Below are 72,089 nucleotides of genomic sequence, written 5' to 3'. Positions count from 1 at the left end.
GTTAATTTATTTGGTATGAATCTCTCAATTGCTGCCGATACTATTTCTTTGAATTTAAGCCACTGCTCTACACTTATTAATTTGGAATGAGGAGAGATTGTCTCTCAGGATGGCGTCAAGTGAATTTTTATCTGCTTTTTTGAATAGGTATATTTTTCGCTTATTTTTCGAGGATTTGGGGATTACAGTATTCAATCTCGCTACGACAACCCCGTGTTCACTAATCCCTGAATCGAATGTTATGTTCGTTACTAGATACGACTCTGACAGGTGACACGTACTCAAGTATCTTGTCTGATTACCTGCATCCATTCATGTCCATTGTGCATTCCGACGGACTTGAGCAATTCCAGCAGGACAATGTGACACCTCAGACATCCAGAATTGCTACAGAGTGGCTTCAGGAACACTCTTCTGAGTTTAAACACCTCCTCTGGCCACCAAACTCCACAGACATGAACATTATTGAGCATATATGGGATGGGTTGCAACCTGCTGTTCAGAAGGGAATTTCACCCCTTCGTATTCTTACGGATTTATGTACACCCCAGCAGGATTAATGGTGTCGAATCCCTCCAGCACTGCTTCAGACCTTAATCGAGTCCATGCCACGTCCTGTTGCAGCAATTTTGCTAGCTTGCGGGGCCCTACACGATATTGGACAGGTGTACCAATTTCTTGGAACTACAGTGTACATTCTAATGTATACTTGTTAGAGGTGGGTTGTTGGCGAACGAGTCGGTGTAAGGGAACAGTTCACTAATGTGGACAGAATAACCGACGAATGACTTCAAAGGATTGCGGGTGGGCCGTTCACTTCAGTTAAGGCTGGTCACGTTCCCATTTCGGTCTCGTTCCTCTTCTTACAGTAACTCGTTCCTCATTGCGTTTCAAGTTTTTTGAAATTTTATAACTTACAAAAAAAATCATGTTTGTGCGTAATATGTACATTGTTTGAGGCAGGTTTTGATGAACAGTGGAAAAGATACCTAGGCAAATTTCGGTTTTCTTTTTCTTCATTGCTTTACAGTTTTCTTCTGTTTGATACAACTAGCATTTTTCTTTGTCCTATTGTAAGAGAGTTTACATAAAACTTCCCGTTTTCGAATTTCTTGCAAATATAAAACATGACACATTCTGAGGCATTTTTTGTTTCCTTGTGCTACCGCACGGTTTGGTTTCTTCGCACAAAAAAAAAGACAGTAATAAATTGGCTTTAAATCCTATCTCAAAATATATTGTTCAGAAGTGCCTTTTTTCCAAAAACTTTATTATTTTTAACTTAAATATTAATACTGTATTGCTGCATTAACTTTAATAATACAAGCTACAAACCTACTATTTATCATGCGTGTGAGGCAAATATGACGAGAAAATCACATTTTCTTTTAAGTAGACTTATTCTTCGATAGCCTTTCTTTTTAGCCTGGAAGTGGGGATCCTCAGACAACGTGAAATATATGGAGCTTATTTTATGTAAGTTATTTATGTGAATTATTTAGTACAGTGTTTCAAGAACTTGACGGTTGCCATAATTGGATAACTTACAATGTTTATTTTGGTAATCAGGCATACAGCGTTGACATCTTCATTTACAAGTCACCGTGAAGAATGTGTCTTACGAAAATCGTCACTGAGATAAAATTGTTTAAATTTACTCTTAGTTTCTTAGAAACGAGAAGCACAATCCCATTAGCCGTAATTTTTGGGATTTTATTGATTCCTACTTGAATCCTTATCTATCTCCGTGTGTTCGTTCTGATTTACGACTCAGTGTAGGAACTGTTTTAATTTTTGATTCATATGATTTAGGCGACAGAACAGGGGACAATAATTACGAGGGCAGTTCAATAAGTAATGCAACACATTTTTTTTTCTCGGCCAATTTTGGTTGAAAAAACCGGAAATTTCTTGTGGAATATTTTCAAACATTCCCGCTTCGTCTCGTATAGTTTCATTGACTTCCGACAGGTGGCAGCCCTGTACGGAGCTGTTAAAATGACGTCTGTGACGGATGTGCGTTGCAAACAACGGGCAGTGATCGAGTTTCTTTTGGCGGGTAACCAGGGCATCTCAGATATTCATAGGCGCTTGCAGAATGTCTACGGTGATCTGGCAGTAGACAAAAGCACGGTGAGTCGTTGGGCAAAGCGTGTGTCATCATCGCCGCAAGGTCAAGCAAGACTGTCTGATCTCCCGCGTGCGGGCCGGCCGTGCACAGCTGTGACTCCTGCAATGGCGGAGCGTGCGAACATACTCGTTCGAGATGATCGACGGATCACCATCAAACAACTCAGTGCTCAACTTGACATCTCTGTTGGTAGTGCTGTCACAATTGATCACCAGTTGGGATATTCAAAGGTTTGTTCCCGCTGGGTCCCTCGTTGTCTAACCGAACACCATAAAGAGCGAAGGAGAACCATCTGTGCGGCATTGCTTGCTCGTCATGTGGCTGAGGGTGACAATTTCTTGTCAAAGATTGTTACAGGCGATGAAACATGGGTTCATCACTTCGAACCTGAGACAAAACGGCAATCAATGGAGTGGCGCCACACCCACTCCCCTACCAATAAAAAGTTTAAAGCCATACCCTCAGCCGGTAAAGTCATGGTTACAGTCTTCTGGGACGCTGAAGGGCTTATTCTGTTCGATGTCCTTCCCCATGGTCAAACGATCAACTCTGAAGTGTATTGTGCTACTCTTCAGAAATTGAAGAAACGACTTCAGCGTGTTCGTAGGCACAAAAATCAGAGCGAATTTCTCCTTCTTCATGACAACGCAAGACCTCACACAAGTCTTCGCACCCGAGAGGAGCTCACAAAACGCCCCGTCGGATTTCCATATGTTTGGCCCGATGAAGGACGCAATCCGTGGGAGGCACTACGCGGATGATGAAGTTATTGATGCAGTACGACGTTGGCTCCGACATCGACCAGTGGAATGGTACCGTGCAGGCATACAGGCCTTCATTTCAAGGTGGCGTAAGGCCGTAGCATTGAATGGAGATTACGTTGAAAAATAGTGTTGTGTAGCTAAAAGATTGGGGAATAACCTGGTGTATTTCAATGCTGAATAAAACAACCCCTGTTTCAGAAAAAAAATGTGTTGCATTACTTATTGAACTGCCCTCGTATAAGTGATACTGCAATTTTTCTAAAGCCACACACGAGATATCACTTTCGACAATATGTGGTCTCGCGGTTCTAGGCGCGCAGTCCGGAACCGTGGGACTGCTACGGTCGCAGGTTCGAATCCTGCCTCGGGCATGGATGTGTGTGATGTCCTTAGGTTAGTTAGGTTTAAGTAGTTCTATGTTCTAGGGGACTGATAACCACATCAGTTGAGTCCCATAGTGCTCAGAGCAATTTGAACCTAAAACTTCCGCCGCAATTCTTTCGGAAATGGAAAGTGCTATTGATTTGAGGTTTTCACAGAATGCATTGGTACCCAGAGGCCCGATACTAGCCAATTAACATATTGTGATAATACTTAGCAGGTGTATTTTTTGTGCAAACATACACTTTTTTTAGCGGAACAATGCCTAATCACATTAATAAACTAAAAGCATGGTGAATTCGAATATCAGTCGATTCTAGTGCGAGTTTTTACAAGATATCGTACAGCGAAAAGTTCCCACACCAACATTTATTTGTGCCATTCAGCCTGCGTAGTTGCTAGGTACGATGTTGTTACGTTTACTTACAGCTAGCTTGTGTGTTCCTTGGGTGCAGTGCGACTTGCTAGTCAGTTAGTGTGTGACGGTCCAAGCTGTAAGTCGATGAGTGGACGATGGGATTTACCAACGCCGAAAAAGCCGGCATGCTCATGGGGTATGGAGAGTGTAGGAAAAATACAGTTCGTTCTTTTGCAGTGTATGCGGCAACATACCCCAGAAGGCGTCAAACATCTGAGTTATTTATCAGCCTCTTGAACTAGTTAAGTGAAAGTGGTACTGTAGCATCTAGACAACGTAACAGAAATAAACAAGAGGCGATAGGAGGAAATTAATGTTCTTAATGCTGCTGCGCTATCGCGTGAGGAAGTGGCATGAGTCTGGCAAGTGTCCTACGCATTTTCCATCGTCACCGGTTCCGGCTGGGTCGGAGATTTTCCCCTACCAGGGACTGGGAGTTCTTGCTCGCATGAAAGTGGACAATGAGTGGCCATGGAACATTCTGGGAACACACAAAGCCCATTTCCATCCCAAAGGACATGTAAGTGCGCAGAACTGCAGAATGTGGGAGAATATGGCCTACGGAGCATCCGCACGCCCATGAAGCGGTACCGCTACATTATGCAAATGTGATTGTGTCGTTCGGGTTGACGGCAGCGTTTACGTAGCGCCGTATTTTTTCGAGGAGACGAATCCTGCGGTTCCTGTTGTCTCTACCATTGCTGATAAGCGGTAGGACAGTGTTTCGCCCACCAACGTCATTTCAACACAACAGCGCCGATGTGTCGGTAGGATCATTTTAATGCAAGATGGTGCACCTCTGTACATTGCACAGCCAATGAAGTGGCCGCTGCATAAGCCTTTCGGAAATTCTAGAATTATCAGCCGTTATTTCCCTTCAGCCAGGCAATGCAGATCATCTGATGTGAAAGATATTGTGTTTAGTACTTGTGACGTTACGTCACATAAATATTGACATTTCTATCGGTTGTAAACCGTAATTAAATATTTTATGAATATAATTAGTGTAAAAGATATAGTTAATGTTCTTGAAACGACTGATATGCAGTGATAGCATCTTTATTTAATGTCTATGAAAATAAAAAAGAATCGAAAGAGACGCGATTGTACGGCCGAGGAGGAAGGACGTATTTTGTGGGACACACACTATTTTTGTTTCACTGTACGGAAGGCAGCCATTGAGCGGCTACACATGTTTTATGTAAGTTATTCGTATTTATTGCTGAAATAAACTTGTTATTATTATTACAAAATGAATTTCTTTGTAATAGTTGTCACCTCAAATGCTCGCAGTGGCTAACTATTTTTAATAAGCATTTTTTCAGTAATTTGCACTGCGAGAAGCTCATCTTCCGCTGCAGCCTCTGGTCGGCCATTACGCGCCGAAGTATTAATTTATTTTTCAAAGTATTAACAGTAACTGTAAATGCGAGAGATTTCGTTATAAGAACCTTTTTAAATTGCAACAGATAATTAATTTAGTTAAAGTTCATGTTTTTCTGTCTCGTGGGCCCCTACCACCACGGCACAGCGCGTCCCCAGGTTGCGGATAGGGGATACGGCCTTCAGATATGAAGGGTAGCTGCGAGTACAGAAAAAAAAAAAAATAAATAAATAAGCACTCGCGGACAGCCGGTGGGGAGCAGGCGATGGCGTGATGAACCATCCCTGTTTCTTCTTCTCTTACTATCAAATCTATCCATCAAGAATCAGCAACATTAATGGTCATGGGTCCCTTTGAAGTAAAATATTCCGGAGGTAAACTAGGTTCCCATTCGGATCTCCGGGCGTAACCTACGTCGAAGAGATTCAGGCCGAAAGGAACTCTCAGGTTAGGAACATGGAACGTTAAAAGTTTGAACAGGCCAGGAACATTCCAGACATTATTAGACGAATTAGACAGATACGATGTAGACATTACAGCTATTCAAGAAACTCGGTGGCAGGGGGAGGGGAGCATAAAGAGGGGTAACTATGCATTTTTCTATGGAGGTGCGGATGCTCACAGTTTCGGAACAGGTTTCGCAGTACAGAGAAAAGTGCTTCACGCAATCAGAGATATAAGGTTCATTAGTGACCAACTATCAGTTATAGTGTTGTCAGGCAGGTGGAATAGACTAGTAGTACTTAATGTACACGCACCAACTGAGGACACTGAAGAGAGTGTTAAAGACTGCTTTTATGAAGAACTAAATCGACTGTGGGATGAGTTCTCCTCGTATGATACAAAATTAATCATAGGTGAATTTAATGCGAAGATAGTGAAGGAGGAAACATTCCGGCCTACAACTGGGAAAGAAAGTTTGCATAACATTTCGAATGATAATGGCACAAGGGTGGTTAATTTTGCTGTTTCAAAAGACATGATTGTTGAGAGCACGTATTTCAAAAGGAAGGACATTCATAAAGCAACTTGGGTCTCTCCGGATGGACTCACCCGAAACCAAATTGATCATGTTCTTGTAGATCGAAGATGACACACTAGTATAGCAAATTTTAGGACTTTCAGGGGAGCAGACTGCGATTCTGATCATTTTCTTGTAGTTGCCAAAGTTCCCCAACGGCTATCTACAGCAACTTCAAGGTGTCACAATGCAGAACTTGTTTGGTTCGACACTGACAAGCTAAATGATGAAAACTTTAGAAGAAGGTACATGATAGAAATTTCAAATGGGTTTGATGCTCTCAGGACACACGAATATCAAGACGAGGATGTAAATAAACAGTGGATCACTGTGAGGAAGGTCACAATAGGTACAATTAAGAAGAACAGGTGGAAACCGTGGTTTGATCAGGAATGCAAGAAATTGGTAGAGGAAAGGAGAAAATCGCGATTAGATTGGGATAGAATGGGAGACAGGAAACGAGAGGAGTTCTTGAACTTGAGAAGGGAAGTTGGTCGTAGGCTACGGGCAAAGAAGAGGGATTATTTGAACAATCAAATTACAAAAATGGATACAATCAGTAAAACAAGAAACATAAGGGAACTTTACCTAGACATAAATGGGTATAGGAAGGGCTTCAAGGCTAGGACAAATGCTCTTCGAGGGGATGCTGGGGGAATACTGACAGACCCCAGTGCTATATTAAGTAAATGGAGGGCGTATTTTGAGCATCTATTAAATGTACACCAGGAAGCGGGAAATGAGCAGGCGTACGAAATACATACAGCAGAACCCCAGGTACCTGAGCCAACGTTAAAGGAAGTAAGAGATGCAATCAACAAATTAAAAAACCATAAAACACCAGGATCAGATTGCATAACTGCAGAATTAGTTAAAATGGGGGACAGAAATTGGTGTAAGCAGTTCAGAAAGTGATAACTAAAGTATGGAACTCAGAGATGATACCTGAAGAGTGGCAGGAGTCGATTCTGATCCCAATTTTTAAGAAAGGTGACAAAATGGATTGTAGTAATTATAGAGGCATATCGCTATTACCAGAATGTTCCAAAATTTTCTCGAATATTCTGCTAAGGAGGCTTACACCATATGCAGATGAAATTGTGGGGGGTTACCAAACCGGCTTTCGGAGGAACAGATCAACTATAGACCAGATATTCATCCTGCGTCAAATTTTGGAAAAGAAATGGGAATACAATAAACCAGTTCATAATCTTTTCATAGATTTAACAAAAGCATATGATTCAGTATTGCAATCAAAACTGTACAGAATTCTTTTGGATCTTGGAATACCAAAGAAGTATGTTAGACTTATACAAGTGAGTTTGAAAAACACAAGAGGTACAGTACGCGTGGGGAAATTGGAGTCAGAAGAATCTGTAATAAAGAACGGACTTAAGCAGGGAGATGCCCTGTCTCCGCTACTTTTTAATTTAGTCCTAGAATATATTGTACGAATGGCAGCAGATAATTCATAAGGTGTGGAGTTAAATGGAAATATTAAGATATTAGGGTATGCAGATGATCTAAACATCATTAGCGATAGGAAAGAATCTGTAACAGCAAATGCGAATGCGTTAATCAAGGCTAGTGAATATGTAGGTCTAAGGATAAGTGAAGACAAAACTAAATACCTGGTTACTACTAGAACGCCAACAGCAGTAGATCAGGAAATGTTAAGAGTTGGAGACATGCAGTTTGAAAAAGTGAACACATTTAAGTATCTAGGCGTGGACATCACTTCGAGAAATGAAATTGAATCCGAACTGAAGAAGAGATTATGGGCGGGAAATGCATGCTACTTCTCACTGAATAGATTACTTTCATCACGGATATTGTATAGAAATTTAAAGATTAGAATATACAAAACTATTATTCTACCAGTTATGCTGTATGGGTGTGAGACTTGGTCTCTCACTGTGCAAAATGAAAAGCAGTTTAGAATATTTGATAACAAAATTTTGAGGAAAATTTTCGGAGCAAAAAGGGATGACATTAGCGGAGAGTGGCGAAAACTGCATAACGAAGAGGTTCGCGGGCTCTATTCAAGCCCTGACATAATCAGTATTATTAAATCACGTAGGCTGCGATGGGCGGGTCACGTAGCTCGAATGGATGAGGGCAGGGCAGCGCGCAAAGTACTGGTAGGGCACCTAGAGGGAAAACGTCCCATGGGGAGACCGAGGCGTAGATGGGAGGACAATGTGAAGGCCGATTTGAGGAGCCGCTCCACGGCAACAATCGAAACTCTCTCAAGCCTTACTTTGCAATCAATAAATAGAAATTAACAAAATTACATTCAACTCAGTTAACGGCAACTACATTTTAGTCACCACGTTCAAAATCTAAAGTTGGTACATGAATAACTGAGGCCCTTCAAGAATTCGTCTCATACAGTCCTGGAAATGGAAAAAAGAACACATTGACACCGGTGTGTCAGACCCACCATACTTGCTCCGGACACTGCGAGAGGGCTGTACAAGCAATGATCACACGCACGGCACAGCGGACACACCAGGAACCGCGGTGTTGGCCGTCGAATGGCGCTAGCTGCGCAGCATTTGTGCACCGCCGCCGTCAGTGTCAGCCAGTTTGCCGTGGCATACGGAGCTCCATCGCAGTCTTTAACACTGGTAGCATGCCGCGACAGCGTGGACGTGAACCGTATGTGCAGTTGACGGACTTTGAGCGAGGGCGTATAGTGGGCATGCGGGAGGCCGGGTGGACGCACCGCCGAATTGCTCAACACGTGGGGCGTGAGGTCTCCACAGTACATCGATGTTGTCGCCAGTTGTCGGCGGAAGGTGCACGTGCCCGTCGACCTGGGACCGGACCGCAGCGACGCACGGATGCACGCCAAGACCGTAGGATCCTACGCAGTGCCGTAGGGGACCGCACCGCCACTTCCCAGCAAATTAGGGACACTGTTGCTCCTGGGGTATCGGCGAGGACCATTCGCAACCGTCTCCATGAAGCTGGGCTACGGTCCCGCACACCGTTAGGCCGTCTTCCGCTCACGCCCCAACATCGTGCAGCCCGCCTCCAGTGGTGTCGCGACAGGCGTGAATGGAGGCACGAATGGAGACGTGTCGTCTTCAGCGATGAGAGTCGCTTCTGCCTTGGTGCCAATGATGGTCGTATGCGTGTTTGGCGCCGTGCAGGTGAGCGCCACAATCAGGACTGCATACGACCGAGGCACACAGGGCCAACACCCGGTATCATGGTGTGGGGAGCGATCTCCTACACGGGCCGTACACCACTGGTGATCGTCGAGGGGACACTGAATAGTGCACGGTACATCCAAACCGTCATCGAACCCATCGTTCTACCATTCCTAGACCGGCAAGGGAACTTGCTGTTCCAACAGGACAATGCACGTCCGCATGTATCCCGTGCCACCCAACGTGCTCTAGAATGTGTAAGTCAACTACCCTGGCCAGCAAGATCTCCGGATCTGTCCCCCATTGAGCATGTTTGGGACTGTATGAAGCGTCGTCTCACGCGGTCTGCACGTCCAGCACGAACGCTGGTCCAACTGAGGCGCCAGGTGGAAATGGCATGGCAAGCCGTTCCACAGGACTACATCCAGCATCTCTACGATCGTCTCAATGGGAGAATAGCAGCCTGCATTGCTGCGAAAGGTGGATATACACTGTACTAGTGCCGACATTGTGCATGCTCTGTTGCCTGTGTCTATGTGCCTGTGGTTTTGTCAGTGTGATCATGTGATGTATCTGACCCCAGGAATGTGTCAATAAAGTTTCCCCTTCCTGGGACAATGAATTCACGGTGTTCTTATTTCAATTTCCAGGAGTGTATTTACTTATGCACGTAAGTAAAAGTGATAAGAGAAAACAATATCCCTGAGAGAGAGAAGCATGCTGATAAAAATGTAATTTTTTTGTATACGACGTCACGAATGCCACCGACGTCACATACTCCAGTCACGAACGTAGCTGAACTATAGGCACGTATTGCGCATGCATACCGAACGTGATCTCCGAGACATTCCTATCCATTGTTGAACATGCCGCTTCTTGATTTCAGCTCGTGGTAAAAACAGTATTGATCATGTCCTCCACCAGTCTCAAGACAATTAGAAACCGATATCATTTTGCTTTTTAAGCGGTTTTTGGCCTCAGGACAATGAAAAACCGATTTTTCCCATCCGATGTGGTACGAAATTGCCTTGGTGGACGGGTTTACCTAAGTGACAGTATCATAACTGTTGACTGCCGAATTTGTGCAGTCCTGCACACTGAACAGTATGGTCGGTGTTATGTGCAGCTCAAACCATAGCCGTCGAATTGCGATTCGTTCGTCATTTGTAGCGGACCACATTTAGGGTAAGATCCTTACTGCGCCATCTTGGTAAAATTTGTCTTAACTTTTTGTTCCATGACTTTTTTCCCGTGCGTCAGTAATATACTGCTCAAATTTGTCATTCTGAGCAATAGCTCTATTTCTGCAGCGTTTTAAAGCTGGAACTTTAATTATGGAATCCTGCAATTTACATGGTGCAGAAATAGAATTTTCTTCCAGGATCTCTATAGGGAGCATGAAGATCAATATAAAGAAAGTAATGACCATTTCCAAGAGATTCACTGTGAAAGGACGATTGAACACCGGGTATGGCCGGTGGTTGGTGAAAGATTGAGGAAAAACGAGCAATCGTGGAAATGTTTTCGCGGTGGCGGTATAGGAATATATTAAAACATATGTAAGTAGATTTCCCATTTTATCAGGTCTAAACTGTATATTAATGTCCTTAGGCGATAAAATATTCTAACAAATGAGAGGAGAAATAATATCGGATTGCTTACGAGCACTTAAAATTGAGTAACTTGTTTTGGGACGGTCCATAAACCACAGCTCTGGCTTTCGAAGACTGTTTACAGGTAAACAAAAGTTTGAAGAGCCGTCCTGTAAGCAAGTCTGGTACATTGTCTCGGCCTCCACACTACGGTTAAGTAATATGAGACCTCACTATTGTTACCTGTGTCAGAACTGTAAAGCTCGTTGTCCTCGATGGTGAGTGTTCATCGGAGCTGAGGGTATCTGGAGTGCCCCAGGGAAGTGTGGTAGGTCCGCTGTTGTTTTCTATCTACATAAATGATCTTTTGGATAGGGTGGATAGCAGTGTGCGGCTGTTTGCTGATGATGCTGTGGTGTACGGGAAGGTATCGTCGTTGAGTGACTGTAGGAGGATACAAGATGACTTGGACAGGATTTGTGATTGGTATAAAGAATGGTAGCTAACTCGATATATAGAAAAATGTAAATTAATGCAGATGAATAGGAAAAAGAATCCTGCAATGTTTGAATACTCCATTAGTAGTGTAGCGCTTGACACAGTCACGTCGATTAAATATTTAGGCGTAACATTGCAGAGCGATATGAAGTGGGACAAGCTTGTAATGGCAGTTGTGGGGAAGTCTTAGGTTCATCGGCAGAATTTTGGGAAGATGTGGTTCATCTGTAAAGGAGACCGCTTATGAAACACTAATAAGACCTATTCTTGAGCACTGCTCGAGCGTTTGGGATCCCTATCAGGTCGTATTGAGGGAGGACATAGAAGCAATTCGGAGGCGGGCTGCTAGATTTGTTACTGGTAAGTTTGATCATCACGCGAGTGTTACGGAAATGCTTCAGGAACTCGGGTGGGAATCTCTGGAGGAAAAGAGGCGTTCTTTTCGTGAATCGCTACTGAGGAAATTTAGAGAACCAGCAATTGAGGCTGACTGCAGTACAATTTTACTGCAGCCAACTTACATTTCGCGGAAAGACGACAAAGATAAGATAGAGAGATTAGGGCTCGTACAGAGGCATATAGGCAGTCATTTTTCCCTCGTTCTGTTTGGGAGTGGAACAGGGAGAGAAGATGCTAGTTGTGGTACGAGGTACCCTCCGCCACGCACCGTATGGTGGATTGCGGAGTATGTATGTAGATGTAGATGTATAGGGGAAAAATCTACTGTTCGGATATTATCGTTATAATATCTCGAAAGCGAAAAATAGAAATGACAAGTAATAAGAATTATCATCACTCTTCATGCATACGTGGAGTACAAGGATATAACTCAAAACAGAGCTGCTAATGTGAAACCTGAAAAGTTAGGAAGGTAACGACACAACAGAATTCCACGTTGGGTGTCAGAAGGGTATCCCACATTCGTTTGCCGAATGACGAGATTCTAACGGGGTCTTTTGGACGGCCGAGTGAAATGTTATTGCGTCCATTTGCTGATAGGATGGGATGCGTGGGCGGTAGTTCCGGGTAGTGCGGAATGTGGAACACGGAAAACTTAGTTTTACCATGTATCAATAAAGACGGTGCGACAATGCATTACGCGCGTCTGGTAACCCGTCATCACTGTGTCGAGAGCGATACATGTTCGCAACTGGCCGGTCTCAGACTGCCGTAGCTGGTGGCTGTGTACACGCCACGGCGCGCCACTCAGATTGTATTTCCCGTCAGCGTTCCGCGTGATAAGCGCACAGCGCGGCGACTCTGGCGCTGTCCGCTACGGCCGTACAGTTCTGCCGTTACAAGATCATACATACCATAGCTCATCATAACTAAAACCAATATTCAATTAAAGAATAAAAAGCGAAGAAATACACAACAAATTCAGAATTCTCCTCGCACTCCGTGTATAAATAGTTCGAGTCCAGGCAGATTAAGCGAACCTAAGGCCGGAAAGAGTCTAAGCTGTCCCATCAGCCGTTGACTCCCTTCGGCAGAGAGAATGGAAGACGGGAAGTATCGTACAATAGCAGGTTCCTCAGTACTGTCTCACACTGGATCCGCATTCAGGCGGACGACGGTTCAAATCTTCTACTACGAAGACGTCCTGAGAGTATGTAGAAAATGCATGTTTGACCGTCAGCTGCTCTGTTATTTAAAACCCAAATATCGACCGGTTACAGTCAAACACGGATTAGGCTTAAAAGAGTTTAAGCCACAACATCACATCTGTCATTACTTAAATAATGACCCCATCCCATGTGTAGAGCACGCCGTGAATTCCAGTAGACCACACAGGACGTTAACAGTTTATATTTGGGTTTTAAATAAAAAAGCGAGTGATAGTCAAACATACTTTGTGACGTCGGTGTCATCCGTTACGCCGTCATACAAAAGAAATTACACATATATTTTATATATTTTTATTTTTAATTTATCAGCATGATTCTTTCTCTCAGGGATATTGTCTTCTGTTATCACTTTTACTTACGTGTATAAGTAAATATGAAACGGTTTCTTGAAGGGCCTCAGTTGTTCATGTACCAACTTTAGATTTTGAACGTGATGACTAAAATATGGTTGCCGTCAACTGAATTGAATGTAATTTTGTTAATTTCTATTTATTGATTGCAAGGCAAGACTTGTGAGAATTTCGATTGTTGCCGTGGAGCGGCCAAGATAAAACTTACCGAACTCATGGAATCTGTATAGTTTAAAAACATGAACTTTAACGTAAATTAATTGTTGCAATTTAAAAAGGTTCCTATAACGAAATCTCTCGCATTTACAGTTACTGTTAACACTGAAAAATTAATTAATACTTCGGCGCGTAATGGCCGACCAGAGGCTGCATCGGAAGATGAGCTTCTCGCAGCGCAAATTACTGAAAAAACGCTTATTAAAAATAATTAGCTTCTGCGAGCATTTCAGGTGATAACTATTACAAAAAAATTCATTTTGTAATAATAATAACAAGTTCATTTTAGAAATAAGTACGAATAACTTACATAAAATATGTGTAGCCGCTCAATGGCTGCCTTCCGTATAGCGAAACAAAACAGTGTGTGTACCACAAAATACGTCCTTCCTCCTCGGCCGTACAATCGCGTCTCTTTCGATCCTTTTTTATTTTCATAGACATTACATAAAGATGCTATCACTGCATATCAGTTGTTTCAAGAACATTAACTATATCTTTTACACTAATTATATTCATAAATTACGTTAACGACGATTTGCAAACCGCTAAAAATGGCAATATTTATGTGACGTACCGTCACAACTTGACGACTCTTAATAGTCACCTCTCAAAACTATTCTGTGAACAGTTCTCACATCACGAATTTAGAGAGGAGACGGAAAATTTGTGACTGCTGTTCTTTCCTCTCGTTCTGTATGGAATCCATCGCCATTCTTTAGGTGCCTCAAGAATTCTATTTCTTGGACGAAGAGGATCTTTTTCGGATTCGAGAGGAGACCTTCTATCTGAACACAGTCCAGCACGGTTTTCATGCGACATCGATGTCCTTCAGATATCTTTGAAAAAAAAAAAAAAAAAAAAGAACGGCAGTGTCATCCAAATATCAGATATCAGGGACACTTCGTCCTTTTCAGGTGTGTCAGAAGATTGTACATCATGTTCAAATGGTTCAAATGGCTCTGAGCGCTATGGGACTTAACATCTGAGGTCATCAGTCCCCTAGAACTTAGAACTACTTAAACCTAACCAACCTAAGGACATCAGACACATCCATGCCCGAGGCAGGATTCGAACCAGCGTCCGTAGCAGTCGCGCGGTTTCGGACTGCAGCGCCTAGAACCGCGTGGCCACCACGGTCGGCGTACATTGTGTGTTCGAATACATGGTTGCAACGTTAAATACACTGATCTGACATAAATCAAGACTTAGCGATATACACATATGGAGATGGTGGTAGCATCACGCACACAAGGTATGGAAGGGCAGTGCATCGGCGGACCTGTGACTCAGGTGATTCGTGCGGAAAGGCTTACAACGTGATTGTGGCCGCAAGACGGGAGTTAACAGACTTCGAACGCGGAGTGATGGTTGGATATAGGCAAATAGCACATTCCATTTTGGAAATCGTTTGGGTATTTAATACTCCTAGATCCACAGCGTCAGAGAGTGTGCCGGGAAACAAAATTTCAGGAATTACCACTCATCACAAGGAAAGCAGTGGCCGACGGCCTTATTCCGTCTCCCTTACTCTACCTCTCACTTTTTTACTACTGGAGTTAATTTTATTCTGCTTGTGGTTTTATCTATTTAGATACGATTATATATGTGTAGCAGCAAGTAAGTTGGTACATGGTAACTAGTAACTTTGCTTTACGATATTAAAGTTTGGATTTGCAATGTTCAGACTGATATAAAAATGAGTCTGAGAGCTGATGGCAGTACACAAAATTATTTGTAACAAGTTGCTATGGTTTTGATTCAATGTTATTACACTGTCTTTGGTGCAAATGGCTCTGAGTACAATGGGACTCAACATCTTAGGTCATAAGTCCCCTAGAACTTAGAACTACTTAAACCTAACTAACCTGAGGACATCACATACACCCATGCCCGAGGCAGGATTCGAACCTGCGACCGTAGCAGTGCCGCGGTTCCGGACTGCAGCGCCAGAACCGCACGGCCACCGCGGCCGGCACACTGTCTTTACTTGGTAATTCTTTCTTCATAAAAGCAAGTAACTTTGAGTAATGTTGAGTAAATATTTCACTTTGGCTGTATGAGTCACACTAGCACACATATGTTAAGTTCAGACATGGAGTGTAAGAGGAAATAAACACTTTTATCATAGATGTGGCACACCGTGGATAAAATTATTGCTTTTCCATATCTGCTCTGGATAATCATGTAGGGAACATTCACTTGCTACTGTAACGTAATCAAGAAAGACAGAAAACTGTATCTGAACTCACTACCTTGCATCGTATTCAGAAAAGTCAGTAATGAAATTCAAATGATCGTTACAGCACTGAATGTTGGTTACGTCATGCAGTGGACTTTTGAATACTGTTAATTAGAACAGGCGCGCGGCTAGCCCGCGTTCTCTTAATCTCAGGGAAGAAATGTAAAATATTGCTTTAGTTTACAGAGCAGACCTTGCCACAAAATGTGAAAATGATAAAGTCATAACACAGTTATTCATTATATTTTTCTGCCCGCATCTGCCGGCACTGCTGGAAGCTGTAAGAAAATGTTAAATATTATTATATTACCTCGCTTTACCGGCGAGGCGACTGCGATGCCTGAAATAAATATTTTTTAAACGTGCCGCATCTGCGGCCGTTGCCCTCGCAGATTGGTACAGCGGCTTCCGCTAAATTAAATGCTGAAAATGTCTAAATTATTTACGGGACGAATGGCTAGCAACTTTACAAATTATTTTAAAAACATATTTGCTGAAACTCTATAAATTCAAACAAGAATGCATTAATTTTACACACCTTTTTACAACAACTCGCCTAATGACGGATCTCAACCTTCATGAACTAAAGACTCACGGCCAGCATATACATTTGCTTAACACGCAAGTGTTACTCGTAACGAAACCCAAAGCGAACAGCGAGATTATTGCAATGCTTTTTACTATTTATACATGTACTGAATTGTCCTTTTTATCTGAGGCACAGATCATAGCCGGCCGGGGTGGCCGAGCGGTTCTAGGCGCTACAGTGTGGAACCGCGCGACCGATATGGTCGCAGGTTCGAATCCTGCCTCGGGCATGGATGTGTGTGATGTCCATAGGTTAGTTAGGTTTAAGTAGTTCTAAGTTCTAGGGGACTGATGACCTCAGAAGTTAAGTCCCGTAGTGCTCAAAGCCAAAAGGCACAGATCATAATCACTAATTCATTTAACAAGAATACGATTTTCAAAGATAATCATATGTCATGGCTAAAAGTTAAAAAATGCATAAGACGTCAAATAATTATGAATGTTCTACATCCACACATCGTGAAATCGTGAAATGTTTACACAGTCTTGCTTTATTGCTCCACTTGGTCATGTTTATTCGTGTTTAAATTATTTCTCTTTCGCCGTGTGCGTGGCACTATAAAGATACATGATAACTGGTATTACACACACGGACAAAACTCTATCACACGCTTCTTATGACGACTGGCCAGGAGACGCTACAGCCTTCACTTAACGACCGAGAGCAGCGACGGTTGCGTAGTGAGGTCAGCGCTAGCAGACAAGCAACACTGCGTGAAATAATCGTAGAAATCAATGTAGGACGCACGAGGGCCGTATCCATTAGGACAATGCGGTGAAATTTGGCGTCAATGGGCTATAGCAACAAACGACCGACGCGAGTGCCTTTGCTGATACCTTGACATCGCACGCATCGCCTCTCCCGTGATGGTGACCACATCGGCCGGACCCTTCACGACTGGAAAACCGTTTCCTGCTCAGATGAGTCCAAATTTCAGTTGGTAAGAGCTGATGCTTGGGTTCGTGTGTCGCGCAGACGCCACGAAACCATGGACCCAAGTTGTCAGCGAGGTACTGCGCAAGCTTTTGGTGGTTCCATAATAGTGTTGACTGTGTTCACATAGAATGGACTGGGTCATCTGGTCAAGCTGAACCGATCATTGATTGGAAATGGTTATGTTCGGCGACTTGGAGACCGCTTACCGTCGATAGTGGATTTCATGTTTCCCAGCGAGGACAGAATTTTTATGGGTGACAGTGAAACATGTCACTGGGCCACAATTGGTCGCGGTTGGTTTGAGGAACACTTTGCACAGTTCGAGTGGAGGATTTGGCCACCTAGGTGGCCTGAAATGAATTCCATCGAACATTAACGGGACGCAGTCCAGAGGTCAGACCGTTCACAAAATCATGCACTGGCAACACTTTCTGAATCGCAAATGGAAATGCCGTGTGGCTAGTGCCCTTCCGTCGGGTAGATCGTTCACCTGGTGCAATTCTTTCGAGATGACACCACTTCGGCGACTTGCGTGTCGATGGGGATGAAATGATGATGACAAGGACAACACCCAGTCCCTGAGAGGAGAAAATCTCCCACCCAGCCGGGAATCGAACCCGGGCCGTTAGGTATGACATTCCGTCGCGCTGACTACTCAGCTACCAGGGGCAAACTCTGAATCGTAGACGGATATGGAGGCAACATGGATCAGGATTTCTGTAGGGTACTTCCAACGATTTATTGAGTCCACGAATCGTCGAGTTTCTGCACTACGCCAGACAAAACGTGGTATCGCATGACATCATCTTAGTGTTATCGGAACGCACATATATTTGGCATCAAGAGTCGGGATGGCCGTCTGTTCACGTTCAGCCTCATCAACATCGATTTTGCTGTAGCCTCCCTATTTGTCCATTGTTGTCAAACACTTTGCTTCTTTCAAGCAGTCTAGTGCGTGGCAATTCCTCGTGAGATGTCGATTCGTTGAGAATTAACGCAAAATCGCTCTGTGTCGCCTTTTTCTTCACATTAAAGAGCCAAGGACTCTCTGATTATTCGATGATGTCATCTTGCGCATTTTCTCCATTTTCCGCCTGGACTGGAAAAGTTTGGAAATTTGTGGTAAGTTCTAAGGGACCAAACTGCTGAGGTCATCGGTCCCTAAGCTTACATACTACGTAAACTAACTTACGCTAAGTACAAGACCCACACACCCGTGCCCGAGGGAGGACTCGAACCTCCGACGGGGGGAGCCGCGCGAACCGTGTGACAAGGCGCCTTAAACCGCACTGCTACGCCGCGCGGCCCCCCTGGATTAACCATCGTTCAACCCGCATCTCTCAATATGAGCATTTCTTGATTTGTAGATGATCCACTTTTCCACTCAGGATTTGAAATCATACGCAGAATGGATGTAACTCGCCGACATATTTCCTCGGTCACGTAAGATCCTATTGGCAGGTCGAGAACGTGTTGGCTGCAGTGGTAGCGGGGCACGATTCGTGACCGATGGCAGTAACCTGCCGTTTCTGAGCTGTCCCTACACACGTATCTTAAGCGATGAGCTGTGGCTAATATGGCAGTTACTGATCCAATGTTCTCCTTGACCCTTTTAAAATGGTTATGATCCTCAGTGGTATCTACATTTATTTTATAAATCTTAATAGCTTTTATGAACGATTGAAGTTTTACAGTTAATCCCTTACGAGGTGATTTTTCTGTTATGTATAATACGAGGTACTATCTCTGGGCTGACTATATTTAAACCGAAATGTAGGGCACGTATCATGTGCAATTTTTAATTTATGTTATATAACATCTATTATCACAATTATTTAATTGTTGTTTAAATACTCCTTGCTTATTTTATTGCTCTAAATACAGGGTGTTTCAAAAATGACCGGTATATTTGAAACGGCAATAAAAACTAAACGAGCAGCGATAGAAATACACCGTTTGCTGCAATATGCTTGGGACAACAGTACATTTTCAGGGGGACAAACGTTCGAAATTACAGTAGTTACAATTTTCAACAACAGATGGCGCTGCAAGTGATGTGAAAGATATGGAAGACAACGCAGTCTGTGGGTGCGCCATTCTGTACGTCGTCTTTCTGCTGTAAGCGTGTGCTGTTCACAACGTGCAAGTGTGCTGTAGACAACATGGTTTATTCCTTAGAACAGAGGATTTTTCTGGTGTTGGAATTCCACCGCCTAGAACACAGTGTTGTTGCAACAAGACGAAGTTTTCAACGGAGGTTTAATGTAACCAAAGGACCGAAAAGCGCTACAATAAAGGATCTGTTTGAAAAATTTCAACGGACTGGGAACGTGACGCATGAACGTGCTGGAAAGGTAGGGCGACCGCGTACGGCAACCACAGAGGGCAACGCGCAGCTAGTGCAGCAGGTGATCCGACAGCGGCCTCGGGTTTCCGTTCGCCGTGTTGCAGCTGCGGTCCAAATGACGCCAACGTCCACGTATCGTCTCATGCGCCAGAGTTTACACCTCTATCCATACAAAATTCAAACGCGGCAACCCCTCAGCGCCGCTACCATTGCTGCACGAGAGACATTCGCTAACGATATAGTGCACAGGATTGATGACGGCGATATGCATGTGGGCAGCATTTGGTTTACTGACGAAGCTTATTTTTACCTGGACGGCTTCGTCAATAAACAGAACTGGCGCATATGGGGAACCGAAAAGCCCCATGTTGCAGTCCCATCGTCCCTGCATCCTCAAAAAGTACTGGTCTGGGCCGCCATTTCTTCCAAAGGAATCATTGGCCCATTTTTCAGATCCGAAACGATTACTGCATCACGCCATCTGGACATTCTTCGTGAATTTGTGGCGGTACAAACTGCCTTAGACGACACTGCGAACACCTCGTGGTTTATGCAAGATGGTGCCTGGCCACATCGCACGGCCGACGTCTTTAATTTCCTGAATGAATATTTCGATGATCGTGTGATTGCTTTGGGCTATCCGAAACATACAGGAGGCGGCGTGGATTGGCCTCCCTATTCGCCAGACATGAACCCCTGTGACTTCTTTCTGTGGGGACACTTGAAAGACCAGGTGTACCGCCAGAATCCAGAAACAATTGAACAGCTGAAGCAGTACATCGCATCTGCATGTGAAGCCATTCCGCCAGACACGTTGTCAAAGGTTTCGGGTAATTTCATTCAGAGACTACGCCATATTATTGCTACGCATGGTGGATATGTGGAAAATATCGTACTATAGAGTTTCCCAGACCGCAGCGCTATCTGTTGTTGAAAATTGTAACTACTGTAATTTCGAAAGTTTGTCTGCCTGAAAATATACCGTTGTCCCAAGCATATTGCAACAAACGGTGTATTTCTATCGCTGCTCGTTTAGTTTTTATTGCCGTTTCAAATATACCGGTCATTTTTGAAACACCCTGTATATCCCGCAGAAATTTACTATTTATCGTACAAAATCAGGTACTTTAGTGTGGTATTTTAAATAGAACACATAAATGGACTTTTGGAGAAAGAAATTTTACGTTCTCAAATGTTATATTATCCTGATAGCAGCAAAATTTCCACATAAAACTATATTCAAGGGCTTAAATTTGCACTTAAAAATTCTATTCGATAGGTACAAAAAGAGAATCTGTAAACTGACATTCACTGCAGGGATCTACAGTTTTCATATCACCACTCATAATACATCTGATTTTATCTAACACTAAATATTTTAAAAGAGAAACAGAAAATTGTCCTGAAGTTGTTCTTCTGAATGATTCTCTTGTTCGATAGCAGAACTGTGATCACTGGATGCTCAAAAATTGTCGTAATTTTTGCCTCTATCTTGATCCATATCACAAACTCTTCAAGATAAAAGCTGTCATTTACTGCGAACACGTTTTGTTCAGTGCGGCTGTGACGGACGACGTCAGCGGCATTTCCTGAGAGCTTGGTGACTGTGGTGCGTGGAGGATTTGCATATGTGGCAGTCGCCTTACAAGGGATTGGTCCAATCCGACATGTCCAAACCTGACTCGAAATTTTTCACATGGGAACAAAACACCAAAAGAAATACACTCTCAATATTTTAGCTGATCACCCGCACTGCAAGTATTTTTAAAGGAAAATCTTACTTAATCATTTTTGGTGGCGAAAAATTGCTTATAACAGCGGTTTGTAGGGCCCTTCCTAGCACTGAATCGGCGAATAAGCAGATGCAGCCATGACGTAGAGCATCGTAGTGTTAAGTCCACATAGACACACGCGGTTGTTAAGCACTTCATCCACACGAAAATCGTCGCAGATGTAATTTTTACACAAATGACTAGCAAAGGACCGAAACTCGAGGCTGTACATGAAGTTAGATTACAAACGGGACTTTAATTTCTTGAGATACTTTTATAATCATTCCCTTAGCACTGCTCTTACGATTATTTTTGAATAATTTATATTCTTCCAACTTCTTTATTTCTTAGTCGTCACAAAAATGCGAAGTGTCAATTGGATGATGGAAACTAGCGTTTTCCTCACACCAGGCACACCTGTTAAAGTAAAAGAAGCATTTAGGCACTTTACAGTAATCACTAGTTTTATTCGGACAGACCTGCGATGTGGTAAGAAATTGTAGTTCCGTTTCTCTACGCATCTTGCTGCATACCAGGCATAGTCAATCAGACTGGTAAAACTTGTTGTTGCAAACTGACAATGAGTAACACTACTGTTCCGTTAATTAACCTGAAGTGACAAATAGCTGTCGTAAAAGATACTGTCCGACAATATTCTGATTATTTTACATTGTTTAAAAATTTGTTTAGTCACCCTATTAGTTCCGAATGGTATCCAAATTATATGAGTATTAACAGTCTTTTATTCGTTGTTCTAAGCGCAGAGGTATCGTTATGTCCAGACCAAGAGACCAACAAAAGCAATGAACTATTTTCTGCAACTGGTAAGAAGACATGTCAGATCTAGTACTGAGAACTGTGCTCTCCCGTTTTTCCATATTTTGCTACGTCGATTACAATATGTGTGCAACTAAACAGTCTGTGCGTGTGGCAATATGTTGGGAGCACTTGAAGTATACCGCCGCCTTCCGCGTGGGGCGCTGTCTGTCAGTCCAACGCTCCCTGGCGGCTGTTTCCATGACCTGACGCGTGCAGCGGGCTCGCAGTGGCGTCTTCTCATCTCTCACGGAACGTGCTTTAGTACGGAACTAGGTGGTAGGATTGTGCGTCTCGTGCCGTCGAGGCAATGGTCAGGTTTTAAGTTTATGTGCCAGGATGATATCGTGACGGTATGTACCATGTAGTGGACTTGTTTACAGTTTAGTATTCTTGTCGCCAGCTACTGTCAGCTGAGGTTTGTGTTCAGTTTTACAGTCGTGCCTCTCACATTTCATCGTGTGAAATGTTCGGCTATATTTGTGTCTCTCCATGGCCACTGTCCTGAGAGAGTTTACTCGAGAAAGTTAAGCATTGGCGGTAGGGTACGCGGCTCACTGAGGTAGTGATTTTGAATTGTTCTCTTGTAAAAAGATTTGTTAACTTATATTTAACTGTGACACTACAGTTTAGCGGCGGTTGGGTTCAACCAGCACCAGATTGTTGCCGGTGGCTGGCAACTTACGTGCTATGTAATTGTTGCTTTTGTAGGGAGAGTAAAAGGCTTGTTTTGCTGCCGTTTTTGTAGCGTGTGTTCGGCAGTCGAATGTACCGCCGTGGAGAGTGGTTCCGCTGTGACTTGCGAGCAGAAATTTAGGTTCCTATTTACGCAACCTGCACATGACCCAACCGACTGCTCTGTTATTACATCGCCGCCCTGTTGTGATTAGTCGGTCTTAATATCATTTTGTGTATGTTCTATGAGTCCACTTGAGGGTTTGCATTGTCTGTTTCACAGGTACCAAGGCAAAAACAAGCAGAGAAAGCTACGCCCATAGAAGTGGCTAATGCTAGGAAACAAATTCATCCGCGTTCTGTTACTTTAGCAGCTGGTATTCGCAGATTTTTCGTAATTATCAGACACTGGATGAATCGTCCATTTCAGAGCTGCTGAAGATCTGCTTCACAGTAATCACTAGTTTTATTCGGACAGAACTGGGATGTGGTAGGAAATTGTAGTTACGTTTCTCTATGCATCGTGCTGCATACCAGGCATAATCAAACTGGTTAAACTTGTTGCAAACTGACAATGAGTAACACCACTATTCCGTTAATAAACCTGAAGTGACAAATAGCTGTCGTAAAAGATACTGTCCGACAATATTCTCATTATTTTACATTGTTGGAAAATTTCACTATCGGAGAGGTTGAGTCACCCTATTAGTTCCGAATGGTATCCCAATTATATGAGCATTAAGTCTTCTATTCGTTCTCCTAAGCGCAGAGGTATCGTTATGTCCAGAAATGAACTATTTTCTGCAACTGGTAAGAAGACATGTCAGATCTAGTACTGAGAACTGTGCTCTCCCGTTTTTCCATGTTTTGCTACGTCGATTACAATATGTTTGCAACTAAACAGTGTGCGTGTGGCAATTTGTTGGGAGCATTTGAAATATACCGCCACCTTCCGCGTGGGGCGCTGTATGTCAGTCCAACGCTCGTTAAACCATTCTTAACTAAAAACAATGTGGTCATGAGAGGGGTGCTATCTAGGTTGTGATTCCCAGCGACTGTCACAAGTTGACCTCAGATTCAGTGCAGTTCTATACCCACATCTGACACCTGAACGTGGTTTCTAGTTCACTGACGAAATACATCATGCCAAAGGAAAATAAATGAAACAAAAGACGACCACGTAAACCTTACTGATTTATGTTCGTAGCATAAATAATGGTCTGTAAGTTTGAGGAACTCATTCCAAATTCTAAGAAGAAATACTTCTTATAATTGTAGATCACAGCACTTAATAAGTACAAGATATGCATAAGAAATAAAGCATTTGGTAGCTACTACACCTGCGAAAAAATCTCACTTTTCATAAGAGGTCTTAGATATAATCTGGCTTTTCTAGCACTTGCAACAGTGAACAAACATATTTCATCACATGTTTCGTTGTAAATACTAGGAAAATATGACTTATCAATTCAAAGTCGATATTTCTCTTCAGAGATTTCGTATCCGATAAGTATCGGAAATAAATCCTAAAAAGAGGAAATACATAAGTTCAACGGACTTCAATTTTCTCAATGCACCGCACGAAACTACTAAATCTTAAAAATAATGGAAGTACTGCTTCGTTTTATTGTTTCTTTATTGCTAAAGCCCTCGCATGCAAAGCATCTGCATTCTCTAAATTTTTGAGTTCTGTTCGTTTCGTATCCTGTCTTTTGTTCGAGAATAGTATTTAACCCCAATACACACTGCAAAAAGACGAATTTTGGCAGAATGTTGACACAATAGCGCTAACTTCAGCACTACACGTTTGGTGCAATGGTGTGGGTGTCGGCGTTAGAGTGGTTCTATCCGCCCAAACTCTCAAGGATTGTTCGTCTGCCCGTCGGTCAAAACGATTAAAAAGATCTATTTGTGTCGGTCGGCACAAGTCATAATTCCTGCTGCTGTCGGTATCCGGCTGTTAGAGCGTGTGTCTACGCAGTGTGATGAGTAATGGGGCACAAACGTCCTGTCTGTTTGCTAGTCAACTGTGTGAAAGTGTATAATTTGGCTGTCTGACGTCTTGCATTAGCTTGAAAACTTTTAGGTTCTGTTGTTCTAGTTGTCTTCAGTCCAAAGACTGGTTTGATGCAGCTCTCCATGCTACTCTGTGCGAGCCTTTTCCTCTTCGTATAGTTACTGCAGCCTACATCTCTTGGTGGCCCTCTGCAATTTTTACCCCACTCTTTCTTCATATACTAAAGTGGTGATTCCTTGACGTCTCAGAATGTGAACTATCAATCAATTCCTTCTTTTGGTCAAGTTGTGCCACAACTTTGTCTCACTCGGGGGTAAGAACAGGACCGCGGTATTCCTGCCTGTCGTAAGAGGCGACTAAAAGGAGTCTACTGTTTTGGCCTTTAATGTGATGGTCCCCTAAAGGGTTAGACCACTACCTTTCAAAATTTTCCGTTAGTGCGTACCATTTGGGAAACACCTTACGTGGTGCATCTTAAATCCATCTTGCCCTAAGATCTGGCACACCAAATATTGTCATGGAGTTGGACTTACGTCCAGCTTCCGGCCGCATCCGCTGCAGTGTGTTCCGAGTAGCATACATTCCCTCCATTGTGCACTTCCATCTTTTCCCTCATGATGTACAGTCTTAGACATAAAGAATGACCGCCGGCCGGCCGCCTCAGACCAAGTCCGAGTCGTTCACTTAAGGTGGCCAATAAAACTGACCGCCCCTGACAACTCTAAGTCCGGCCATCTGCACGATCTGGCAACACTAAGATGGGGAATTGTTAGGAGGAAGTGTTATCTACTTCCGAGGCGATATGGAGTCCGTGGTCTTGCGGTAATCGTGGTAAATTCTAAACTTAGTCCCATGTTCGCGTCCAACTGTGGTTTTTATTGTCTTTACCACATTCGGTCTAAAGTTATGAGTCTGGTTGAACATCGAAGACAATTCGCTTAACATTCTACCCACCCGCAATAACAAATATTCCAGAAACAATTCCGCAGGACAGCTCGTGGCTGCGTCGCGATCATAACAGCTTACGCTCGAGCGTTTCCTCGCGCTGCAGCGGCTACCGGCCACCGGCCAGACGCCACCCGCCGCCTGAAATCCGGCGCCGCTCATGTCAAGGCGGCACCACGCTGTCAGTGTATGTATCAATGCCATTTTCGAATTTGAAGTTCTAGTTATCATCTTGCAGTTAAAAATTGGATTTTGCATACTTGAAAATCATGAACTACATTTAAGCATTGTAAAATTGAGTCGCAAGTGGAAAAAGGTGTAACATCTGCAACACAACATTTACTTTGGTATAACAGAGGGGTGAATGTAGAGGAGGCAGCTATAAAGATTTGAACTGTTTGGAGCGAGTGCTTTTGGGAAAAATACGCCAGAAAGATATTCTTGTTTCAACAAAGATCGTTCTGGCATGAATGATTTTCCACATTAAGGAAGTCTCGACTACTGATACATGTGACAGATTACCATTTTACCACCATGCGACATTTGCATTCAACAGGCAAAGTTCAGAAGTCTGGTGTAGGAGTACTGCATGCTCTAATTCGAAACAACAAAATCAACGGAGTGACTATTATTGAACGTCATCAGGTCGCTCATTGAGCATTCCTATGCAGTACTGTTACTGGTGACATTTGATGCCTTTATCGTTATCTTCCTAAGAAGAAATGAAAGGCTGAGCCCCACCAAAAGACGCAGACTAGAGGAAAGTGTAGCGTGAACACAGTATTTTAGATTTGATAGCTCCATAAGTGTGTTTTCGACTACGAATTCTGCCCCAAGGGGTGTGTGCAACACAGCTGGAATTTGTTGTCAACAACTGAGACACCTTTCGGTCGCAGTGTAAGAAAGTCGAGCAACAAAACTACATCACCTGTGCTACTGCATGATAACTCACACTGTTGATTTGAGAAACAAAACTATCCAGCAGATTGATAGGGAAGTCGTCTCTCAGACACTTGTATTGATAGGGAAGTCCTCTCTCAAGCACTTGTCCCTCTCGTCATATATTCGTAAAATATTACCTTTCCCGCTCTTGATCGATCAACCGTCAAGGAAATTTATTTCTAGACGAAAATACTCTTAAAACTACACTGGTTTAATGACATCGTTAAAACGAGTAGTTCCTACGGGCGTAGAATTTGTAAATAACTGTTGCATAGTCAGATTGTTGTAGATACCGTGAAAGAAAATTCAGCTGCTGATTAATTTCTCTTTGATCATTACTATTGCGCTTAGTAAACTAATGGAAAATGCAAATAAAATATTCACTGTACTAATGCAAATCAAATTCAGCTTACTACAGAAACATCACGACGGCAGTCTATCTTAATAAAGCATTAAGTTCAAAAATGGTTCAAAGGTCTCTGACAACTATGGGACTTAACTTCTGAGTTCATCAGTCCCCTAGAATTTATTAATAGTTAAACCTAACTAACCTAAAGACATCACACACATCCATGCCTGAGGCAGGATTCCAACCTGCAACCGTAGTGGTAGCGCGGTTCCAGACTGTAGCGAAGCATTAAGTGTCTGTAAGACGATTGATCCTATTTTAACACGAATTAGTAGGATATTACCGACTTTTGACTTCGAAAAGATCTGTATTTGCTTCGTTTCCTGTATCCTTCGCAAGTATTATGAAAATGTGGCATTTCATAGATAAAAATATGTATACCCAACAACAAAAAATATGTCGGCAGAAAACAAAAGTGGTATTATGAAATTGGCAGTACCGTAATGTTTTCGCTCTGACAGTAAGGGTTACTGAAAGTACCAAGACGAATTTTGCTCGAGCGCTGTCTTACGATTCCCTTATTGAGTTTGTAGCTGCCTGCTTATAGCTCTACTACAAAAGAATAAAAAATCTGGCTTTCAGCGAGTCTAGAAAGGCGAACGACAGCAGCTTGCACCTGGTAGCCAAGCATGTTACCTGAGAAATGGTATTTTCCTAAAGTGGGAAGACATCCTTTTGTGGTTGAATTGTTGGCAAATATCAGTCAGACGTGTGCCGTTGGTCTAAGCGTTTCGGTGTGTTGAATTTGTACCAATGATTTTTCTACAGGTTTTTTCCGATCCCAAATAGAGAGTTGAAGTCTCCCTTTAGTATTTTCACGTCATCTTGATGAATTTTGCTCATAGTATTTTCGAGTGTGTTACAGAATTATTGGACATTTTTGGTGTTTTTCTTATTTTAGATGTTGGTGGGGCCATGTGCATTGATGAGTGTATATTTTGTACTGGGGTTCTGAATGAGCATGGTCATTAGTCGATTGTTGATGGGTGTGATTTCTTTGACAGAGTTGATGATAGATCTGTGTTCGAGAAAAGCAGTGCCGAAGATTGGTACGCCTTTCGCTAACTTTTGTTGCATTTTGCTCTTGAAGATGCAATAGTTTCCGTAATGCAAGATTTCATTGTCAGTTAGTCGTGGTTCTTGAAGAGCAATGATGAGAATTTTTGTCGGTCGAGTTAATATGTGAGGTAATTTAGTTTTCGTTATTTGCATCAATGTATCGATGTTTTGTTAAAAAAAAGTTGTTATGTGTGTGAAATCTTTTGGGACTTAGCTGCTACGGACATCAGTCCCTAAGCTTACACACTACTTAACCTAAATTATCCTAAGGACAAACACACACACCCATGCCCGAGGGAGGACTCGAACCTCCGCCGGGACCAGCCGAACAACCTGCCGCGACCCTCAACCGCTCGGCTAATCCGCGCGGTGTGTAGTTTTCAAATGCACGTTTTCTGCTTGTAGGGAAATTTACAAGAGATCCTCAATATTCTCTGCCGTGCTAACCGGGCCTCCCCAGAATCCGAAATTCCAACAGCCGCCTGTCGACAGTTTGCACAGTTCATGTTTGCTTGTGTTTCATTGGTTTGGCCTGGGTGATTCCAGGTCCGGACAGGACCAGAGGGTGTTGAAGCCTTTGGAAGCAAATATTCTCAGTCGAGCTCATTCAGCTAACAGACGGTGACCAGAGCAGCGGTGGTTTTCACTCAGACGTGCGTGGATTTTGAGTTCAACGGATCGAGTAGTCGTTAAGGATTGTTTTAGTATTTGGTTCACCCCAAGTATTTGATTTCCTCGGTACCGCCAATATGGGGGAGGGTTTCCCCTATCGGCCCCACGGGATTATTATTATTATTATTATTATTATTATTATTATTATTATTATTGTCATTATGTCATCAGCAAATCCGATATGGTGCATCTTCCCACCAGTGCAATAGATGTACATTGTTCGACTCACTATTTTCATCACATAAATATGGGTTATAATTACGTTACATTGCTGCTAGTAGACATATTTCTCACTTTTTCTTGGGCAGTTGCTACCTGTTACTCCATCATAGGAATTTATGTGCGCAGCATAGTTGCAATACAGATGTTCAAATTATCCGATTTCTGTAATTTCATTTCGATAACAGACCGTTCTAATAGGAATTCAGCCAGTCAGGTTTAATGCGGATATCCGAATACGACTCTCATCATTTGATAGACTGGGTAAACCACATTCTTAATCGGACGGTTGAATCTAGATCACTTATTGATGACAGGGCCTGAATTCTTAAACACTGTGAAAAATAATACAATGTGGTTATTACTAATACTTTATTTAAATATAAATATATGGACCGCCCCTCGTGGTCTCGCGGTAGCGTTCTCGATTCCTGTGCACGGGGTCCCGGGTCCGATTCCCGGCGGGGTCAGGGATTTTTCCTGCTTCGAGATGACTGGGTGTTGTTGTCTTCATCATCATCATTCATCCCCATTACGGTCGGAGGAAGGCAACGACAAACCACCTCCATTAGGACCTTGCCTAGTAAGGCGGTACGGGTCTCCCGCAGCGTTCCTCTACGCTCTGTAAAGAAGCATGGGACTTCATTTCCATTTTTTCCATAAATATATGAACGAACGAGATAAGTTTATTTACAGCAGAGCCCCATCCATCATAGCAGAGCAGTGCGAGATTGGTTTCAGGGCCAAGAGCGGATAGAGGTGTTGCCGTTTGTTCCACGATCACCGAACATCAACCAGATAGAGAATATGTGGGCAGAGGTAACAAGGTCATTGCCATGTGGACCTACAAATGCAAGCGACCTTTGGACGAATATAGAAAACGTATGGTGGGAAGTAAACCATCGCGCTACACTGTCGACGACTTTATGAAAACAATGCCCCCACGCCTTTGAGAAATCTCACGTAATGATCGTGGGTGGGTTGGTTACTAAAAGTATACTCGTCCACAAAACCCATGTGGACAATTATGATAGTCGCTCAAGCTTTGCTTTGTCGCAGCTCTTTAGATACAAGTCCATTTACTTTCAGTCTCCTCCTTACAATTCTTGCAATGCAAGGTAATTGAAAAATCTCATCCACTCGACGCCAACTGAGGAATTGACTGGTGTGCTAAACACACAGTAGCTGTCACCCTCACTGGAATCAATGTGTGTGTGTGTGTGTGTGTGTGTGTGTGTGTGTGTGTGTGTGTGTTTTCGTGTTCACACCCAATCTGAATCAATACTAGTAACATTAGAGAGACAACCAACAATAAATATTGCATCAAATATGACTTAAAGTATTTTAATGCTATTGGAAGCTACAAACAGAATTTTTACCCAACCCACGTCCTGCATATTACGTTAAGTAAGATGTATTAACTCCATAGTATCGTTAGCAGAGACAGTGCGCCCTTGTTGTCGAGGCTCGCTACAAGTGCAGCGATTAGCAGTGCCCAGTGCCTCTGCGATTTGTTTATGTTGGCTGAGCGTGGACACTGCAGCAGACGCTTCGGCCATAAACAGAATCAAATCACCTTGGCTCTAAGTGCAGTGAGCGGATACCACTGCCTGCCTGTTCTCGTAGTAACCAACGTGAGACTCTACTCACACGTGCCATGGGGCAATTTCAAGGGGTATCATGTCATTAGTCATCAGAATATTAACCAGTGGTGAAATGTCCACTCTATTTGAATCCCAAGAAAATAGGAACCTTCTCACAAAGGAATGTGAGGTGATATCAAAATTTATCCAACATACAAAACTTAACTGCAGGGCTTTCATGTATGCAGTAGTAGCACACAAGGAAATATGTCTTGGAAGCGTATATTTCATTTCCTCTTCTCATATTAACGCCCTTGTTTTAGTATGAAGTGAGAAAAAAACATGAAAAACTAAAGTTCCTGAGAAGCATATCAGTCATTACCTCTTCTCATAACTTTTATTTTAGTATTAACTAAAAAAACAGTTTAAGTTTGTGAAGCATAATATGACACAAGATTCTTATCGTAGGCGCTATCGGAAACGCAAAAAGCAGGGAGCTGTCCATTCTTTTGTCCAACAGTCTGTCTCCTTTCATGCATTACTTGTGGGCATCAAGTTTTTCAGCAGAACAAGCCTTATGTTATTGTGCTAATTACGGTATGGAAAAAATGCAACGAAGACGATTTCCCCAAAAGCAGTGCGGATATTTGCAAATGTCTGTATTCAGCAATGACTGCCAGCTGCCATAACACTTCACAGAATCCATGCGGCAGGCAACACAACTGTGCGTGCACTTCAGACTTCATTCAGTAAGACGTCAGGAGATGGATGGAAACGTCAAATTAACGTCGCTTTCCGAGTCGTATTCAATCCAGAATGAGGTGTTATTAAGGTAGTTGAGCGTTCTAGCAATTACACTTTTATAATTCCCATATGAGCATTCCGATAGCCAAAAGAACCCGTTAGTATGAAACTATCGAGAACTGCATTAATATCAGACTGCAAGAACTTGAGACAATACGTGGACTCTTCTCTTCGCTGGGTGACCTATTACTGTTATTTAGGATTCTTTCCGTCCTAGGCGTAATTCAAATGGAACTTCAGAGGCGCTTCCCGCTGTTCTTGACAAACATCAGCAACCTGTAATCACTGCGAATTAAAACTGCGTGATGATATGGCTCAGGTTGTCAGTAGTTGTGGTGGTGTTACGCTGTCAACCTGCTTACAGTAACGTTAATGGTGGCACACACAATTTAGCGCTGACTACCTGCTTAAGTAAAGATAGTGTTGTGGCGTCGTTGCTTCTCTTTATTTGGCCTCAGCTTGAGTAATCCGATTTAACGAACATAGTACTCCATTCGCGGGCTGCTAATGATACAGTATGACTACAGAGATCATCGAGCGGGTATTACATTAATTCTGCAATGAATTGCTTAACAAATATTACCCTCAGCTATGCAGCTGGAATGACTCATTACATAGGTACTCTGTTGCACTTGGTTAAGGGATCAGTTCGCTGCAATCCTGCTTCTACTGTTCGTAAATACTTGTATACTTCATAAATGGTACAAATGGCTCTGAGCACTATGGGACTTAACTTCTGAGGTCATCAGTCTACTAGAACTTAGAACTACTTAAACCTAACTAACCTAATGACATCAGACACATCCATGGCCGAGACAGGATTCGAACCTGCGACCGTAGCGGTCGCGCGGTTCCAGACTGTAGCGCCTAGAACCGCTCGGCCACCCGGCCGGCATACTTGTATAGTGAACATTCGTTATTTGACTAAATGAGAACTACAATCTGATTGGTATATATATGACATGGGTTAGCGCCGGCACAAAGCAATGCCTAAGGGTTGGATGCCGTTGAAGTCCCGTTACACTTACGGCAAGACAAATGTTCGCAAATCACCTCTATTGCCTCAAAAAACAATTGCATCTTAAACATCGAAGGACCGACGTCCACACTGTCACGGCGCGTTGAAATACAGCTAAGACGGCAGTTGAATATTTGTGACCGACTGGGCTTCGAACCTGGGCCTCTTGCTTACTAGACAGACGTGCTGATCACTGCACTATTATTTTTTAAAAAAGTTTGAGGAGACTTTCAGCACCAGGTAGGCGGATGCAAAGAGGGCAGGGGTCGAAGATCCGAGGCCTGGCCTCAATGCCTCCCCCATACCTGTCACTGAGCAGCTGCATTATTCCCATGTATTCCATGTTTGCACCCACATATACCTTTAAATTGTGGAACAAAATTGTAGTAATTAAGGTAAAATAAATTACAGAATGCCGCCTCCAGTGGCGTGCGTTCCTTGTAGAACATAACTTATAACAGTGAAAAGGGTGACGGAAAATTACATAACAAACATTCATTCAGAAATATATTCACAATTTAAGTTATTATGCTCTTAACCACAATCCGAGTTGGAGTCTCTCTTCAGTTACAGCTAAGCAGTGCGCACCTATTGTACTATTGTAAGAACAGAGATACAGGATTTTGGATTTAAAATTTTGTGAATTCGTTGTAAGAACTTATGAGACCAAGCTGCCTAGGTCATCGGTCCCTAAGCTTACACACTACTTAATCTAACTTAAACTATCTTACGCTGTGGACAACACACACACCCATGCTGGAGGGAGGACTCGAACCTCCAACGGTGGGCACTGTCGGGACGCAGCAGCCAACCTCTTTTCAGCACCTATCTACACACGCTCCTCGTCAGACGCGAATTCCCATCTTTGCCGCATACCACATGCGCGGCTCTTTCGGTAACGTCCGAAAGGAAAGACACTACGAATCCGGGTACGAACCTGATCAGGCACAAATTTTCAACTGACGCCGTTGTTCTATTTTAATGCGCATGACAGCCTGGACATCTGTCCTTCAATCTTTAATTGATTAACAAGTCTGTCTATTTAGATTCGTAGTGTCTGTTCTTTCGGAAATGTCCGAAAGCGCACACACACACACACACACACACACACACACACACACACACACACACACACATATTTTTATCTTAAGTGCTATTCGGAAAATGTTTGGCAACTCAGTGATAGTGCCGGACTGGAGCTGCATCAACCTACTCATTTCGCTAGATATAGTTGTAATTTTCTGAAAAATTCCTGTTTCATAAATGACAGCGACAGTCTCTCATCGTTTACTTTGTCGGAAACCTGCTCCTCTCTGCCCTAGCCTATACTATAGCAATGAGTGATTGCTCACAATCTTGATACCTCACTGGACGTGCTGCTGCAACTGTAGTCAAAGATTCAAATCCAGCTGAAAAACCCCCCTGCGGGTCCGGGGATTAGAATAGGCCCGAGGTATTCTTGCCTGTCGTAAGAGGCGACTAAAAGGAGTCCCTCCCCCTCAAGGGGGTAGTTAGCGCCTGCGTCCGGAGACGGACGGTTCCACGACCTCTATTTGCGGTCATTTTGCTTTTTCACTTCTCGTTTGTTCCTTCCTTTGTTGGTTCCTTTCTTTGCTCTTTTCCACCTCAGTCTTCCTTACTCTTTCCCCTGCATAATCTCCTTGCCTTCTCATTGCCTTCTTCTCCTTGCCTTCTCATTGCCTTCTTCTCCTTGCCTTCTCTGGTCTCCGCCTCGGCGTTTGAGACAGTCTGTCCTCTCTCTCTCTCTCTCTCTCTCTCCCTCCCCCCTTTTTCCTCTTCTTCCTTCCTCCCTGTGCGCGCCTGAAGGCCGACCCACGCGTTCGCACGCGTAGCCGGTGACGGGGTAACGCGTAAGTCCCCGCCCTGGGTAGACATGTAAGGCACGCGCGTACCCCCTGGTAAAGGCCAGGCCCAGGGAGGGGTGATTGCCTGAGCTGATACCTTCTGACCACGCCGTTTGGTCCCTCCGTCTGTTTCTCGGGAGGTGTGACCTGAGGTGTAAACATTCACCTAAGGCGGGAGTGCCCTCTAAGAGGGTCCCCACAAGGAAGGAGCGCGCCATCGGAGACGCTGGCAATCATGGGGGATTCCTCCGTAATGGATTTCACTCCATCTCTCTCGACTTCTGCCCAAAATCGGAAACTTGACCAGCTACCAGTGACAAAAGTACTACCGCCTGCCCCACAGTTCCTCGTCGTTTCTCGATCTGAGGACGGAAAGGATTTTTCCTCTGTCAACCCTTTCGTTATCCAGAAGGGCGTCGATGCCATAGCCGGATCTGTCAAATCTTGTACCAGGTTGCGTAACGGTACCTTATTACTCGAAACTGAGAGCGCCTTTCAGGCACAAAAACTGCTTCGGGCCACACTCCTGTACACATTCCCTGTCCGGGTGGAGGCTCACCGAACTTTGAATTCGTCTCGTGGTGTGGTCTATACTAGATCCCTCGACGGCTTGACTGACGAGGAGATTCAACTTTTCCTCGCTGAGCAGGGCGTGACGGCTGTCCATAGGGTCATGAAAAAGGTCAACAATGACCTTGTACCGACCCGGACACTTTTCTTGACCTTCGATAGTGTTAAGCTGCCATCGCGCATCAAAGCGGGCTACGAGGTTATTTCTGTTCGCCCCTATGTCCCGACACCTACGCGCTGCTACCAGTGTCAGCGATTCAATCACACTCGCCAGTCTTGTTCCAATGCGGCTAAATGTGTCACTTGTGGCAGGGATGCCCATGAGGGTGACTGTCCACCTCCGTCTCCTCGTTGTGTGAACTGTCAGGGTGACCATGCCGCATCCTCCCGCGACTGTCCTGTCTATAAGGAAGAACGCTGTATCCAAGAAAATCGGGTCAAAGAGAAAGTGTCCACCTCGGCTGCTCGCAAGCTATTGGCTAGTAGGAAGCCCACGCTGCTCCCAGCGGGGAAATACAGTACTGTCCTCGCCTCTCCTCGGACTACCAGGGAGGTGGCAACCCAGACATGCGATCTGACCTTCAGCACCACGGTCGTCCGTTCGGCCAGTGCTAAGATCGCGCGGTCGACGTCTCCTCTTCCTCCCATCACCCCACAGACACCAGCCCCTTCATCAGCTTCTGCTAAGACGAAGACCCAGAAGTCAAATGCACGGGCCTTCAAGAAGGAACCGTCCCATGCAGACTTCCTACGTACCTCGACTTCCCAGCCTTCGACCGGTACTTCCACCAAACGACCTTCCAAGAAGGCTCATAGGAAGCACAGTTCTCCTTCTCCGCCACGGCGCATTTCTTCTCCTGCGCCACCCAGCGGTTGCCGCCCCAGGCCGTCATCCGTTTCGCCTGGCCGCACCGCTGGTAGCCGAACATCTGGCCGTTCACCGGCGGAGGAAGCTCACCCTCCCGGCCATCCTCCCAAGATGGCCGATGAACCTATAGACCCAATGGACGATGACTGTCCGCCTACTGATAGCGGCGGCAGTGCTCGCTCGAAGCCAGGCCCTCAGCGGCCTTAGAGGTGACCCATTCTTTCATCTTCCCTTTTTTTTCTTACGATGGCACTTATTCACTGGAATATTCGCAGCATTCGCTCCAAACGAGAGGACTTGAAGTTGCTGCTTCGCTTGCACCGTCCGCTCGTCGTAGCCCTCCAGGAAACGAAGCTACGCCCATGTGATCAAATTGCCTTGGCACACTACACCTCTGTGCGTTTTGACCTACCCACTGTGGTAGGTATCCCAGCTCATGGAGGGGTTATGTTGCTGGTCCGGGATGATATTTACTACGATCCCATCACGTTGCACACCGGCCTGCAGGCAGTTGCCATCCGCATTACTCTCCCCACTTTTACATTTTCCATTTGTACCGTTTACACTCCATCGTCGTCTGCCGTTACCAGGGCAGACATGCTGCAACTTATTGCTCAGCTACCTGCACCATTTTTGTTAACTGGAGACTTCAATGCCCACCATCCCCTTTGGGGCTCTCCAGCATCCTGCCCGAGGGGCTCCCTGTTAGCAGACCTTTTCAACCAGCTCAATCTTGTCTGCCTCAATACTGGCGCCCCTACTTTTCTTTCGGACACATCTCACACCTATTCCCATTTAGATCTCTCTATATGTACTCCTCAACTCGCACGCCGGTTCGAGTGGTATGCACTTTCTGATACATATTCGAGCGACCACTTCCCGTGTGTTATCCATCTCCTGCAGCATACCCCCTCTCCGTGCTCATCTAGTTGGAACATCTCCAAAGCAGACAGGGCGACCTTTCAGGGTCAAACCTTCACAAGCTGCGATAGTCAGGTGGCACACCTCACGGAAGTCATTCTCACTGCTGCTGAATATTCCATCCCTCACCCTACTTCTTCTCCACGTCGCCTACCGGTCCCCTGGTGGACCCCAGCATGTAGAGACGCTTTACGTGCTCGTCGACGTGCTTTACGCACCTTTAAACGCCACCCTACAGTGGCGAATTGTATCAATTATAAACGATTACGTGCACAGTGTCGTCGTATTATTAAAGAAAGCAAGAAAGCCAGCTGGGCTGCTTTCACAAGCACCTTCAACAGTTTTACTCCTTCTGTTGTCTGGGGTAGCCTGCGCCGGCTATCTGGCACTAAGGTCCACTCACCAGTTTCTGGCTTGACGGTCGCGAATGACTTCCTTGTGGCCTCTGAGGCTGTCTCCAATGCCTTCGGCCGCTTTTTCGCAGAGGTTTCGAGCTCCGCTCATTACCACCCTGCCTTCCTCCCCCGCAAACAGGCAGAGGAGGCTAGGCCACCTAACTTCCGCTCCTCGAATCGTGAAAGTTATAATGCCCCATTCACCATGCGGGAACTCGAAAACGCACTTGGCCGATCACGGTCCTCCGCTCCAGGGCCTGATTCTATTCATATTCAGATGCTGAAGAACTTTTCTCCTGCGGGTAAAGGTTTTCTTCATCGTACTTACAATCGCATCTGGATTGAGGGACATGTTCCCACATGCTGGCGCGAGTCTATTGTTGTCCCGATTCCTAAGCCGGGGAAGGACAAGCACTTACCTTCCAGTTATCGACCCATCTCGCTTACCAGCTGTGTCTGTAAAGTGATGGAGCGAATGGTTAACTCTCGATTGGTTTGGCTGCTCGAGTCTCGACGCCTACTTACCAATGTACAATTTGGATTTCGTAGGCGCCGCTCTGCTGTTGACCATCTGGTTACCTTGTCGACCTTCATTATGAATAACTTCTTGCGGAAGCGCCCGACCGCGGCTGTGTTCTTTGATTTGGAGAAGGCTTACGACACCTGTTGGAGGGCGGGCATTCTCCGCACCATGCATACATGGAGCCTTCGCGGTCGCCTCCCTCTTTTTATTCGTTCCTTTTTAATGGATGGACAGTTCAGGGTACGTGTGGGTTCTGTCCTGTCAGACACCTTTCGCCAGGAGAATGGGGTGCCACAGGGCTCAGTTTTGAGCGTCACTCTCTTCGCCATAGCGCTCAATCCAATAATGGATTGCCTCCCAGCTGATGTATCAGGCTCCCTTTTCGTGGACGATTTTACCATCTATTGCAGCACGCAGCGTACGTGTTTCCTGGAGCGCTGTCTTCAGCGTTCTCTTGACCGTCTTTACTCGTGGAGTGTCGCCAATGGCTTCCGTTTTTCTGCCGAGAAGACGGTCTGTATTAACTTCTGGCGCTACAAAGAGTTTCTCCCACCGTCCTTACGACTCGGTCCCGTTGCTCTCCCATTCGTGGAGACAGCAAAATTTTTAGGTCTTACACTTGACAGGAAACATAGTTGGTCTCCACATGTCATATTTGGCTGCCCGTTGTACCCGTTCTCTCAATGTCCTCCGTGTTCTCAGTGGTATGTCGTGGGGAGCGGATCGAACCGTCCTACTTCGCCTCTATCGGTCGATCGTCCGCTCCAAGCTGGATTATGGGAGCTTCGTATGCTCCTCTGCACGGCCATCCGTCCTACGCCGCCTCAACTCCATACAACATCGGGGTTTACGACTTGCGATCGGAGCGTTTTATACTAGTCCCGTCGAGAGTCTTCATGCTGACGCTGGTGAGTTGCCACTCACCTACCGGCGCGATATACTGCTTTGTCGGTATGCCTGTCGGCTACTGGCAATGCCCGACCACCCGTCTTATCGTTCCTTTTTTGATGACTCTCTCGACAGTCAATACGGGTTGTATGTCTCCGCCCTGCTACCCCCTGGAGTTCGCTTTCGTCGCCTCTTTCAACACCTTCATTTTTCACTCCCTGCCACCTTTCGAGTGGGCGAGAGCCACACGCCACCTTGGCTCCAGGCTCTGGTTCACGTCCACCTTGACCTCTGCTCGCTCCCGAAGGAGGTTACCCCCGGTTCAGTCTACCACTCCCGTTTTGTCGAACTTCGTTCGAAGTTCCTCAATATGACCTTCATTTATACAGATGGCTCTAAGACCAATGACGGGGTCGGGTGTTCTTTTATTGTCGGGGCACAAAGTTTCCAATATCGGCTTCATGGCCATTGTTCGGTCTTCACAGCTGAGCTCTTTGCCCTCTACCAGGCTGTCCTTTACATCTGCCGCCACCGACATTCTGCATATGTCATCTGCTCAGATTCCCTGAGCGCTATCCAGAGCCTCGGTGATCCGTACCCGGTTCACCCTTTCGTGCACCTGATCCAACGCTCTCTTCAGCAGCTGGTGGACGTCGGTTCTCCGGTTAGCTTTGTGGGTTCCTGGCCATGTCGGTATCCCTGGGAACGAAGCTGCAGATGCCGCGGCCAAGGCTGCGGTCCTCCAGCCTCGGACAGCTTCTTGTTGTGTCCCTTCGTCAGATTGTAGCAGGGTAATTTGTCTGCGCATTGTATCGCTGTGGCATGCCGATTGGGCTGCACTTACAGACAACAAGCTTCGGGCCTTGAAAGCTCTACCCGTGGCTTGGACGTCCTCCTCACGCCCTTCTCGGCGGGAGGAGGTAGTTTTGGCCCGGTTGCGAATTGGCCACTGCCGGTTCAGCCATCGCCATCTGCTGACGGCTGCGCCGGCGCCGTTCTGCCCATGTGGGCAATTGCTGACGGTCCGCCACATTTTAACGTCGTGTCCGAATTTTAACACCCTGCGTTTCGATCTTGGCCTGCCATGTACGGTAGAAGCCATTTTAGCGGATGACCCACGAGCAGCTGCTCGCGTTCTTCATTTTATCAATTTGACAACCCTCTCAAAGGACATTTGATTATGCTGTTTTCCTTTTTAATCCTATGCCTGTCAGTCCGTCTTTTATCGTGTTTTCCCTTTTAGTTGTTGTTTTAAACGTGTACCTCGCGGTGCATTCTTAACGTAGTCTGGGCGCTAATGACCACTGAAGTTATGCGCACTAAAACCACAAAAAAAAAAAGGCATCCAATCCTTAGGCATTGCTTTGTGCCGGCGCTAACCCATGTCATATATATACCAATCAGATTGAAGTTCTCATTTGGTCAAATAACGAATGTTCAGTATACAAGTATGCCAGCCGGGTGGCCGAGCTGTTCTAGGCGCTACAGTCTGGAACCGCGCGACCGCTACGATCGCAGGTTCGAATCCTGTCTCGGCCATGGATGTGTTATTATGAGAAGAGAAAATGAAATATACGCTTTCAAGACATATTTCCTTGTGTGCTACTACTGCATACATGAAAGCCCTGCAGTTAAGTTTTGTATGTTGGATAAATTTTGATATCACCTCACATTCCTTTGTGAGAAGGTTCCTATTTTCTTGGGATTCAAATAGAGTGGACATTTCATCACTGGTTAATATTCTGATGACTAATGACATGATACCCCTTGAAATTGCCCCATGGCACGTGTGAGTAGAGTCTCACGTTGGTTACTACGAGAACAGGCAGGCAGTGATATCCGCTCACTGCACTCAGAGCCAAGGTGATTTGATTCTGTTTATGGCCGAAGCGTCTGCTGCAGTGTCCACGCTCAGCCAACATAAACAAATCGCAGAGGCACTGGGCACTGCTAATCGCTGCATTTGTAGCGAGCCTCGACAACAAGGGCGCACTGTCTCTGCTAACGATACTATGGAGTTAATACATCTTACTTAACGTAATATGCAGGACGTGGGTTGGGTAAAAATTTAGTTTATGTTACTAGTATTGATTCAGATTGTGTGTGAACACGAAAACACACACACACACACACACACACACACACATACACACACACACATTGATTCCAGTGAGGGTGACAGCTACTGTGTGTTGAGCACACCAGGCAATTCCTCAGCTGGCGTCGAGTGGATGAGATTTTTCAATTACCTTGCATTGCAAGAATTGTAAGGAGGAGACTGAAAGTAAATGGACTTGTATCTAAAGAGCTGCGACAAAGCAAAGCTTGAGCGACTATCAGATAATTGTCCACATGGGTTTTGTGGACGAGTATACTTTTAGTAACCAACCCACCCACGATCATTACGTGAGATTTCTCAAAGGCGTGGGGGCATTGTTTTCATAAAGTCGTGGACAGTGTAGCACGATGGTTTACTTCCCACCATACGTTTTCTATATTCGTCCAAAGGTCGCTTGCATTTGTAGGTCCACATGGCAATGACCTTGTTACCTCTGCCCACATATTCTCTATCTGGTTGATGTTCGGTGATCGTGGAACAAACGGCAACACCTTTATCCGCTCTTGGCCCTGAAACCAATCTCGCACTGCTCTGCTATGATGGATGGGGCTGTGCTGTAAATAAACTGTTATCTCGTTCGTTCATATATTTATATTTAAATAAAATATTAGTAATAAGCACATTGTATTATTTTTCACAGTGTTTAAGAATTCAGGCCCTGTCATAAATAAGTGATCTAGATTCAACCGTCCGATTAAGAATGTGGTTTACCCAGTCTATCAAATGATGAGAGTCGAATTCGGATATCCACATTAAACCTGACTGGCTGGATCCGATTAGAACGATCTGTTATCGAAATGAAATTACAGAAATCGGGTAATTTGAACACCTGTATTGCAACTATGCTGCGCACATAAATTCCTATGATGGAGTAACAGGTAGCAACTGCCCAAGAAAGTGAGAAATATGTCTACTAGCAGCAATGTAACGTAATTATAACCCATATTTATGTGAACAATGCACATCTATTTCACTGGTGGGAAGATGCACCATATCGGATTTGCTGATGACATAATGACAATAATAATAATAAAAATAATAAATAATAATAATAATATTAATAATAATAATAATAATAATTCCCGTGGAGGCCCGGGAAAAGAATAGGCCTCCGGTATGTTCTGCCAGTCGTAAAAGGCGACGAAAAGAACAAACCACTAATAGGGCTAACCCCCCTTTAGTGTGATTAGTTGGTTCAGGACAGAACTAAAGAAGCCTCGGACAAGCGCCGTCATGGTCGGGGACGACGCTTGAACCCTATGCCCGCACACAATGGTAACGACACTGGTAGCCAACTGGAAAATGATTTAAATCCAAATAGAGGTGTTTTGCAGGATATGCTTCCTGCAACCACCCTAGAAGGAAAACAAAGACAGAGGATGAGATGGTCAGATGAAGTTAATCGACACCTCATGTTCTGTTATTACCAAGCAACAAACCTAGGAACCAACACAACTGGATACAGATCACAAGTATACACAACATTTATTACCAGATACCCAGAATTAAAATTTTTAACAGTACAAAGACTAGCTGATCAGATCCGTGTGATAATCAAAAATAACAGGATACCCCAGTCAGAATTAGAAAACATCAAACAACAAGTACAACAAATACTGGAACAAAATAATGTGCAATCAGAAGAAGAAAATACAGTAATGGACTCAAACATCCCAGAGCAAACAAACAAAGAACAACACGCACCAATTAAACAATCAGAGGAAAACGAAGTCTTAAGACAGCCACCAGAACAAGCACAAATAGAACACGAAGTGACACACATGTTAGATATAGAAGAAAAATTTCAGCTGACATATATAGAATACAAAGACACAAATACAGACATAAGACCATTCTTGCATAGACCACCAAATAACCCACAAGTCGAAACAACAATAAAAACTATCAACACAATCATACACAACAAAATAAATGAAAACACAACTATGGAAGAGTTACAACTACTGGTTTATATAGGAGCACTCACTACACTAAATATACACACTAGACAGAGATCAGAACCAACCAACACACAGAAGAAACCCACAAAACCAGCATGGCAACACAGGCTACAGATCAGAATAGAAAAACTGAGAAAAGACATCGGACAGCTAACACAATTTATAAGAAATGAAATCTCGGAAAAAAAACGAAAAAAGTTAGGTAAAATCTCACAACAAGAAGCGACAGAGCAATTAGACGAAAAGAAGCAGAAATTACAAGCTTTGGCGAAACGACTTAGAAGATACAAAAAAAAGTGAAAATAGAAGGAAACAAAACCAAACATTCAACACAAACCAAAAGAAATTTTACCAGACAATAGATAACACACACATTAAAATAGACAATCCACCAAACATAAGAGACATGGAACACTTCTGGAGCAGCATATGGTCAAACCCGGTACAACATAACAGGCATGCACGGTGGATACAAGCAGAAACAGATACATAAAAGATGATACCACAAATGCCTGAAGTGATAATTTTGCAACATGAAGTCACCCGAGCAATTAATTCTACGCACAATTGGAAAGCCTCTGGAAATGATAAAATAGCAAATTTCTGGCTAAAGAAGTTCACCTCAACACATTCACATCTAACTAAATTATTTAACAGTTACATTGCAGACCCATACATATTCCCTGATACACTTACACATGGAATAACTTATCTGAAACCTAAAGATCAAGCAGACACAGCAAACCCAGCTAAATATCGCCCCATAACATGCCTACCAACAATCTACAAAATATTAACTTCAGTCATTACACAGAAATTAATGACACATACAACACAGAACAAAATTATAAATGAAGAACAAAAAGGCTGCTGCAAAGGAGCACGAGGATGTAAAGAGCAACTGATAATAGATGCAGAGGTGACATATCAAGCTAAAACTAAACAAAGGTCTCTACACTACGCATACATTGATTACCAAAAAGCTTTTGATAGTGTACCCCACTGATGGTTACTACAAATATTGGAAATATACAAAGTAGATCCTAAATTGATACAGTTCCTAAACATAGTAATGAAAAACTGGAAAACCACACTTAATATCCAAACAAATTCAGATAATATCACATCACAGCCAATACAGATTAAGCGTGGAATATACCAAGGAGACTCATTAAGTCCTTTCTGGTTCTGCCTTGCTCTGAACCCACTATCCAACATGCTAAATAATACAAATTATGGATACAATATTACTGGAACATACCCACACAAAATCACACATTTGCTATACATGGATGATCTAAAACTACTGGCAGCAACAAATCAACAAATCAACCAATTACTAAAGATAACAGAAGTATTCAGCAATGATATAAGTATGGCGTTTGGAACAGACAAATGTAAGAAAAATAGCATAGTCAAGGGAAAACACACTAAACAAGATGATTACATACTCGATAACCACAGCGACTGCATGGAAGCGATGGAAAAGACAGATGCCTATAAATATCTAGGATACAGACAAAAAATAGGAATAGATAATACAAATATTAAAGAAGAACTTAAAGAAAAATATAGACAAAGACTAACAAAAATACTGAAAACAGAACTGACAGCAAGAAACAAGACAAAAGCTATAAATACTTACGCTATACCAATATTGACCTACTCAATTGGAGTAGTGAAATGGAGTAACACAGACCTAGAAGCACTCAATACACTTACACGTTCACAATGCCACAAATATAGAATACATCACATACATTCAGCAACAGAAAGATTCACATTAAGCAGAAAGGAAGGAGGAAGGGGATTCATAGACATAAAAAACCTACATTATGGACAGGTAGACAATTTAAGAAAATTCTTTCTAGAACGAGCAGAAACTAGCAAAATACACAAAGCAATCACTCATATAAATACATCGGCTACACCACTGCAATTTCATAACCACTTCTACAACCCTTTAGATCACATAACATCAACAGATACGAAGAAAGTAAACTGGAAAAAGAAAACACTACATGGCAAGCACCCGTATCATCTAACACAACCACACATCGATCAAGACGCATCCAACACATGGCTAAGAAAAGGCAATATATACAGTGAGACGGAAGGATTCATGATTGCAATACAGGATCAAACAATAAACACCAGATATTACAGCAAGCATATTATTAAAGATCCCAATACCACAACAGATAAATGCAGACTTTGCAAACAACAAATAGAAACGGTAGATCACATCACAAGTGGATGTACAATACTAGCAAATACAGAATACCCCAGAAGGCATGACAATGTAGCAAAAATAATACATCAACAGCTCGCCTTACAACATAAACTTATAAAACAACACGTTCCCACATACAAGTATGCACCACAAAATGTACTGGAGAATGATGAATACAAATTATTCTGGAACAGAACCATTATAACAGATAAAACACTACATAACAAACCTGACATCATACTCACCAATAAAAAGAAGAAATTAACACAACTAATCGAAATACCCATACCCAATACAACAAATATACAAAAGAAAACCGGAGAAAAAATTGAAAAATACATCCAACTGGCTGAGGAAGTCAAGGACATGTGGCATCAGGATAAAGTTGACATTATACCAATTATACTATCAACTACAGGAGTCATACCACACAATATCCACCAGTACATCAATGCAATACAGCTACATCCAAACTTATATATACAATTACAAAAATCCGTAATTATTGGTACATGTTCAATTACCCGAAAGTTCCTAAATGCAATATAACATATACCGTACAGTTAAAAGGAAGTGACGCTTGATCAAGGTCCGCGTCACTTTCCATTTTTAACCAGACTTAACGTCTGAGAAAGTAAAGAAAATAATAATAATAATAATAATCCCGTGGGGCCGATAGGGGAAACCCTCCCCCATATGGGCGGTACCGAGGAAATCAAATACTTGGGCTGAACCAGATACTAAAACAATCCTTTACGACTACTCGATCCGTTGAACTCAAAATCCACGCACGTCTGAGTGAAAGCCACCACTACTCTGGTCACCGTCTGTTAGCTGAATGAGCTCGACAGAGAATATTTGCTTCCAAAGGCTTCAACACCCTCTGGTCCTGTCCGGACCTGGAATCACCCAGGCCAAACCAATGAAACACAAGCAAACATGAACTGTGCTAACTGTCGACAGGCGGCTGTTGGAATTTCGGATTCTGGGGAGGCCCGGTTAGCACGGCAGAGAATATTGAGGATCTCTTGTAAATTTCCCTAGAAGCAGAAAACGTGCATTTGAAAACTACACACCGCGCGGATTAGCCGAGCGGTTGAGGGTCGCGGCAGGTTGTTCGGCTGGTCCCGGCGGAGGTTCGAGTCCTCCCTCGGGCATGGGTGTGTGTGTTTGTCCTTAGGATAATTTAGGTTAAGTAGTGTGTAAGCTTAGGGACTGATGTCCTTAGCAGCTAAGTCCCAAAAGATTTCACACACATAACAACTTTTTTTTAACAAAACATCGATACATTGATGCAAATAACGAAAACTAAATTACCTCACATATTAACTCGACCGACAAAAATTCTCATCATTGCTCTTCAAGAACCACGACTAACTGACAATGAAATCTTGCATTACGGAAACTATTGCATCTTCAAGAGCAAAATGCAACAAAAGTTAGCGAAAGGCGTACCAATCTTCGGCACTGCTTTTCTCGAACACAGATCTATCATCAACTCTGTCAAAGAAATCACACCCATCAACAATCGACTAATGACCATGCTCATTCAGAACCCCAGTACAAAATATACACTCATCAATGCACATGGCCCCACCAACATCTAAAATAAGAAAAACACCAAATATCCAAAAATTCTGGAACACACTCGAAAATACTATGAGCAAAATTCATCAAGATGACGTGAAAATACTAAAGGGAGACTTCAACTCTCTATTTGGGATCAGAAAAAACCTGTAGAAAAATCATTGGTACAAATTCAACACACCGAAACGCTTAGACCAACGGCACACGTCTGACTGATATTTGCCAACAATTCAACCACAAAAGGATGTCTTCCCACTTTAGGAAAATACCATTTCTCAGGTAACATGCTTGGCTACCAGGTGCAAGCTGCTGTCGTTCGCCTTTCTAGACACGCTGAAAGCCAGATTTTTTATTCTTTTGTAGTAGAGCTAAGCGCAATAGTAATGATCAAAGAGAAATTAATCATCAGCTAAATTTTCTTTCACGGTATCTACAACAATCTGGCTATGCAACAGTTATTTAAAAATTCTACGCCCGTAGAAACTACTCGTTTTAACGATGTCATTAAACCAGTGTAGTTTTAAGAGTATTTTCGTCTAGAAAAAAATTTCCTTGACGGTTGATCGATCAAGAGCGGGAAAGGTAATATTTTACGAATATATGACGAGAGGGACAAGTGCTTGAGAGAGGACTTCCCTATCAATACAAGTGTCTGAGAGACGACTTCCCTATCAATCTGCTGGATAGTTTTGTTTCTCAAATCAACAGTGTGAGTTATCATGCAGTAGCACAGGTGATGTAGTTTTGTTGCTCGACTTTCTTACACTGCGACCGAAAGGTGTCTCAGTTGTTGACAACAAATTCCAGCTGTGTTGCACACACCCCTTGGGGCAGAATTCGTAGTCGAAAACACACTTATGGAGCTATCAAATCTAAAATACTATGTTCACGCTACACTTTCCTCTAGTCTGCGTCTTTTGGTGGGGCTCAGCCTTTCATTTCTTCTTAGGAAGATAACGATAAAGGCATCATAACGTCACCAGTAACAGTACTGCATAGGAATGCTCAATGAGCGACCTGATGACGTTCAATAATAGTCACTCCGTTGATTTTGTTGTTTCGAATTAGAGCATGCAGTACTCCTACACCAGACTTCTGAACTTTGCCTGTTGAATGCAAATGTCGCATGATGGTAAAATGGTAATCTGTCACACATATCAGTAGTCGAGACTTCCTTAATGTGGAAAATCATTCATGCCAGAACGATCTTTGTTGAAACAAGAATATCTTTTTCTGGCGTATTTTTCCCAAAAGCACTCGCTCCAAACACAGTTAAATCTTTATAGCTGCCTCCTCTACATTCACCCCTCTATTATACCAAAGTAATTGTTGTGTTGCAGATGTTACACCTTTTTCCACTTGCGACTCAATTTTACAATGCTTAACTGTAGTTCATGATTTTCAAGTATGCAAAATCCAATTTTTAACTGCAAGATAACTAGAACTTCAAATTCGAAAATGGCATTGATACATACACTGACAGCGTGGCGCCGCCTTGACATGGGCGGCGCCGGATTTCAGGCGGCGGATGGCGTCTGGCCGGTGGCCGGTAGCCGCTGTAGCGCGAGGAAACGCTCGAGCGTAAGCTGTTATGATCGCGACGCAGCCACGAGCTGTCCTGCGGAATTGTTTCTGGAATATTTGTTATTGCGGGTGGGTAGAATGTTAAGCGAATTGTCTTCGATGTTCAACCAGACTCATAACTTTAGACCGAATGTGGTAAAGAAAATAAAAACAACAGTTGGACGCGAACATGGGACTAAGTTTAGAATTTACCACGATTACCGCAAGACCACGGACTACATATCGCCTCGGAAGTAGATAACACTTCCTCCTAACAATTCCCCATCTTAGTGTTGCCAGATCGTGCAGATGGCCGGACTTAGAGTTGTCAGGGGCGGTCAGTTTTATTGGCCACCTTAAGTGAACGACTCGGACTCGGACTTGGCATCTGAGGCGGCCGGCCGGCGGTCAGTTTCCATGTCTAAGACTGTACATGGATATTTCGACACCCGACATCCAGCACGGTAGCCAGTCAGTTGTGGTGGGGTCGTCATGTACCCTTTTGGAGGTAGCCCCCTGACTACACAGGCATAGCACTGCTGATACCTCAGCTGCTACCTCCCCATGTATGCCGAGGTGTAGATGCCTATCCCTTTTGGGGCATCAGGACTCCCAGCAAAGGCCATCCTGCCGGGTGGTCTTTGCTGCGGCTGGGTGGCGCCCGTGGGGAGAGCCTCTGGTCAGAGTGGGTGGCATCAGGGCGGATGACCCACAATGAAGCGAGGTACATCATATCGAGCTGGTGGGCCTCCACCAGCAGTCTTAAAGCTATCGAGGTCTAACTTCAACGGGAAGAAATAAGATCCAAGATCATTTCCATTACTAGCCACTCAATGGGAGGAATGCATGTCTAAAGACAGTAGTGGAGGTTATTCACCCCAGTACCTTGTCTGTTTTTTGTGGAGCATTTAGAGGACAAGTTCAGGGAGGTGGAGGGCTTGTCCAAAATGCGCTCTCGCTCAGTTCTCATCAAAACGGCATCCTCCTGCCCAGTCAGGGAGGTTGCTCGCTTGTGACAAGTTGGGGGATGTTTCAGTTAGCATCACGCACCATAAGTCACAACATGGTCCAGGGTATTATCTTCCACAAGGATCTTCTTCTGCAGTCAGACGATGAACTACGCGCCAACCTAGAACGACGAGGTGTTCACTTCGTCCTGCGCGTCCATCGGGGTCCGAGGGATAATCAGGTAGCCACCTGTGCCTTCATCTTGGCCTTCGTGGGTGATGTCTTATCCGAAAAGGTTAAGGTGATGGTTTACCGTTGTGATATCCCTCCTCCGATGTGGTGTTTTAAATGCTAAAAGTTCGGACACATGTCATCTCGCTGTACTTCCGGCATCACATTTAGAGATTGTGGACGTCCTTCGCATCCCAATACTCCATGTGCCCCACCTCCTATCTGTGTCAACTGCGGAGAACACCATTCCCCCTGCTCGCCACTCTGTGGTCTTTGTGTGGACCCCCGGTCATGTCGGTATCCCGGGCAATGAATACGTTGACCGCCTGGCGAAAGAGGCCACCAGTAAACCATATCTGGATGTTGGCATCCCAGAGACTGATTTGAGGGCAGTCTCACGCCACAAAGTTTTTGCGCTATGGGACGATGAATGGCGCGAATTGACCACGCGTAATTTACTCCGTGCTGTCAAGGAGACGACAGCTGTGTGGCGGTCATCCCTGCGAGCCACTCGCAGGGACCCAGTAGTCCTTTGCCGGCTCCGCATTGGCCACTCCCGGCTGACACAGTTATTTACTGCGCCGGGAGGACCCTCCTCTATGTCGCTGCGGGGCAGCTTTGACAGTGGCCCACATTTTGTTGGCCTGCCCCCTTTTAGCTGTGGTCAGACAGACATTTGCGCTGCCTGATACGCTCCCTGACCTTTTAACTGATGACGTTGCTATGGCTGGCTTAGTTTTACGTCAGCTGCAGGGCGCTATCCGCAAGGCGCCGTCTTGGGCTGTAGCGCATGGTTTCCAGTTTTCGGCTCCCAAGACCGGCGTTACGCGTTTCTACCGGCGACATACAGTCCACCCTGAGCCGCGGCTTTATCTTGCTGGCGAACTTCTATCTGTGGTGGAGACACATTGGTTTTTGGGAGAGGTTTTTGATGCCCGGTTGACTTGGTTGCCTCATTCGGCAGCTTAAACAGATCTGTTGGTGGCATCTAAGTCCTCTGCGATACTTGAGCCACACCAGCTGGGGCGCCGATCGATCTACCCTCTTGCGGCCCTACCAGGCGTTAATCCAGTCCCTTGTTGATTATGGGAATCTGGCTTATGACTGAGCATCCACATCTGCGTTGAGGGTGCTGGACCCAATCCTCCACAGTGGAATATGACTTGCCACTGGTGCCTTCCGGACCAGCCCAGTGGATACTTGTGGAGGCAGGTGTCCCTCCACTGCGGTTGCGGCGCCAACATTTACTGGCCGCTTATGCTGCCCATGTTTTTAGCTTGCCTGGGCATCCAAATTATCGTGTCCTGTTCCCGCAGTCAGTCGTCAATCTGCCGGAAGGTCGGCCCTGGTCGGGTTGTACGATCTCAGTAAGCGTCAGAGAGCTTCACTCCAGGCTTGGAGTTTTCCCTGTTCCACCTCCTTTCCGGCCCCTCTAAATACACCCCTGTGGTGTGTGACTCGCCCTTGCCTTCGCCTCGAATTGACACAGGGCCTGAAGGAATCAGTCCCTCCGGAGGCCTTCCGCCGCCGTTTTTATTCCATGCTAGCCACGTATCAGAGCTCTGGCGTTGTATACACTGACGGTTCGATGGTTGCTGGTCGGGTCGGTTATGCACTCTCTCAGGGACCACTACGAACAACGGCCCCCAGGGGCTCAGCATTCATTTGCTGAGTACTGGCTTGGCGACCTCTGGGTCCTGATCTGGGGACTGCTCAGCGCCTCCAGTCTCCTGTCACCGTAACCCCCGGAATTGCTTCAGCGACCACCATATGGTGCGGCGTTGGAATGTTGTGTGCTGTAGGGAATGGTAATCTTGGCTTGACCGCCTGGGTTGCAAGGAAGGTAAACCTCCATAAAAAACCTCAATCTTATGGAGTGTTGCGCGCCTATAAGATGCATGGCTGTTGGGGTGGAACAGTCACAAGCGGGCAACCTCTGGGGCACCTGCCGCACCCCAGTTCTATAAGGCTTACCTAGGCACGTGGGGCTCTGTGTAGGGGGACTTCTAGTTCCCTAGCTGCTCGTGGGACCGAGATGGATCCTTCGAAATCCTATTTTCCTCCTCCCAGCGGAAAGGGTGGGCTGCTGAGGTTCTAACACCCAGTCTCTGAAGAGGGCTCGTGCAGTCAGTCTCCCTGACTGCAGCACATCTTCGACAAGTCAAGTCTTTAGTAACAGAATGCATTCTTGTAATCAGAACGTGTTTCTCATTGTAAAACGGAAGGATGGTAGTTTTGAGAAGGTTTCGCCCTTCTATATACAAAAGGGTTTGGAGGGAATCTGTGGCTCCTTAAAATCAGTGAAGTGTTTGCGAAATGGGACGTATCTAGTAGAAGCTTCCACTTCCCAACAAGCAACTAACCTCCAAGCTGCTAAATGCCTTGGGGAGTATGCCATAGACACTGAATTGCACAGCACCCTGAATCATAGCAACATAACATGAACAGGGTTGATGGCAATCTTGTGAAATCCGACTCCTTTATTCTGACCTTCATTAGCACGAAACTTCCAGACCATATTAAAGCTGGCTTCCTTCGCCTTAGTGTGAGGCCTTATTTCCCGACCCCAATGCGCTGTTCTAAATGCCAGTGTTTTGGGCATACCACCTTAGGGTGTAAAGGCGAAGCGACTTGTGGCAACTGTGGTAAGGCTGCTCATGAAGGAGTTGGTTGCTCGTCTCCAGCTAGATGTATCAATTGCTCTGGCAACCACCCTGTGTGGAGTAGGGACTGCCGAATATTTTTAGAGGAATGCAAAGTCCAAGAAATAAAAACAACCAAGCGTATCCCCTATGGTGAGGCCAAGAAGATCTATAAGTCGATGCAGCCTCCTACATTTGCTACATCTTTTGCATCCCTGGTTCAGAAGCCTACTCCAAAAGTCGATGCCTCGACGCAGACCGAGGTGGTGAGTGTTGGCACTAACACCTGCAGCTGTCAGTGCACTTGCAACGCAGCCAGTGTTCCAGAGCCAGTAGCCCCTCCTCGCATGGCAGACAAAGGTACAGTGGCGGACTTGGTCCAGCCCCTCGCGCCTCCAACAGCTGAGGTTGTCCCCAAGCCCAGTGCGCCAATTACCACTCCCACATCCGCTCCCCAAAAGTCCACCAAGCCACAGAAAGCTACTGTGCAGCAGCAACAGCGGGTCAAATCCCGTGGTAAACCATCTGACCATGCGGATGTTGTTTTACGTGAGGCTTCCTCTGACTCTTCCCCAGAGTTGATGGAATACGATGTATGTGTGGGCAATCACCTCGCCCCACGCCTGCCCCTCCACCTGCTGCAGCCTCCCTGCCTCGTCAGAGAGACAGGATGAAGGTGCTATCCCCATCATAGATAGCTCCCATTCTTCAGTGGAACTTGCAAGGGTTCAGGACGCATGTGGGGGAACTTCGTATACTATCTCAGGGTAGACGACTGTGTCTGTCTCCAGGAGACTTATTTCCATCCATCATACTCCCCTGAGATACGAGGCTATACACTCCACAAAAAGGACGACCTGCGTGGAGAGAGAGCTAGAGGCGACGTAGGTATTTTCGTAAGGACGGACTACCACTCCTCGCCTCTCCCACTTAAGACGACTTTACAGGCCGTCGCTGTGACCGTGCACGTGCGTCATCCATTGACTGTCTGTTCTCTTTACTTGCCCCACATGATGCTCTTGATGAAGCGGCCCTCGCCAACCTTCTTACACAGCTCCCCCAGCCATTCATTATTTGTGGTGATTTTAATGCCCACAATGTGCTTTGGGGCTCTGCAATTACCTGCCCCAGGGGTAGAGCAATTGAGAGGCTTCTCCTGTCATCCTGTGCCTACTTGCTCGATGGAGGACAGAGTACTCATTTCTGCACGGCGACTGATCTCTCGCTTTGCTCTCCAGCTCTTGCCGCCAGTGCTCACTGGGAAGTGGTTGCTGACTTGCACGGCAGTGATCACTTCCCAATCTGGATTCACCTGCCAGATGGCGTGGGCTCCGAAAGGAGACCACCACGATGGGTGCTCAGTGGAGCTGACTGGACACTTTATAGCCAGTTGGCCCAATTTGTGCGAATGTTGAGGTGTGGGTGGATCATATTACCAAAACGGTCCACCACGCCGCTGCAGCATACAGTCCACAGGCCACTGGAAGAGGCCACCTGTGACTTGGTGGAGTGCCGAATGCCGCTCTGCAATCAGGACCAGGCGTGCGGCTCTGCGTCGGTTCAAGTGTCGGCCGACTGCTGAGAATCTTGCAGCCTTTCGGGTGGCGAGGGCACGATGTCGCCGCATTATTCGTGAGAGCAAGAAGAGGTCATGGCAACAGTTCCTGAAAACCATTAATCGTTCTACCAAAAGTTCCATTCTGTGGGAGACCATCCGGAGAATTTCTGGCAGAGGAGGGAGGTGTCTCATAGCTGCTGTAATGACTAATGGCACTCTCCACACGGATCTGCGAGACATTGCCCAGACTATGGCAGCGTATTTTGCCACGGTTACTGCAACAACCAGTCAGGATCCAGGTTTCCAGCGCCATAGAGCGGTTGCTGAGATGTAGTCTGAACTTCCAGTCCACCTCTCATGATTACAACTGCCAATTTTCTATGTGGGAGCTGGATTCTGCTTTGTCCGGAGCTCGTGACACATCCCCTGGTCACGACAGGATCCATTACAGTATGCTGTGGCACCTCACAATGCGAAACAGAGAAATCCTCCTCGCGCTTTTTAATGCCATTTGGGCGTCGGGTCACTTTCCTGACGCGTGGCGTGAGGCAGTTTTAATCCCTTTTTTAAAACCTGGGGAAGACCGCACGAGCCCAAGTAGCTACCGTAGTATTGCCCTCACTAGTTGCATAGGGAAGACCTTGGAGCGGATGGTCCACCGCCGCCTTGCTGGATGTTAGAATCGCGGCAACTCCTTAGTCGCTTTCTGTGTGGGTTCAGGAGGTTTCGTTCCACCTTCGATAACCTTGCCCTCCTGGAGGCGGCTATACAACAAGCTTTCCTCCGCCGTCATCAACTTCTAGGTGTATTTTTCGACATCGAGAAGGCCTACGATACCACTTGGAGGCGTATCATCCTGGAGCAGCTTCACGAATGATGTTTTCGTGGTTGTCTTCCTCTCTTTATTCAGTCTTTCCTCTCGCCACGATATTTTAGATACCGAATTGGTGACGTCCTGTCTGATCGCTTTGAGCAGGAGTATGGTGTCCCTCAGGGTAGCGTTTAAAGTGCGACTCTTTGCCATCGCTATTAATAGCATTACGTCCATAGTGAAACGTCCTGTCCAGTGTTCTTTGTTTGTGGATGATTTCTCTTTGTTCTGCTCTTCTTCAAGCCTTGCAACGACAACTCGTCAGTTGCAACTTACGATTAGGCGTTTGGATGACTGGGCGCAGAGGAGTGGTTTTCAGTTTTCCACCGAGAAGTCTGTATGTGTTCTTTTTAACCGTTCTCGTTCGATTTTAACCTTCCCTGAGTTGCGATTGAGGGACACTATTCTTACTTTTAAAGACACGGTGAGATTTCTGAGGCTCATATTTTTGACTCGATGCTCACGTGGTTACCTCATCTTAAAGACCTGAAACGGCGGTCGCTTCAGGCTTTAAGTATTTTAAAATGACTTAGCCACAGTACATGGGGAGGTGACAGGACTTGTCTGCTCCAGTTTTACAGGGCGTTTGTGCGATCTCGACTCGATTATGGGTGCACGGTGTATGGGTCTGCGAGGCTTTCTTACTTAAAGATTTTGGACGTTGTCCACCATGAAGGGCTTCGGTTGGCCACTGGGGCATTCCGAACTAGCCCCATACCAAGCCTCTGTGCAGAGGCTGGTGAACCGCCACTTCATATGCGGCGACGGCTACTTACGGTCCGCCATGCGTATAAAACTTTGTCCCCACCATACACCCCTGCATACCATACCGTTGTCAGTCTCCTCTGGCACGATTGTTTCATAACCGGCAACGTGCGACGCAGCCCTATGGGATTCGCGCACAGGATTGCCTCGGTGCGATGTCTATGGCTGGTCTTCGTGTTTTACGTCGCGGTTGGAGCAGATCTCCACCTTGGCTCCTCCGGAGACCCAAACTTATTTTAGATTTGACTAATTTTCAGAAAGATGGCACACCAGCTTTTACGTTCCAATCTCTGTTTATACTGATGGCCCCAAACAGGAGAATTTCCTTGGCTGTTCTGTGGTGTTCCCTGATCATGTTACCCGGATTCGCCTCCCTGCTGAATATACCGTTTTCGCAGCGGAGCTCCACTTGATCCTGAAGGCACTGGAGCAGATGCGTCGTGTTCGGGGCGATCGATTTCTTCTCTGCTCCGATTCTCTTAGTGCCTTACAATCGCTGCAGAACCTATACCCAACTGAGGAGATGGTCCAGCTGATACATGGCCAACTGTACTTGCTCCAACAGCGGGGTAAAGAGGTATCCTTCTGCTGGGTGCCTGGTCATGTCGGCATATGGGGCAATGAACAGGCCGATCGGGCTGCCAAGGAGGCCTGCAGAGAGCAGGATGTGGTCCAATGTCCTATCCCCTTGCGGTCAGTCATCGCTGCACTCCACAGGAAGTGCATGGAGATGTGTGAGGACGAATGGCTGGCGGTGATGGCCAGTAAACTGCGGTTGGTAAAGTCAACCACTCGGCCGTGGCGTTCCTCCTGCCGGCTGCTCAGGCGGGAAGAGGTGGCCCTCACACGTCTTCGGATCGGGCACTGTCCTCTGACGCATAGTTATTTGTTACGGCGGGATGATCCTCCGTTTTGTGATGCTTGTGGTGTGCCAATCTCTGTCCGGCACATTTTAACAGACGGTATTTTATACCTTGATCCAAGAGCAGAAGCACAAGTTGATGGGATCTGCCTTGTGTTTTAGCTAACGATGAGACGTGTGTGTCTAGAGTTTTTAAGTTTTGTGATGTCTGGACTCTGGCCTCAACTTTTAGGCTGGAGGTTTTAGTGTGTTGCAGAGTGGCTGACTCATCCCTTTTTTCCTTGCGGTCAGGACCAGGCGTGCGGCTCTGCGTTGGTTCAAGTGTCGGCCGACTGCTGAGAATCTTGCAGCCTTTCGGGTGGCGAGGGCAAGATGTCGCCGCATTATTCGTGAGAGCAAGAAGAGGTCGTGGCAAACGTTCCTGAACACCATTAATCGTTCCACCAAAAGTTCCATTGTGTGGGAGACCATCAGGAGAATTTCTGGCAGAGGAGGGAGGTGCCCCATGGCTGCTGTAATGGATAACGGCACTCTCCACATGGATCCGCGAGACATTGCCCAGACTACAGCCACAGTTACTGCAACAACGGGTGAGGATCCAGGTTTCCAGCGCCATAGAGCCGTTGCCGAGAGATGTAGTCTGAACTTCCACTCCACCTCTCATGATTACAACTGCCCATTTTCTATGTGGGAGCTGGATTCTGCTTTGTCCGGAGCTCGTGACACATCCCCTGGTCACGACAGGATCCATTACAGTATGCTATGGCACCTCACAATGTGCAACAGAGAAATCCTCCTCGCACTTTTTAATGCCATTTGGGCGTCGGGTCACTTTCCTGACGCGTGGCGTGAGGCAGTTTTAATCGCTTTTTTAAAACCTGGGAAAGACCGCACAAGCCCGAGTAGCTACCGTAGTGTTGCCCTCAGTGGTTGCTTAGGGAAGATCTTGGAGCGGATGGTCAACCAACCCTTTGTCTGGATGTTAGAATCCCGGCAACTCCTTAGTCGCTTTCAGTGTTGGTTCAGGAGGTTTCCCTCCTGCAGGTCCAGGGGTAAGAATAGGCTCGTGGTATTCCTGCCTGTCGTAAGAGACTAAAAGGAATCTCAACCACTTCGGCCTTATGTGATGGCCCTCTCTCGGGTTTTACCTCCATCTTTCTAAATTCTTCCGAAGAGGGAGCCAATTGGGGAAGGGCGCCTTACATGGTGCACTGTATCCGTCGTGCATTGAGACCTTTAGCCGGCTTTCTCGTCGTTGCAATGGTGTCCTGCTCGTTTTCCATCTCTTGGGAGAGGATACGTCCCTGGGTGCGATTACCACTCTGCACTGTGCAGTGTTGCTTTTAACTGCGACGACGACCTTGGACACTTTTGCACCTAAGATCGAGCACGGTAGCCAGTCGGTTGTGCTGGGGCCGCCATGTACCCTGTTGGTTGTAACCCCCCGACAACACAGGGGTCGCTCTACTGATGCCTGCGCCGTTAACTCCCCACGTATGCCAAGGAGTAGATGCCCATCTCTATGGAGCATCAGGACTCCCAGCAATGGCCATCCTGCCAGGTGGCTATTGCTGTGGCTGGGTGGCGCCTGTGGGGAGAGTCCTTGGTCGGAGTAGGTGGCATCAGGGCGGATGACCCGCAGTGAAGCGTGGTACATCATCTCTCGCTGGCGGCCAGCCAACAGCAATCTCTAAGCGTTCTCGGGCTCAATTTAATGCTGAAAAGTACAATCCGAAAACGTTCCCCTCTCTGGCCACGCCGTGGGAGGAACGTAAATCTCAGGGTGGCAGTAGCAATTATTCGCCCCGATTCTTAGTTTGTACGAGAGCTGATGGGGAGTCTTTTCTCTCCACAAAGCCTCAGTTCTTCGTCGAGCATTTAGAGGACAAGTTTGGGGAGGTGGAGGGCTTGTCCAAATTTGCGCTCTGGGTCAGTTTTGATAAAAACGACATCCTCTGCCCAGTCACGCAGGTTACTTGCTTGTGACAAGTTGGGGGATGTTAACGTTACCATTACACCACAGAAGAGTTTAAATATGGTCCAGGTTGTTATCTTCCATAGGGACCTACTTTCGCAGTCTGATGACGAGCTGCGCGCCAACTTAGAGCGTAGAGGTGTTCATTTCGTCCGGCGCGTTCATCGGGGTCCGAAGGACAATCAGGTTGCTACCGGTGCCTTCATCTTGGCCTTCGAGGGTGATACATTACCGGAGAAGGTCAAGGTGATGGTCTACCGTTGTGACGTCAAGCCCTACATCCCTCCCCCGATGCGGTGCTTTAAGTGCTGGAAGTTCGGGCATATGTCCTCTCGCTGTACTTCTAGCCTCACATGTCGAGATTGTGGACGCCCATCTCATCCCGATACTCCATGTGCCCCGCCTCCCATCTGTGTCAACTGCTGAGAGCATCATTCCCCTTGCTCGCCTGACTGCAAAGTCTTTCAGAAAGAGCGCAAAATCATGGAATATAAGACCCTGGACCGGCTGACCTATACTGAGGCCAAAAGGAAATATGACAGACTCCATCCTGTGAGAATGACATCTTCTTACGCAGCTGCTACAACTGTGCTAGCCCCATCAGTTTCGAGACTTACAGCCAGCTCGAGCAGCAGCAGTAAGACTCCTCCTGCCCCCTTGCCCGTGGGGGGCTCTACCCAACCGGTTGCTCCTGCACCACCTACCTCAGGAGCAACCTCCTCCCACCCATCGGGGACGTCCGTCCCCGCTTCTCAGCCGGAGAAGCGTCTAACTTCTTCGGCTACTCTCGCCCGTAAGAGTTCCCTTGGGACCCTCCTTTCCCAGGGTTCCACCAGCGGGAAGGATGACGGCCGACAGTGGCATAAGTCCTCACCAGCGGCCGGGCGTAGGGCTTCACGATCCTCCTCTGTCCCGGAGACTGAATCGGTGAAGCCTTCCCAGCCGGTGAAACCCAAGGTTCAGCGAGAGAAGTCCAAGAAAAAGACCTCTAAGGCCAAAGAACTTGCGGTGGCACCAACCCCACCGCACCTTTCGCGCTCTGCGTTTGCGGATGCAGTCGAGATTCTAGCGTCCGCTGAGGACCTTGATCTCGCTGGTCCCTCAGACGCCATGGATGCCTCTCGTACGGGTACTGAATCGGTGGCAGTGAGTGAACAAGCGGCGTAAATTGCCTTCCCAGTCCTTCCACACCTTCTCAGCCATGGACAATATCATCCTCCAGTGGAACTGCGGCGGTTTTTTCCACCGTCTCGCTGAGCTCCAACAACTTATCAGCCTTCACCCTTTCTTCTGCATTGCTATTCAGGAAACTTGGTTTCCAGCAATGCGAACCCCCGCCCGTTGTGGCTATCGGGGGTTATTATAAGAACCGGGCAGCTTATGACAGGGTGTCTGGTGGCGTCTGCATATATGTCCTTAACTCTCTTCACAGCGAGTCTATCCCTCTACAAACAGCTTTAGAGGCTGTCTCTGTTCGGGTGTGGACGCCACAGGCTGTTACCGTCTGCAGTCTTAACCTTGCACTGGATGGTAATGTCGCGCAGCATGTCCTGGCTGTGCTGACAGCCCAATAGCCGCAACCTTCCTGGTTACTGGGCGACGTCAATGCCCATAACCCTCTGTGGGGTGGGTCGGTGCCGACAGGTCGAGGCGCCACCATTGAGCATTTATTGGCACAGCTCAATCTTTCACTTTGAAATGATGGTTCCTTCACACACTTCAGCGTGGCGCATGGCACGTACTCCGCCATCGACCTTTCGATCTGCAGACCTAGCCTCATACCGTCTGTCCAATGGAGAGTGCATGACGACCTGTGTGGTAGTGACCACTTCCCGATCTTTCTGTCACTGCCACAGCGTCGGTTTCTGGGCGGCCTTGCAGATGGGCCATGAATAAGGCTGACTGGGACTGGGACCTATTGAGCCTCTCTCTGCTGATGACATTGATGCGGTGGTTCAATCGGTCACCACCGGCATCGTTACTGCCGCCGAATCTGCCATTGCCCGTTCCTCTGGGTCCTCTCGGCGGAGGGCTGTGCCTTGATGGTCGCCTGAGATCGCTGAAGCGATTAAAGATCGCCGGCGGGCGCTCCAGCGTCACAAGCGACATCCCTCCATCGAACACCTTATCGCCTTCAAACAGCTGCGTGCGCGAGCCCGCCGCCTTATCCGCCAAAGCAAGCGGGAGTGCTGGGAGCTTTGTGTCAACTATTGGCCTCCATGTCACTCTATCGCAGGTCTGGGCCAAGATTGGACGCATCTATGGCTATCGGACCCCTGTCAGCGTCCCTGCGCTCTCTGAATGGAGCAGTTGGTACTGAATCCGACGTAATTACAAACCGCTTGGCAGAGCATTTTGCTCTGTGTTCCGCTTCTGCGAATTACTCCCTGCCCTTCCGCTCCATGAAAGAGCGAATGGAACGTCGGAGCCTTTCTTTTCGCACTCACCATCCTGAATCCTACAATGTTCCATTCAGTGAGTGGGAATTTCACAGTGCCCTCGCCGCTTGTCATGATACCGCTCCTGGGCCAGATGGCATCCACTGTCAGATACTGAAACACCTTTCAGTGGCCTGCCAGCGACGGCTCCTCGACTTTTTCAACCGTATTTGGGTCGAGGGTGAGTGTCCGTCGCAATGGCGGGAAAGTATTATTATCTCCATTCTGAAACAAGGCAAGAACCCTTTGGAGGTGGACAGCTACCGTACCATTAGCCTCACCAACGTTCTTTGCAAATTGCTTGAACGGATGGTGAGCCGGCGCTTGAATGGGGTACTGGAGTCTCGGGGCCTTCTGGCTCCATCTCAGGGTGGGTTCCGTAAAGGCCGCTTCGCCGCCGACAATCTGGTGAGCCTGAGTCGGCCATCCGTACTGCCTTTGCCCGCCGTCAGCACCTCGTCGCTGTCTTTTTCGACATGCGGGAGGCGTACGATACGACATGGCGTCATCACAACCTTTCTGTGTCTCTTGTCCTCGTGTCTCTCATATTCGGTTGCAGATTTTAGTGTGTAGTCGGCTGGTTGACTCTTTCCCTATTTTCTTCTCGTGGTCAGTTAACCAGTTTCCGGCCATCTTCTTTTCTTCTGTTTCTTTCTGTCTGGTGTTTGTCTGTACTCTTCTTGTCTGTAGTGTTTGTTGCAGCATTTGTGTTCTTTTAGTACCTGGGGGGGGGGGTGTGTGTCTCCTTCACCCTTTGGTTTTTTTACCTGCTCCGCAAATTTTCGGGTCGCCTGTTTTTGGAATGGGGGACTGATGACCTTTGCTGTTTCGTCTCCCTTAACATCCCAACAACCACCACTACCAACCTTTCTATGCTTCATGGATGGGGTCTTCGGGGCCCTCTGCCGATCTTTATTCGCAATTGTCTGTCGTATCGTACCTTCCGCTCGCTGCAGCGGTGGGAAATTGTCTGCGCTTCCCTGTATGCTGACGACTTCTGCCTTTACTATAGCTCTATTGGCATTGCAGCTGCTGAATGTCAGCTACAGGGCGCAATCCGCAAGGTGCGGTCTTGGGCTATAGCGCATGGTTTTCAGTTTTCGGCTTCCAAGACCCGCGTTATGCATTTCTGCCGGCGACGAACGGTCCATCCTGAGCCGCGGCTTTATCTTGACAGCGAACCTCTTGCTGTGGTGGAGACCCACAGGTTTTTGGGTGTGCTTTTTGATGCCCGGTTGACTTGGCTGCCTCTTAATCGGCAGCTTTAACAGGTGTTGGCGGGATCTGAATGCTCTGCGATGCTTGAGCCACACCAGCTGGGGCGCCGACCGATCTACCCTGTTCCGGCTCTACCAGGCGTTAATCCATTCTCCTCTGGATTATGGGAGCCTGGCTTATGGCTCAGCTTCCCCATCTGCGTTGAGGGTGCTGCACCCAATCCTCCATAGCGGGATACGCCTTGCCACTGGTGCTTTCCGCACCAGCCTTGTGGACAGCATAGTAGTGGAGGCAGGTGTCCCTCCACTGCGGTTACGACGCCAACAATTACTGGCTGCTTATGCTGCCCATGTTTTTAGCTTGCCCAGGCATCCAAATTACCGTGTCCTGTTCCCGCAGTCAGTCGTCCATCTGCCAGACCGTTGGCCCCGGTCGGGTTGTCCGATCGCCGTACGTGTCAAGGAGCTTCTCTCCGGGCTTGGGTTTATCCTTGTTCCACCTCCTTTCCGGGCACCTCTGCGTACACCCCCGTGGTGTGTTCCTCGCCCTTGCCTTCGGTTCGAATTGGCACAGGGCTCGAAGGACTCAGTCCCTCCAGAGGCCTTCCGCCGCCGCTTTTATTCCATCCTGGCCACGTATCAGGGCTCTGGGATTGTTTACACTGACGGTTCGATGGTTGCTGGTCGTGTCAGGTATGCGCTAACTCTAGGGGACCATTCCGAACAACGTTCCTTGCCGGATGGCTGCAGCGTTTACACTGCTGAGCTGGTCGCCATCTTTCGTGCCATAGAGTATATCCGCTCCTGCTCAGGTGAATCCTTCGTTATCTGTAGCGATTCCTTGAGCGGTTTACGAGCTCTCGACCAGTATTTCCCTCGTTATCGTCTGGTGATGGCTATCCATGAGTCCCTGCATACTCTTGCACGTTGCGGCCGCTCTGTGGTCTTTGTGTGGACCCCAGGCCATGTTAGGATACCCGGCAACGAGAATGTTCACAGCCTGGCGAAAGAGGCCACCAGTAAACCACCTCTGGAGATCTGCCTCCTGGTGACTGATTTGCGGGCAATCTTACGCCGAAAACTTTTCGATTTATGGGGCACTGAATGGCGCAACCTGCCCATGCCCAACAAACTTCGCCCTATCCAGGCGACGACGACTGTGTGGCAGTCGACCATTCGGGTCTCCCGCCAGGAGTCTGTTGTCCTCTGCCGGCTGCGCATTGGGCACACTCGGCTGACCCACGACCACTTATTGCGCCGTGCGGACCCACCTCTGTGTCGCTGCGGCTCTGTTTTATCTGTGGTCCACATTTTATTGGAGTGTCCACATTTAGCTGTGCTCAGGCAGACATTCGCACTGGCTGACACGCTCCCTGCCCTTTTAACAGATGACTCTGCTGCGGCTGACTTAGTTTTACGTTTTATTCGGGCAGGGGGTTTTTATCATTTAATCTAAGTGTTTCTGTTTTATAGTTTTGTGTTGATTCTGGCCTTTGGCCTCCGGTTTTAAACTGATTTCTTTTAATGTGTTTCAAGTGATTGGCTTTTCCTTTTTTATTTCTATGGTCGGCCAACCACCATCACACTCTGTGTGATTTTAGTTCGTTTTGTCTGGTCTTTGTCTCAGTTTGTCTTGTTCTGTGTCGTCTGTGCTCTCTTCTGTTAATCGTTTTTATTCTCTGTGATTGTTTTTAGTACTTGGAAAAAGGGACCGATGACCGTAGCAGTCTGGTCCCTTTAATCCCACAAACCAACCGACCGTTGGCCTCCCGGAGACTGATTGTGAGCAGTCCTCCGTCGAAAAGTTTTTGCACTTTGGGACGCTGAATGGCGCGAGCTAACCACACCCAATGAACTCTGTGCCATAAAGGAGACGACGACTGTGTGGCGGTCATCCATGCGAGCCAACCGCAGGGGCTCAATCGTCCTTTGTCGGCTCCGCATTGGCCACACCCGATTAACACACAGTTATTTACAGTGTCGTGAGGACCCACCTCTTTGTCGTTGTGGGGCGGCCTTGACAGTGGTTCATATTCTGTTGGAATGCGTCCTTTTAACTGTGCTCAGGCAGACGTTTGCGCTGCCTGATACGCTCTCTGCCATAGCAGACTTAGTTTTGCGTTATATTTGGGCAGGGGGCTTTTATCGCTTAATGTAAGTTTTTGCCTTTTTGTGTTGATTCTGGCCTATGGCCTACGATTTTCGTCTGGTTTTTGTAATGTGTTTCTCGGTGGTTGGCTTTTCCTTTTTTGTTTTTATGGTCAGCCAACCACCGTCACAGTCTGTGTGATTTTAGTTCGCCTTGTCTGGTTTTTGTCTAAGTTTCTCTTGTCCTGTTTCGTCTTTTTTCCATTGTCCGTTTTTAATCTCTGTGAGTGTTTTTAAGTTTTGGAGCAAGGGACCCGCTGGTTCCTTTAATCCCCCAAAACCAACCAACCTACCTTCTCTAAATCTACAAATGCTATAAATGTTTGCCTTTCATTTTCCCAGCATCTAAGATAGGTCGTCGGTTAGGTATTGCCACGGCTAATCCTATATTACCCCGGAATCAGAGCTGATTTTTCCCTGAGATCTGCTTCTAACAGTTGTTCCATTCTTCACAAAGATTTCATTAATATTTTACAACCGTGACTTGTTAAACTGATAGTTCGGTATTTTCCACAGCTGTAGGCAACTGCTTTGTTCAGAATTAGAATTACTATATTCTTTTTGAAGTCCGTGGGTATTTCGCCTGTCCCATACATCTTGCACGCCATATAGAAGAGTTTTGTAGTAGCTGGATCTCCCAAGGCAATCAGCAGTTCGGATGGAGTGTCGTCCACTCCCCGGTCCTTGTTTCGACTTAGATCCTTCACAACCTTGTCCTTAAACTATCGGAATAATGTGTTACTTCACCATACATTTCTTCAATCTCTTCATCTCCGGGGCAAGTTGGCAAATGAACAACTGCTACTGTAGTAGGCTTGAGCTTCGTGTGTGTCAGCTACTATAAAGTGTTCACCTATTCATACTGGTTTACGCTCAATCCAATGTATTTATTCATTATTAAGCCCACTCCTGCATTATCCTTATCCCCCTGTGGGTTCGGGGGTTTGAATATGCCTTCATCTTGGCCATCGAGGGTGACGCCTTACACGATAAGGTTGAGGTGATGGTTTACCGTTGTGATGTGCGACCATATATCACTCGCCCAATGTGGTGTTTTAAATGCTGGAAGTTTGGGCCTATGTCATCCCGATGTACTTCCGGCGTCACAAGTCACGATTGTGGACGTCCTTCACAGCCCAATACTCCATGTGCCCCACCTCCCATCTGTGTTAACTGCGGAGAACACCAGTCCCCTTGCTTGCCGGACTGTAGGATATTCCAGAAAGAACGAAAGATAATGGACCACCTGACCTACACTGAAGGCTAATCGGAAATATGAGAGGCTACACCCTGTGCCAATGACATCCACCTACAACACTGCTGCAACAATGGTTCTCCCATCTCTCGTGTCGTCGCGTCCAGGTGCCTCTCTGATCCATCAGAATCCACCTGCCCCCTTGATTGTGGGGGGCACTTCACTCCCTGTTGCTCCCGCTCCATCTACTTCAGGAGCAACACCCCCCCAACCCCCCCTCCCCAACCACCATCGGGGACATCAGTTCCCACTTCCCAGCCAGTATGTTGTTCGTTGGGGCCCTCCCTTCCTAAGTTCTGGCCAGTGGATAAGCGGACTCCCACAAGTAGCTGTGTAACAACTATAACGGCTTCTGACATCAAATGTAACAGTTGTGATACTAAATGTGGCACTTCTGTCACTAAATGTAACTGGGTTTTCTCTTTTGATGCAAGTCAATTGTCAGGATGAGCATTCTAAAGCATTCTGTCAGGGTGAAAATATTAAATAATTTAACTCTTCTCTCTTAACAACATGTGGGCAGGGTGGGTTCTTCCTTGGCTCGGGTATGAGGTCGAATGAAACATTTTACATAAGATAACTTTTATTGAAGATTCGTACAACTGTATCTTACGGGATGTTCTGGTTCGGAGAGCGGCAGCTGTGTCGTTTGTGAAGTCTTCTGCTGCTGCTGCGGCGGCGGCGGCGGCGGCGGCGGCGGCGGCGGCGTCTGATTACGCGTAGCGTGTGTGTATCTCATGTCGCTGTCTCGCTCAGTTGACTGGAGAAGCGCAGCGCGAGGTGGCCCGTTTAATTATTGCGAGCGAAGTCGTGCATCGGATGATACCTTGGGTGTGGCGTCCCAGTGTTTCTCTTCTCTATGCGGCCGCGTGTGTTCTGCGTCGGCCAGCGGAGCGGCGCGGCGGGGGAAGGCCAGTGTCCCGGACTCGAACCACGGACTCCCGCTTGCCAGTCTTCGGCTGTCAGGTCTTCATCCCAGCTCACAGGTGACTACTGATGTGAGGCCGTCTCCTTCCCGTCCTCACGAGTCACCCGGGTATGTAAAAACCAGACTTCAAATACCTTTTAACTTCTGTCTTCTGGCGCTACGGCGGCTGCTTGCTATTCCATTACAGCGGCGGACTTGGTTCGTCTGTGCATGATGCAGACTCTTCTTGCATGACGGTCTTCAGCACCGAAACTGACTGAAAACTTCTTCGTCTTCTTCGTCTCTTCTCTCCGTCTCCGTCTTCGTCTCCGTCTCCGTCTTCATCTGACTTCCTCTGACTTCATCCCCCTGGCCCACTGCGTCTCGCGTATTTATTCACTTCAGTTTACTGGAGGTGAACGACTTCACGGTCATTGCCTCGTCTGTCACGTTGAAAAGCTTCTCGAAGAATCTTCTTAACGTCGGTCGTTGGCTCTTGGAATGTAGGTGAGGGCTTTTGATCCCATGTGACGACTGAGAAACACGTGAGCCGGTCATTGCCTCTTCTGTCACGTTGAATAGCTTCTCGAAGAATCTTCTTTACGTCGGTCATTGGCTCTTGGGATGTAGGCGAGGGCCTTTGCTCACATACGACAACTGAGAAACACGTGAGCCGGTCGGGCGATGCCCTGGCGGCTGAATCGACAGCGCCCGCTTATGTGGAAGTTGCTGACTTCACGGTCACGGTCATTGTCTCTTCTGTTCTGCTGTTCGGCCCGCTGCTTGCGAGTATGTAACTCTCTAAACTAAACCAAGTTTTTCATTTATATCCTAATTTCTAGTTCACTTTGATTTCACTAATTTATTTACTTAAGTACCACTCAACAGCTGAAACAACCAACGGTCGCTGGTCGTAGGGCTTCGTGGTCCTTGTCTGTCACTGAGACTGACCCAGTGAAGCCTTCCCAGCCAGAACCAGCGAAGGCAGAGCGCGAAAAACAGACAAAGAAGAAGGCACCCAAGAACCCAGCCCTTGCAGTGGCACCCATCCAACTGCTCCCTGTCTGAGGGTGAGGTAGAGATTCTTACGTCTGCTACAGACCTAGATCTCGCTGGACCCCAATCGCAATGGATGTCGCTTGGATGTCGCACTCAATCTGTGGCCCCCTCAGGGGACTCAGCATTCATTTGCTGGGTATTGGCTTGGCGAACCCGGGGTCCCCGAGCTGTGGACTGGTGGGCGCCGCCTGTCCTCTGACACCATAAGTCCTGGGCATGCTTCAGCGACCACCGTGTGGCGCAACGATGGAACGTTGTATGTCGCAGGGACCAGGGATCTTGGCTTGATTGCCTGGATCACGAAGATGGTACATACCTCTATAAAAAACCCTTCAATCTTAAGGTGTGCTGCGCGCCGATAAGATGCATGGCTGTTGAGGTGGAACAGCTAGCGGGCGACCTCTGAGGAACCTGCCGCACCTCAGTTGTATAAGGCTTACCCAGGCATGCGGGGCTCTGTCTGGACGGACGTTTAGTTCCCTAGCTGCTCGTGGGACGCACATGGCAACCACGTATTTCCCCTCACCACCTTCGCAATCAGTAAAACGCATGAGGGAGGCTAGTCCTTCAGATATGCAGATAGAACAGAGTAACAGGGCTCATGGAGTCATAAATGACAATGTTTTCATCGTGATTAAGATGGAGGGCTCATTTGAAAAAGTGTCTCCTTTCTACATACATAAATGTTTAAAAGGACTCGCAGGTACACTGAAATCTATCAAACGCCTGAGGAATCGTACCCTGTTAGTTGAGACTACTATGGCAAAGCAAGTGGAGCTGCTTCGAAAGTCAACCAAGTTAGGCGAGTATGATATTACTGTCGAGTTGCACAATTCCCGCAACACCAGTAAGGGCGTCGTCACCTGCCATGATGTAATGGATATCGAGGTAGAAGAGCTGAAGCAAGAATGGGCAACACAGGGGATTGTAAACGTGGAGCAACGGAGACGTAGGAATAATGGAGTTGAGAAATCTGCTACCTTCATTGTGACTTTCAATTCGCCTGTCTTACCTGAATACGTTCTGGCTGGTTTCCTCCAAATTAGGGTTAGGCCTTATATACCTAACCCTATGCGATGTTTCAAATGTCAGCGATTTGGCCATTTGACAATGAGTTGTGGGGGTGAACCGACCTGCGGTATATGTGGCAAGGCAGCTCATGAAGCTGGGATCAACGGCACATCTCCAACGCTGTGTATCAACTGCTCTGGGAGCCATCCCGTCTGGAGCAGACACTGCCCCATCTTTGTGGAGGAAACAAAAATTCAGGAGATCAAGGTGACAAAGACGCTACCTAATGTGGAAGCCAAAAAGAGTATAAGGCGACAAAACCCCGTCTTTGCTACATCCTATGCCTCCTTGGTGCACAACCGTGCGTCAAAAGTAGACGCTTCGACGCAGACCATGTCCAGCGTCGCAGTATCTTCCACCAATACCTGTACCTGCGTTTGTACTTGCCAGAGCACAACCAATAAAGATATAGCTATTCAGGCTGCTCCGACTGCGCAAAACGCTATTGCAGAGAAAGCTACAGTGAAGCCTTCGAAGGCCCTCCAGAAACAGAGTGCCTCTCCACTTCCCCCATCATCGACTTCCACAAAGAAAACGGGACCAGGGAAAGGGGCACGACGTTTGACGTAAAACCTGCCAAAGGCACCATCGGATGTCGTCATGGCATTCCTGGCTGATGAGGAGGAAATCGTCATGGAGTTTGATACCTCTTCCCCAGAACCTGGCAGCCCCTCTGCTGCCACTCGCTCCACAAGTGCCTCACCAGCGCGGCGCAAAGACAGGGGGAAATCTAAACCGAAACGCTGATATGGCTCCCATACTTCAGTGGAATCTGAATGGAGTCAGACCTCGCTTTGCAGAATTGCGGCTGTTAGTACAGGCAAACCCCTTTTGCATCTCTTTGCAAGAGACACATTTTAAAGAGACTGACATGCCTGTGCTTACAGGATATCACATGTACAGGAAAGACGACCTGACTGGTAATAAGGGCTCAGGGTGGGGTGGCAGTGTTCATTAAGGACACATTCCATTCCTCACCTGTGCCCTTAACCACAACGTTAAAAGCGGTTGCAGCTCGGATCCTGGCCCATGTTAATGTCACAGTGTGCTCCTTGTATTTACCACCCGCTGAGCTCATTGGCAGTGAAGCCCTCGCACAGCTCATTGATCAGCTAGCCCGTCCCTTTCTCATTTTAGGTCCCCAAATAAACTGTGGGCTGTTAAGGAGACGACCGATGTGTGGCGCTCCTCCCTGCGGGCTTCTCGCAGGGGCTCTGTCACCCTGTGTCGTCTCCGCATCGGCCATACCTACCTGACGCACGGCCATCTTTTGCGACAGGAGGATCCACCCCCCCCCCCACCCCTGTGTCGGTGTGGGTCCCGGCTGACGGTCGCCCACATTTTGTTGGAGTGTCCCCGACTGCACACCCTCCGGCAGTCTTTTAATCTCCCGGGCACTTTGCCTTTGGTTTTATGTGACGATGCCTCCATGGCTGATGTTTTAAATTTTATCCGTGGTAGTCCTTTTTATGGTTCCATTTAGGGAGGTCCTGCACCTTACCCTTTGTCTCTCTTGTCCTCGTGTCTCTCATATTTGGTTGCAGCTTTTAGTGTGTCGTCGGCTGGTTGACTCTTTCCCTTTTTTTTTGTTCTCGTGGTCAGTCAACCAGTTTCCGGCCATCTTCTTTTCTTCTGTTTCTTTCTGTCTGGTGTTTGTCTGTACTCTTCTTGTCTGTAGTGTTCGTTGCTGCATTTGTGTTCTTTTAGTGCCTGGGGGGGAGTCTCCTTCCCCTGGGGGTTTTACCTGCTTCGTGATATGTCTCACCTGTTTTTTTTTTTGGAATGGGGGACTGATGACCTTAGATGTTTAGTCCCCCTTAAACATCACAACTACCACCACCACCACCTGTGAGGCAGCCTGTCCCTTGGTGGAATGACGACTGTCGTACCGCAATCTGAGGCAGAAGGGCGGCTTTGAGAAAATTCCATCGGTGCCCCACTGATGCGAATCTGGCAACTTTCCGAATAGCACGGGCGCGGGCGAGAAGAATCGTTAGGGAGAGTAAACGGAGGTCTTGGCGTGTGTTCCTGAATTCCATCAATAGGTCCCCACCTCTATCAAAGTATGGGAAGCCATTAGGAGGATCTCAAATCGATTTTCTCGACCGCCAATAGCAGCTATATGTGAGCGGGGGTGTCTCCTAACATCGCTAAGAGACATCGCCCGGGAGTTGGCAGAATCATTTCAAACTATTTCGGCCGATTCTAGCCATGACCCAGAATTTCTTCGCTATCAGGGTACACAGGAGAGGGCTGGTTTTGATTTCCGTTCAAACAACACAGAGAAATACAACCAGCCTTTCTCTTTGTGGGAGTTGGACTCTGCACTGTAAGTATCTCGGGATACTGCAGCTCGTCCACACCTGATATCGTATAGCATGCTGCAGCAGCAGTTGGATCTGCGGTCGAAGGAAGTCCTCCTTCAACTTTGTAATGAAATTTGGAAGACATGCGACTTTCCTAGTTCGTGGAAAGAATCGATTTTAATTCCACTTTTAAAACCAGGGAAGGATCGGACCGAACCCAGTAGTTATCGTAGCGTTAGTCTCACGAGCTGCGTAGGAAAGACATTTGAGCGTATGGTCAATCGGCGCCTGGTGTGGGTTCTCGAATCCAGATCCTTACTTACCCGCTGCCAGTGTGGGTTCAGGAGGTATCATTCCACTCTAAATAACCTGATACTACTCGAAACAGCGATACAAGATGCTTTCCTACGTAAGCAACACCTTATCGGGGTTTTCTTCGACCTGGAGAAGGCGTATGATGCTACCTGGAGGCATAACATTTTGCGGCAGCTTTGAGTGGGGTCTCCGTGGGCGTTTACCCACAGTCATCAGATCATTTCTGTCGGACAGGTATTTTAAGTATAAGGTTTGGAATGTCCTGTCTGACCGTTTTAAGCAGGAGAACGGTGTCTCTCAAGGAAGTGTCCTCAGTGTGACAGCTTTCGCAATTGCCATCAATAGTATTGCGTCCACAGTACGACGGCCCGTGCAGTGCTCCTTGTTAGTGGACGATATCTCCAGTTTCTGTGCGTCTTCCTCCCTCACAGCTGCTACACGCCAATTACAGCTGACAATCCTGCAATTGGAGGAATGGTCTAAGACCACGGGCTTTAAATTCTCTTTGGAGAAGACCGTTTGTGTAGATTTTAACCGTTCCCGTTCTCTTTTTAATCTCCCTGTTTTAAAACTAGGAGACACTGTTCTCACCTTTATGGAAAAAGTGAAATATCTCAGGCTTAATTTTGATGCGATGCTCACATGGTTGCCACACTTAAAGGATCTAAAAGTTTGCTGTTTCAAGGCTTTAAACGTCCTTAAATGCGTCAGTCATATATTCTGGAGCGCTGACAGGGCACGTCTGCTCCAAATTTATAAGGCCTTTGTGCGACCGCGACTGGAATACGGATGTCAAGCTTATGGCTCTGCAAGACCTTCGTACCTCAAAATGTTGGATGTGGTTCACCATGAGGGTATTAGGCTTTCAACGGGGGCTTATCGCACGAGTCCGGTTGCTAGTCTGTGTGTCGAGGCGGGAGAGCCTCCGCTGTCCATTCGGCGTCTTCTCCTCGTGGTACAGCAAGCATACAGGGTTAATTCCACTCCTCTTTCGTTGGCGTCCAACACTTTTTCCCAGCTGGCACTGGAACGTCTCTTCCGCCACCGTTCGGCGGCAACAAAGCCGTTTGGCATCCGTGCAAAAGTCTCGAGTCAGTACACCTGCAGGGCATTAAGGTCCTCCACGAGAGATGGAGTAGGGGATCTCTCTGGCTACTACAAAGGCCTAGATTACTTCTTGATCTGGCTGCTTACAAGAAGTATTGTACCCCAGACCACCTTTTTAAAATTAAACTTACTGAGATTTTAGCCCGCAATTCATATTTTATTACTGTTTACACGGATGGGTCTAAACGGGGGGATTTTATGGGCTGCTCTGTTGTGTTTCCCGATACTGTCCATCGCATAGGGCTCCCAGAGCAGTTCTCAGTTTACTATGCAGAACTGTTTGCCATTGTGCAAGCATTAGAGCATATGCGCCGACATCATGGCACAAAATTCAT

This window comes from Schistocerca nitens, unplaced genomic scaffold, assembly GCF_023898315.1.
Source record: "Schistocerca nitens isolate TAMUIC-IGC-003100 unplaced genomic scaffold, iqSchNite1.1 HiC_scaffold_369, whole genome shotgun sequence".
Classification (NCBI taxonomy): Eukaryota; Metazoa; Arthropoda; class Insecta; order Orthoptera; family Acrididae; genus Schistocerca; species Schistocerca nitens.
The sequence above is the reverse complement of the archived record's forward strand: the minus strand, read 5'-3'. Positions refer to the sequence as shown.